This window comes from Pseudopodoces humilis, chromosome 3 (assembly GCF_049639895.1).
Source record: "Pseudopodoces humilis isolate 2021_Gansu_Grassland_sample_001 chromosome 3, ASM4963989v1, whole genome shotgun sequence".
NCBI classification, from domain to species: Eukaryota; Metazoa; Chordata; class Aves; order Passeriformes; family Paridae; genus Pseudopodoces; species Pseudopodoces humilis.
In genome coordinates, this window is record NC_142202.1 from 18,688,331 (window position 1) to 18,760,419 (window position 72,089).

General features: G+C 38.1%; 1 protein-coding gene across 1 annotated transcript; it reads right to left on the minus strand.

Annotated features, from left to right (window-relative positions):
- Positions 1-8,124: 8,124 nt before the first annotated feature.
- On the minus strand, positions 8,125-35,071 carry LYPLAL1 (lysophospholipase like 1). Its single transcript, XM_014252841.2, has 5 exons — positions 34,928-35,071; positions 30,578-30,677; positions 19,390-19,559; positions 9,000-9,115; positions 8,125-8,383 (listed from the first exon to the last, which is right to left on the minus strand). Exons 1-5 carry the CDS (start codon positions 35,010-35,012, stop codon positions 8,144-8,146), a joined length of 711 nt encoding a protein of 236 aa, XP_014108316.1. The 5' UTR covers positions 35,013-35,071; the 3' UTR covers positions 8,125-8,143.
- Positions 35,072-72,089: the final 37,018 nt, after the last annotated feature.

The following is a 72,089-nucleotide window of genomic DNA, read 5'->3' on the forward strand; positions in this document are numbered from 1 at the left end:
TGACAAAGTAAAATGAAGCCCATCCTTTTTAGCACCACTTCAGCATTCTATTAAGTACAAAGGGAAGGTTTTAAAGAAACTGCAGTGAGTTAAATTTAAATGACTTGAAGTAATTACAGTAATTTTTAAAACCTACTTTAATAGTGACTGCTATGGGGGAACTCTGTATTAAGCTTTGACACATGAGTTTCACTACAAGAAGGGAATTATACTGATTTCAAATACTACTACATCCAGCAAGCAAAGCAAGTACACACAGTAACAAGATCACAGAAGAGGATCTATGCTATTACTTCTGCTGCAAGTGTAATGTAACCTGTTGTGGCAGCCCATTAAAGCCCTGTGGTTAAAAATATGATGGCTGAAGTAGTTTTGTCAGTACTGCTTTAAAGAACACAGACTGTCACAACTAAAAAAAAAAAATTCAGTATTTTCAGAATCTTTTTTTCCAAAACAAATACATTCCTAAAGTAATTAATTAATATTGTAAAGAGGCAAATATTAATATTGTAAAGAGGCAAAGACAAAAATATTACCCTGTATTACCCTGTCTTCTACTTATCTCCCCTTATATCGATTTTCCCTGGTAAAAGGAAAGAACTAGAAGAGAAATGAAGACAAGAATCCCCCAAAGGAACCAAGAATCTTTGTAGCTTTTGAAGATAAAATAAAACTCTTTTCCAGGGTGAAAGGAAGGTTGTTGGGGAGGGTGGTGAGAGAAGGGAAAGAAGAAAAACTTTAGTGAAGAAAATTTTAAAAAATCCCCAAACAAACAAAACAGAAATTGTTGCACCATAAGTTGCATTTCAAACCTCATACAATAAAGGCAGCCAGCCTGCAAATCTGGAAGGGAATTCGGCCCATGTTATTGGTGTATGATTTCAACATAAGCCCAAGGGGAATGCATTTAAAGATCCATATGTTTGCTTGGCACCAAACCAAGTTCCATTAAATAACACTGTATTCATCTACACAACAAATTTAGTTACCATACATTTCATATGAGAACTAATTTGTTTGATAGCAATATTGCTGATGTTTATATTAGTTTACTGTAATGAAAACAGTATTTTCCAAACCATGAACAAATGCATACCAGTAGTTTTACAGTGGCTTAACCAAAGTACTGGTAGTACTTCAAGAAGCGAATTTATACAATATGTATGTTTCTCAGTGCTGCCCATGCCAAACATAGTAAGGGGGTTCCACTGCAAGGATGGAACTTGCTTGTATCACCAGGAGAGCCAATCTAAGTCCCTTCACTGGCCATGGGGAGAGCTGCTGAGGCCAGCAGGGCTACAGGCAATCCCAGGCTTGACAGCTTGCTGGGTCCAAAAATGACTTCAGGAAAACCAAATATTCAGAGTTGGTGGAGTGGAGCATGACACAAGGCCCTCCCTGCTCATGATATTACAGAAATTATGACGGCAATCACTTAACTGCTGTTTAAACTGAATGTTAAACCCCTAATTGCAGATATGAAACCAAGAGCCTTTATATAAAATGTGAAATTCACATACCATCGCCTATCTGGTCAACAAAGCTGCCAAATATTTTCATATACACAAAAACAGTGACAACCAAGTTGTGCTATAAAAACACTAAAACATCTTGAGGATTTCACTCAGTAATTCCATGAGGTCTGGCATTAATCAGCTGGACATCTTCAGAAAAAATACATTTCCTTAGTGAGGAAAAAATCCAGTTCTTCCAAGAAAGTCACCTTCAGTGCTTCACATGTTTATATTTTTGCTTAGAGAAGCATCGTTTTAAAAAAAAAAACAACTGAGAAAGAGCCAAGGATGATTTAATGATGCACTTACTGAAACCTCTGCAAATTGTCCTTTTTGTCAGCTTTTGATATACAAAATCTGCCCTGGCACTTCTAATATTAATATCCATTATTTTCACCAGCACAGTTCTGACTTCTGGTTATGATTCATGCTAAATTATAAATACAAACAGAAGCAGGGGCCACATTGTTTCAAAAACACACACACACACACGCATATATATCTATATATCTCTCTCTATATATATATATACAAAATAAATTATTATAAATACTGGCAGCACTATCCTTCATTTGCCATCCAGTTCATTTCTCAGGAAATTATGTTAAATTAGCACATGGCACTCCACACCACCTCTGTACAAGCTGCAGGCGCCCACAGCATAAAAATTTGTACGGTTCCAAGTGTAAATCTGATGTGATGTGTCATGAAATGAAATATTTCTCCACAGGCTTACTGCCCAAAAGGAGAAGGAACCTACTTCTAAACAAGCTTCCTCCCCCTTCTCAAAAGAGAGAGGAAGGAAAGTGGGCAGTCAGATGGGCACCTGTAAGTCCTAACTGAAAAACACTCTGTTGCAAAAAAAAAAAAAAAGATTTCATTTCACTTCTGAACCCTGAGTTCTTCATTGAGCATTGATTTAGCCAATTTAGAGTGTAACCTGTTTCAGTGTGGAAACACTGAAAAACATTATTTTCTCTGAAAAAAGCAGGCTCAAGGCTTAAATCAAAATGGGTCTATGGATAAACTTGACTTAAATTATCGTGTATTTTGGAAAGATCCTAGTGATGAAAATGCCATAGTTCTTGCACCAAAGGTCATCAGTCACCCATTGCTATTTCTGCAGTGCAAAAACAATGAAGGGAAGCTCTGTTTTAAGTGTAGAAGTTTGTTGCCTAAATCATGCATTGCACTAACCTGCAAATTATTCCAACCTCCATGGCATAAAAAAGCAAGGACAAAAGAGAGACTCCTCTGATATATAAACATACCTTATGTGGACTAGAGATTAGCAATGGAAGCTACGGAACGGGAGCATGGTTAAGCACTCAATCATTCTTATTACTCTGGAAGCATTAAATCACTGCTTTTGCAATTTTGGCATACTAGTGTGACTAAGATTCATAATTATTTTGGCTGCCCTTCACAAGACCTTGGCTACATTAAGAACTTCACCCCAAACCCCCCAAACTCAAACAAAAAAACCTCCATCTTTGAAGCCAGGCTTTCTACATAGATCCATCAGTGGGAACCATAGGCTCTAAGGCAACAGAGGTTGTTCACATGCTTGAATATCAGTATTTGGCTGAAACATGCACCAGAAAGCATTTTTCTACTAAGATCAACTATGACAGCAGGTAATGTTTGCAGTCTGATTAATTTCTGCATATTTTAAAGGTCAAGAAGCAGCAGAAGTTATATTTTTATAAATTTTCTACTGTATACATGACATAACATCTTGATGGTCTCCTTGATTCAAACTGTGATCTGACACACTTGATGTCTATCCCTGTACATTCTTTGTGATGAAAAACACCTTTAACCAACCAAGACAGCACAAGCAAGCAATTAATTCTTTTATGCTTTTATTAGGAGTTGCACACTACTAGATTATTACTGCTTCATGTTGCATTTAATTTAAAACAGTAACTACTTTTAAGAAGCCAGGGTAAAATATGCACCAACCACAAAGTACTGGCCCTATGAAGTGGTGGAAAAGTTCTAAGTATACTCTCTGGTTTATTTTGACAATCTTCACTGTGTATTAGGACACAGGTTACAAAGTCTCATTGGCTTTGTTCTCTGGAATCATGACAAATGACAAATTCCTTGCCATTAGCAATTAATGGTCCAAAAGTAATGTTTAATACTCACTACAACAACTGTTTTTAAGTACTTAATAAGGAGATACCAACCTTTCGCATTTTTAAAGGATCCTACATATTTGCACTGAACCCACTAAAGATTTTAGGTGCCTCCTCACCAAAGCAGTGGCTACAGCCTTCACATGCTTAACAGAAGAGTGGAATTTCTGCCCTTCAAGCCCACAAAACTTATCTTGATGACAACAGGTTCTCAGGCTCAACGCTGTGCCATGGGGAATAAAAGACCTTTCTGGAATCACACCACTGGCTCTTCTAAATTATGATTTTTTAATCTAGCTGTTCAGTAAACACAGACCTCACCCAAGGCACAGCTGGGTGCTAAGTCCCAGTGCAGTGTGCAGAGAAAGATTTGAACAGATGTGATATGGAAAATAGAACTGATAGCTTCTCTTCTGAGCAGTAATACCAGGTTCATGCAGCAGAAGAGGATTTGGAAAAGAAACAAGTAGGAAACTGCACTGGTAATTGTTATTTCCTTTCTCTAGAGTACCCTTAAGCAGCTGCATCTCAAATGAAGGTTGAGTCAAGATGGAAAACTTACGGAACAGGTTTCCCTTTTATGATCTCCCAAACAATCTTCACAGCTGTTCTAGAACATGTGTCAACTGCAAAGAAAACTCATAGCCACTTTCCTCCATCTATGTCTTTTGTTCTAACATTGTCCACTAGGTTTTCATTTCCCTGTTTTGCCATCTGGATCTCATCTTTATAAATACAAGTTACTTTCACCCACTTGGCTCACTTCATCTGTAGAGACTTGTTAAATGGCTTTAAAGATGATTTACTAAAAAAGCAGTGAAAGATCTAACAAGAGAAGAGATTAAATTAAGTAGAGAATTTCTTGCTTTAATGTCAAAATTATGTTACCAATGACTTCTGGCTTCCCACAGTGTTCAGCCAATTTCTGCCTTATTCATATTTTTTCTCTGGCTTTATATATCTGTACAAACACATGAATTACTCAGAAGGCACCCACATTCACAGCAACAATCTACTCACAAATTTCAAACATCTGAAATATAAATGCATAGTGTCAGAAAGGTAGAAAGAAAAGCAGGTCCAAACACTAGTGCTTTGTTTCTGAAGCACTATGGAACACACTAACTGAGCCCAGGAATGAAAGATTTTATTAAATTACTTTTCTTTTGCCTACTGAATTGTGTATTTCACCAAAACAGTGAGTACCAAGCTCCAAGAAAATAATATCAATCTGAATGGATGTACTCAGTCAGTTATTCCAGATACATTTTTAAATGGTATTGAAAGTTTGTACTTTAAAGGAAAATTCTTATCTAACTTTGAAAGGGAAGAAGAAAGTGCCTCAGAAGAGCTGCAGTAAGAGCATAAACTAGCATTGCCAAGTAATTGCTCCTGCCTCTTCTGGAGCAGGATAGAGCTGCCCTCTTTCTAGTTTATGTTCTCATATCTTCAGTAGCTCAAGTAGCACAGATCCACATTTGGCACTAAAATTTTGCAATCCCTTCCTCAAAATGCTGTTCAGGACTGTATCTTTAAACAGGACAGAAACAGGACAAAGCTCAAGTACAAAAGGGAAAAAAAAAAAAAAAGGAAAGCACCTGAAGTTGATTACTCTTAAAAGTGAAGGACATCTCTTGGCTTAATATTTTTGTATGATCAGGAGTGAAACATTACGGATGAACCAGAAAGGTAGCATTCTTTATCATTCTCTTCATCTGAATCTAAATTCAGCTGATAAGACATACCAGTTCAGAGCTCTGTATGCCCTGGCACCTGGTACAGGAAGTCTGTCCCAACAACAGGCAACCATTTAGTCAAAAGCAATGTCTTTTTGATTCTTAAAAGACTCTAAGAGGCACTTTAAACTCTACCCAGAAATCAACAGGCAGGTCCTGGAGCTGCAGTGCCAAAAGCATTGCAGAGATGCCCTTCTGGCAAGTACCTGTTATTTACCCTGTTTCCGGTATCAAACTAAAAATTAATTTTTTAAAAGTGTAGTAGAAAAGGGCCAAGTTAAAAAAATGAGGTCAGTCAGTCAAAAAGCTGCCTGAATTACTTTTGAAACATGCTCTCAGATGGCTGGGCTAATTTTGACTGTTAAGGTTTTCATTTGACTAGAGATCTAACAGCAGGCTCACTGTCTTCAAGGACTAATATTGCCTCTGGCTGCTTCTCAATACCAACTGGCAACCCAAATTTTTCTGGGCTAAACTTTCATCTGTCAAGTATGAGCTTGGCACCATCTGGGACACCAGTAGCTAAAGGGGCAGGCAAGTCCCACTGTCCTGACTTCCTGCAAACTGAAGGAAAACTATTGAGTTCTTCAACATCCCAAAAGCGACCACAAAACCTCTGAGATTTGGGACTCTGTTACAGCAAATACCTAATGGATTTCCAGTCTTGTATCACAATGAATCTCCTCATAAGATGGCATTTCACTCACAAGCCAATAAAATGGGAGAAAATAGATGCAAACTGGGGACTTACTGTTTTCTAAGGATGTCAGGACATTTGCAATTGCTTCTCAACCTTTATCAAGGGAACTAGGCCAAACCCTGTATCCACTGTATTTGCAGCTATTGACATTGCAAAAACAACCAAAAGATCTAGGTTTGGTTTGGCAATATTTTCTATTCACTCCATGGTATTCCTTCAACTGTTTTAGGCTATTCTCTCATCCTGTTAAAAGCCACCTTGCCAGAAACCTGCCAGTTTCCCATATGAATGCACTTGTCACCAAAATGAATTGCCACCTTGCATTAGTGGTTCAAAGAGCCTCCTGATAGGAGCTCAGGAAGAACAGAAAATGGGGTAAAAAGTGATGCATTATCCCTAAAATACCGCTACTTCACTTGTCAAGGATTGCAATTAGAGTTGGGCCAAGGCAATGTTAGCTCAGCTGCCTCTGAACACACCTGTTTCAATTTAATTTGCAGTAATTAGGAAGCCTAGGGCACCAGGAAAAACTGCTGTTCACTCACTGTTTCAAATAGCTGAGTTTTCATGTACCATTTAAAATGCTGTTTTTCAGAACAGACTGCTGACTTGCTAATGCTAGGAAAATGAAATACAGCAAAATATTTTTAGCAGCAGGAAGTTGTTACTTGCTACTGCCAATTACATGCCTTGTACTTGAACAGTGACATTTTTTTCCCCTTGCTTACTCTTCAAGATAGGTAAAAGCTGGCTGAGGTCTCAGGGCATGAGGATTTGGATTAAACTTAGTCTCTGGGAGCTGGCTGATATTTCTGGAGTCATAGTCAGTACTGGCAGCAATCTTCTGTGACAGAAAACACAACAGTGTCCCAGATCCACTCCTCAAAAACGGGAAAAGGAGAGGATTAAGCAAGAGACTTGGATCTATTGGCTTTGGCAAAAGGCTGAATAGCTTGTCATGCTAAAAAAATTACTGCAATTGGGGAGTAGAAAATGGGGCAGAGGGGGGAGAAATAAAAAAAAGCATTACAATTACATAAGAATAGATATTTATACTCTGAGTTAATTTATCAAACTGACAGAGTGATGAATCATCCACCATTAAAATAAGGGGATACAAGCTTTCTTTATATCACCATCATTATTTACAACTTTTAAATATTCATGGAGGAGTCAAGTATTCTCATATTTTAATTTAAAATGGTCTTGCAGGCCAAAAGAAAACTCTTGGCAAAAATAAGTTTCTACAGGAACAGGGCCCGAAGAATGATTTCTTCAAAAACAGGATAGATCTTAGCAATCATGATGATACTTCTTTATTTAAAAATCTACACTGCAAACCACAGAGGGCTCAATAAACTCACACAAACCTAGACCTTCAAGTAACAAAACAATGAGAAAGGGCAATAACAAGGACCTGTGGTATAGCTAGACACAGCGAATTAGGACTTTTTAAAATATAACACAAGCGTGATTTTTTTTTCAGGTGACACACAGCTCTGCTTTGAGGCAAGTTCATTCCCACATGCTGAGAATCCAACTGAAGACAATACAGTTCCTCTCACTGAAATAACTTCAACAGATGCATGCATTTCTACAAGTAAAACTGTATTATTTTAATAATTGGCCTTTTATTGCTGCAATGCTATTAGAAACAGTGATGCCACTGTATATTTTCCCATCACCTCCCTGCCTAACCCTCCCATCCAAAACAAAACCAAAACCAAAAAACAAACCCCACAATTATCTGGGAGATTCACAGCAATGCTTCTTGAATATTGCTTTGATTATTTTGAAATGGTTTTAATATTATCAGTTATTACTTTTTGTAGAGTGACGTGTGCTTAAGAAATGGTCAAGAAAACAGAAAAAGAAACCCATATAATAAAGTGAGGTTTAGTGATCAGCACCATTTTTTCAGGTGAACTATATGGAATATAAAAGTGTCTGCCTGAAGCTGTGCTTATATAAGGGATATGGGACACCCATATATGTCACACATGATTTTAAAACTATGAAAAATCAGAAAGTATGAGGCTGGATCTTCATTTATTCATTTGCCTTTGGTGCTTCAACAGGCAATTTCTTTACAATCCAGGATTTTAATTTTTCTATTTCAGTTCTGCTCAGCTCATGATTGAGGTTTGGAAAAGTATGAAGTGATGCTGATACTCCCAGAGACTTTAACATCTTGTTGGTCTCTTCACCCCATGAGTAGAGAACTAGTTCATCAGCAGTTCCATGGCACTGAAATAATTCTGGAAGAGCATTTTCATTTCTTTTCAAAGCCTAGATGGAAAGGAGACACTGTCAGTCAGATATACTGCCAAAAGTTTCAAAAGAATATTTACAATTACATGGTGACAATTTATTGCATTTACTGATCTACATTTTAGGGGCCATATTGTACTATCTCTATAGAAGTAAACAAGGAAATACTGGAAAAAAATGGCCTTCAAATTCCAATACAGTAACTCTTCAGAAATGATAGGGTTTACTTTAAGATAAACCTTAAGGTACACCTCTCCAAAAAAGAGAAACAGAAAAAATTCATGACAGCAAATGGGGCTCATGAGCATTATAATGCATCACACATTTTCAAAGAATAGTTATGCTTATACAGACTCCTTAACAATTAAGGACAACTAGTAAAGCATTTCATTTGTTAATTTCCTTCTACACTTTAATATTATACTGTCTGTGCAAAACAAGCGTAATAAAGCACTATTTAAAGACAGTTTTAAAGCCTCACTTCCCTAATACTCTGATTATCTTTTCCTGGAAATGGTGTAAGTTTAGAATACAAATCAACTGCCTCAGATGTATAAACATGCATAGTGGATTTTAATCACCATGTTTTCCATGTAGCTAAGCAGGCTTTCCATAATATCTAATATACACTCACCTGGTAAACAGCAGAGTCTTTATTGAGAAAACTAGACAAGGCAAAGACTCCTGCCAGATCCTGATGAAACCTATATGCCAAATGCATTGCCATTCCACCTCCCATTGAAAAGCCTCCTAGGATGCAACAAAAGAAACAAAGACTGGATTTCTCTTTAAGTCTTTGTAACCCAATGTATAATTTCTTATCTTCAGACTTATTCCTTTTATACATAATACAACAAAAATACCATCTTGAGTATCATAAAAGTTACAATGATTTTAGAACCACAGAATCACTTAGGTTGGAGAAAACCTCCAAGATCATCAAGCCCAATCTATGACCCAACACCACCTTGTTGAGTAGACCATTGCACCAAGTCCCACACAGTCTTTTCTTGATCACCTCCAGGGACAGTGACTCCAGCACCTCCTTGGACAGCCCATTCCAATGTTTAACAACTTTTCTGTGAAGAAATTCCTTCTGACATCCAACCTGAACGTGGACACTATATGGCATAGCTTGAGGTTTAAATCAAAGCATGATGCAATTAAGACACTGGATAGCTAAAGCAGTGCTGAAGATTCATTACTGAGAGAGGACAAAAAGGAACAGCCAAAATACCATTACTCCAGAAGCCATTGGTGTATGGTCCCTACCGGGTAGCTGATACTGTGGCCATACATACCCTGACATTAATAAATGAACAGGTAATTCTCACTCCTTTTTGTAGTCAAGTTATTTCTCCCCTAGGCTAGCAGCATTCACACATGAAAGATCTCTATTGTACATAATCAATAAGCATTCACATTAAACTAGCATTGAGGATATTTTTGTTGCTATACTGTGGGACATATAATAAATAGTGAAAAAAAGCAATGTACTCCCCCTGAGCTCTAACAGGATCTCTGAATTAATGGCCTTCCGTGATCCATATGTCTCTTCAACTACACTAATTCTTTACTGAAGATAATTCCTCAGGGATGATTTTTAAATGACAAATGCTTACTCATTAGGAAAGAAATCCAGACTACCACATTACTTCACAAGGACACAGTACAGAGGCCATTACATTGACTGTATCCAGATAATGACTAGAGTGAAGTTTCCTTTATTTTCTTATGCACAATCTGGTCACTTATTTAATTTCCTTTTGTTCATTCTGAAGAATGCTGTCATCCCAAAACCCCAAAAGAAGCACTTGTACTCTAAGAAACCATTTTGCATTTGCTTACAAATAAATACAGACAATGCTTTGCCAACACATAAAATGAAGTCCACTTTAAGTATTTCAGATTACAGGAAGAAAAGCTGCATTGAAAAGTCATTACTAGTTTGTAAATGATTTAATCTTAAAATTTTGTACCCAGTTAGTCACAATCTGGCACACTGTCTGCAATTACTCACCAGCAGTCTTTGACAATGCAGTCACCTTCTGTTTAGAAGAATATTAGGTAATGGTTCTTTTATGTGGTTCATACTACTACAAGAAAATGCAATACAAAGTACTAGCTCTTTGAATTTGATTTGCATGGGAATACCTGAAGTTCATCACCTGATACCACAACCACCTCCAAGAAAACGTCAGAGGATATTCAGAGGATATAAATGTTTCAAAAACAACAATTTGAATAAGCATTTATAGATGCAGACTACTTTTTCAATTACAAGAACGATGTCAGTATATGTTTGATATAACACATACAAGACATTCTCAGTCAAGAATTCCTACAAGAATTCAAATTTTGAATGAAGGAAAAACAAGAGGCAGATACAGATATTAGACAAAACAAATGTATGGAATGACAGAGAGTAAACAAAACTGAAAAGTACATGTATACAGATGATCTCAGCATGAAGAATACATAAACTGTACAGCATTGCTAAGCAGATCACGTCTGAGTGTTAGACAAAATCAAAATGACACAGAAACATCTAATCCTTAGGTGGGCAGAACATTGCAAGGTCTTCACCAATCTACTTCTCTACTTGAGATCAATCTACTTCCAAGACACACAAAGACTACGCATGGTAATTCAGAGTTTGCCAGTATGTTTTAAATTTAAAAGTATATTCACTTTCAGTTCTCCCCTCATACCTATTTTAATGAGAACTGTGATTAATGCTTCACAACAGTTAAACAGGGTTAGCTTGACAATGCTCAGGATGCCAGTTCAGGGAAGCACCTAACTCTTTGTGTTAACTTCCTGACTCACAAAGGAGGTTTATGTGTAGACTAATAGGGGAGCACATACAAAAGATTCAATTATGTAAAACACTTCAAGTCGCAGACAAAGTTCACTCATGGATGCATTCATGACCTCAAATCTGCTTCAGTGTAGTGCTGATTTTTAGGTAACACCCCTCTGCAATAAGAAGAAAGCTGCTTGTGACTCACCTTGATAGCTGAGAAAGATCTGCTGAAATCACAGTTTTAACACTTTCAAATTATAGAATTTGAATCAGAAGGAAACTCCTAAGCAATACTTTACTAAAACTAAAACAATCTTTTCTGGAATATAATCTATAACTAAATTCAGGCAATCTCAGGCACAGGATGATGTAAGACAATGTGAACAGAAACTGAATTTCTCATATGGAATTTATACTTGATTGAATAAAGCAGAAACCCTCACCACAGTTGCCATTTTTCAGTGATAAAATATTCCTTTCAGAGCTTGTGAATGGCCTTAGGAGCCTTTTAAACAAAACTCCAGCTCACTTTTGCAAAAGATCTTAATTTGTATTAATTTGCTTCCCATTTGTATTTGTCTGAAACAACATTTTCTGTGATGACACTTGAACGTTATATGGGGTTCAGGAAACCAAGTATTTACCTACTGTCAGACTTCAGCTTTATTTGTTTCTTTTTTTGTACTTTGTCTAACAATGTGTTTGCATCTCAGAAAAGACAAACTTTATTATCCAACACAAAGGTTTATTTTGTATCTCCTGTCCTGTATACATAAGAGAATGCTAAAAACTGCCTTCTCCCCCATGCATCACTTTAGTGGCTGCAATGAGCTATTCCTAAATTCAGAAAATTCTTTAGCTGTTCAATCTTCTTTAAAGAAAAACCATCTCTCTAGCTCACACAGGTTTGACATTTCCAAGTGCATCCCAAACCATTTAGATCTGACTGTAAAATGTCTTAGTCCATTTGTTATAATGATTATGGAATTAGGAAACAATAAATATCACTTCTTCACTCTTTTCAGTAGAATTTTTAACATGCTCAAAGCTGCTTGCCATACTAGAAATCACAGCCATGTGAAAAAAAGTAGTTATGAATCATATCTAGTGCACAAACTTTGAAGAAAAAAATAAGGAACAGGAGAAGCTAAACCCCTTATGAGATAAGGATTTGGACTTGGGTGTAGAGGTATAGTTTGGGGTGTTTGTTTTAAGCAATATATCTACACTAGCTTCTCTGCAGTAGTTGTTCTTCATCTTTCCTGTATTTTTTCACATTTTTCAGTACAGCTTTGGTAACAAAGTGGCAAAAAATGAATCCTCCAGCACACAGTGCCTGTGCCAGCACAGCACAAGACACTCTTCTGTTGTATAAGGCTACACCAGCACAGTTAGAAATTGTCTTGGCCTTTTCTGTTATTATTACAATATATTACATACTCTTGCCTCCTTTTCATTCCATTCTCACAACATTTTTCATTCTCGATTTCTCCTTTTTTCAGTATTTCAACTTAGAGTTGCTTTAATCAGTTTGTTATCAGGAGTTTCTCCCTAAAGCTACATTCCAGTTTACTTTCCCCACTCCACAGCACTTTGTGATTTACCTTCTATTAACAGTAACAGCACAATCTTGTTTTACGCATCATCTGCAAAGAAGCTGACTTTCTGTTTTGGCCTTCCATTTTTGTCAATGAATGGAATTATTATATACATTTAACAGTGTTCACAAATGAATATCAGCAAAGGGTACAAATGCCAGCGGAACAGCAAATTCCCTTCTCCACAGAACTCCTTAAACACTGCTCCTGTGTTAATTGCTCAAACATGTACTTTGTCTCAAGTGAATTTCCTCCCAGCAGTGATTTTTTTCTTTTAATCTCTTAATGGAACTTTATTAAACAAAAACCTTGCACACCAGCAGAACTGCAATCAATGGTTTCCACCTTTGATAACCTTGTTATTCTGTTTGTTACTTGGTCTTTACAAGAGCAACAAACTTGAGTCTTTACAAGAACAAAGGCAACTTCCCTTGAGTGGTTCAGCCACTTGCTCTTGTTAGAAACGTGAATCAATTTGCTCCCCAACTTTCTCACCAGTCAAAACACATTTTGAAATGTATATTTAAGTGGTATGAGTTTTACCACTTTCTTGTAAAAACAAGTGTACAATTGTTTCAAACATATCAACTTGTAGTAAAACCAGAACCACTTACACTTTTATTTTCAACTGTTATGGGTAATAGAGGGGAACCCAACATGTGTGCCTAAGGAGTCGTAATTTTTAGCACTGTAAGCAAAATAAAATCCATGAAAACTCTCAAATCGATTTTTATTGAGATGTTACTCTACCAATCTATGGCTTCCTTCATTTACCCAGTGTGTTTTCTTGGTTGTTTCTAGAGAAGATGACAGCACTACCCTGTTGCAACACTTACCTGTCACTTTTACAGTCAGCATAACTGCACAACATAGGAAAAGGGAAGAGAACAACCTATCCTTTCTGCTCAATATATTTGTGACTCTAAACTGAATCACAGAAAGAAAAGTGGAAAATAGCTCTCTAAAGCAAAGAGTAGTGAAGCACAGAAACAGGTTGTTGTTCTGCAGAGCTGTGAACCTTTTGTCAGCAGAGATCTTTTACAAGAAGTCAGAAAAGAAATGGCAAGGATTTGCTTAAATAGAGCTGAGCCTGCACTGGCACATGAAAATAGAATAGCAAATGTTGTGAAGTCTCACTCTCCTACAATTCTGTTGGCACAACTGTGAAAAAAGCACAGGTTAATTTGTACCCTGTGGCACGTCTGCACAACTCTCAAGCATTCTAAAAGCCCATCCATCCACTGGATTTTGCACTGAACTCAGGCATCTATTAAAGATGAGTAAGGATATGTTCTCAACAGTTCCTAGTAAGGCTTAAAAGATCAGAACTTGACTCACTTTATAATTATTTTCTTACCAAAGTGATTATCTTGTATGTGATGACAATATCATGACTGAATTATTTTTGAGTCTATTGCTATGAGTCTTATTTACTCCTAATTTTCACTATCATTTGCTAAGCCAGTCATTTGCCATACTGAGAATGTGTCACCTTTCAGAGTTTTTAGATAATATTAATATTGACACCACCAAATGCTGGGAAACGAAGTAACAAGTAATGGACTACTCTTCATTAAAATTAGCATTGCTAATTAATTAATTAATTAGCATTGCTAACCTCCTACTGAAAGACTTATGAAGGAAACAGAAAGATTCATTTGTTAAGGTCTCTTCTTACTTCCTGATGCATGAGCTAGAGTAGCAGAGATCCAAAAGAGAAACATGGCCAGTTCAGATACCAAAAAAAAACCCTCAAAACCAAGAGAAGCAAACATTTACCCCAAAGAATAAATGCAAGGAAAATTTACATTGATGCACTGAAAATTAATAAAATGTTGCAGGTATTATGGGGCAGATGGACTAACAGTACTGCTTTGAACCCAGAATCTCAGGCACAATTTACATAAACCACAAAGTCACGTAATGGGAGGTACAGAAAGAGAAAATTCATTTGAATTGCAGAGATAAACAGCAAAATAAATCCACAAATTTACTCTGTAAGATCAAGGCTGTAAGCACCTCTGAATGGAAGAAAAAGTCCTCCTAATAAAGACAGAAGATACAAGTTACGATGAGTGACAGTAATAGGCTTAGAAGCCAAAAACGTAAAATGCCAAGATTGTGGGTGAAATAGTTTGCTCGACACTTTAACGATTTATTGTTGGAAGTTTTTATCTTCACATATTTATAACATTTGCTCTCTAGGGTGTCAAATCCAAGATATTCGACCTCCTCCATCCCATTCTCATACACACTGAGAGAGAAGGAAATGCTAATATTTACAAGCAGCACAGAGCTTTCATGTTACTTCCACCATGGTTCAGTAGCTATGTAAGAAGTCCAGCAATAAACAAAAAGTGGTTGTGTGTCTTGTGTTATTGTTATAACACAAGGCGTCAGGAATCATGCATGTGTTTTTTGGCATTTAGTCAAGTCTACAGGACTGTTATGGAAAGTTTATTTTCACTGGCTGCTTACATGAGTGACTACAGGTGGCAGAGACCAATGTGCTTGGATCAGCACTTCTGCACTACACAAAAAGTGACCTGTGAAAGCAGGAAAGCAGTGCTAAATTAAGAATAAAAAAAGAACAAAAAGACTGCCTTTCACCAACGTGTAGCTGACTACAGTGAGCCATATCAAAATGCTCAAAAAATGAGAGGGGCATTTCTTTCAAGAGCTTCTTGAATAAGATTGTTGAAATCTTGAACAGTTTGTACTGAAGTGGACTTATTTTACAGTGCACTATCACTATGGAAGCATTTTAAAAAAAACCCCAAACAACAGAACAACCAACACGAGAAAACAAAAAACAAAACCACTGCCACCTGAAAAACCAACTTAGCTTTAGATAGAAAAAGAAATGATTGTCCCACATTTTAAACTGTGGCTTGTTTGGCCAATTCAGCAATGAACTCAGGCATTTATAAAGAAGAAATACATCCTGTTTTTAAAGAAAGGATAGTATCAAAGCTCCAAGTGTCAAAACTTGATTAAATTTATAACACTCTTTTATCTCCAAAGTCAATACAAACCTACTTAAAGGACTATTTACAAGGATAAAGGCTTTAGCCAGGAAGACCAGTAGGAGTAACTCAACAAGAATGTCTGGCTAAAAACTAAGTGCCATTATTAAATTCTGGGGATGATATAATTATTTTTTTGAATAATTATGTATTGCTGTTAGTCTCCCTTCCTTCCTCCTCCAAGATCAGGGGAAATAAAGCTTAATCAGAAGTCTACTTCCTTCAAAAGACTTGTGTTAAAAGGAAAGCAACTCATGAAACTGTTAGGAGATAGGAATGGGTAGATGAGCCATGCCACAAAATTAATATGGATGTTTTAAAAATAAGACTTCCTTTAGATCCAGTAAACTAAGCAATTTATTTCTATAGAAGAGCATAGAGCAGCTGATAAAAGCAAGGCTGCACCAGCATTTTTCTTGCTAAAGAAGAGAGGAGTGGCACTGTACAACCTGGATTCTATCCTCAGCTCTAGAGTTCTTCTCTACAAGCAGCCACCTGTGGATTTCAGAGCTATTGAAGCAAACAATGCAGGCTACAACTCCTTTCAGAGAAAATGCTCTTATTCTCCCACTATCCTGAGCCTTGTGGAAAGTCTGAATGGCTCAAGAAGGGGAATCATCCCCCAGAAGACCAGGTGTTGGGCTTCTCATTTTCCATGTTTGAGAGTCCACTGCTGCTCCCCGTCTCTTCCCACTTGCTCACCTTTGCACAGTGCTCCCTCAGATCTTGCCTTCTTATCCCACACCTCTGAGCTGTCAGCAGCTGCCCACCTTCCTGCTTGCCTAACACCTTGCTCGCCCTCATCCAACAATATCTGACACTCACCCTCAGCCTGTAATTTCTAGTCCTCTATTCCATATAAAACCATAACCTTCAATCTTGTTACACTCCTCATAGTAATTTTATTTTCTTTCCAGTCATTAAAACTCCCACTTACTACAAAATGGTCACTTAACCCAATTCTCCTTAACCCTTTGAGGAGCATTTCATTCCCTTTAAGTACCTTCATATGACTGCTCTGCTCTTTGGTTTCTGTGACCCTCCCCAAAAAGGTCCCCACTGTTCTTCACAGAATCCCAAGTTCTCCAGTTGCTTCTCTCAACTATTTTGTCTCCCTTTTCCATAATAAGGTATGTACCAGTACTGCCATTATGGATCTCCAACATGACTCAACAGCACTGAATGAACTATGAATTCACAGCAAAATTTCACCCTGGTTTGCCTGTGCTATAAATGTCTTATTTTTCCCTTTACCTCACAAAGACTGCCTCCTCCAACTCCATGCAGTGGAGACCCACTGTCTCCAGCAGTGACAAACCCACTGTCTGCATACCATCTGTTACCTTAGGCTTCATCTTCTGGTACCAGATGGATATTCCTGACGTTTTCAAAGAGAAGTCTAAAAAGATCGGACTGAACTCAGTTATCTAACATTCTAAGCAAGTAACCAAACCTTCCATTATCTCCTGTACACCAGTCTCCCAAACAGAAAAATTTCAGGCCACACATTTCTCCTTTTCAAGTGGACATTACAGTTTGGTGCAGACATACTGACTTGGCCTCATATTTTCTTTTGATCAAAAAATCACAGCATGGTTTGGGTTGGAATAAACTAAAGATCATTTGGTTCCAACCCCCTGCCATGGGCAGGAAGTCCTTCTACCAGACCAGGTTCCTCAGGGCCCCATCCAACCTGGAACACTTCCAGGGATGGACCTCCTCAGCTTCTATGGGCAGCCTGTGTCGGTTTGTCACCACCCTCAAAGTAAAAAACATTCTTTCTAATATCTAATCTAAACCTACACTCTTTCAGTCTAAAGCCATTCCACCTTCTCCTATCATACATGGCCTTGTAAAAAGTCCCTCCCCAGCTTTCTTGTGGGCCCATTTAGGTATCGGAAGGTGCAGCAAGGTCTCCTCAGAGCCTTCTGTTCTCCAGGCTGAATTCTATAAATCTGCAGAGTGCCTTTACAAAAGTCCTAGTTTCCTGTAAGAAAGAATGCCAGAAGATGGGCAGTTACTTGCACAAAGTCCTATCTAAGATGATTAATGTTACCTTTATGCATAGAGACCTTAGAGGACCTCTAAGCTTCATTCTTCACTGCGTCACACACTAGTTAATCATCAAAAACAGCGCAGAAAAGGCACAGAGTTTTTGTGGAAGAACACTTAATCTTGTACAGCCACAAGTGATACAATTTTCCACTACCAAGTTTCTTATGCATCCACGAGTCCCCTTCTGTACTTTGGACGAAGTAACTCAAGGCTGCCTTATTTTGCTTCTTGCATAAATACTGGACTGAACCATGAGGATTGTAGCCTCTGTCAGGTGGGGAAACAGAGCTCTCAAGAGTGACAAAACAAGTACAGTTATTTCTGATTTATATGTGAGGAATGCAAACACACAGAGACGGGGACTTCCAAAGAATCTACAGGATGAAACACTCAGTGCATGCCAACTCCCTTACTCTGCTTATGACTTGGAAAACAACCTTCATACTTCGCAGTCTGGCTATTTCTAATTTTGAAGGCTACAGAGCAAAGGAAAACAGCCTAGTAGCACACTGGATCTGTCCACAGAGCATCTCCAGCTCGCTCAACAACAAAGCACCTGCACTTCTCCAGCTGCTTCCAAGCCAGCAGGTGTAACAACACAGGAAAGACAGATCAAAGGGACTCTGTTGACAGCCATCCAAAACAATGCACTCTGCAGCCAGGGCAATGAGCCAGAAAGGGAAAGCAAGCACAGGCCTTCACAGAGCAACATGGGGCTGGACAGGGAAAACACACCAGGCTGAATGGTAGTGGCTTGACCACGCAAGATTTTGATGGCATGACTCAGTTGGACATACATTTATAAGATCCCACTTTAAGCGTTTTTTTCCCAACCTGAAATAGTTTGTGGTCTAGAGATGGGACACGGAGCCAAGAACTTCTGAATTCTCATTCTGTCTCTGCCATTGGCTATTTCATCACCCTCAATTCCTGTGCCTCAATATCCCACCATCTATTTCACATAAGTACTGTGAAAGTTACTGGAAATTTGTGGAAAGAGAAATAAAGATAGACACATATGAACTATTACAGCTAATACTTCATTTGTTATCAAGTGTTAACCTTTAGTGCTGTGTAACATGCACATTTTTCCTGCATGAATTAATTTAACCCAAAATTATTAGAGCAGTAAGGAAAAGTTCGTGATTATTTATATGCTTCATCCCCAGTCTCCAAAATGCACGTCATTTTTGGAAAGTGTACTTTTCCATCCTTGAAAAGGGCTTAAAGGAAATAGTAAAACTATGTACTTCTCAAAGTAAATCACTGCCCACTCTATTTTAAATAATGATTACAAATGACTGTTGACAATAAAAACAATTTTACATTCTGAGGATACTGCTTACAGCTAGGCACATTCCCCACCTGATAAGGGTTTAAATAAGGATTCAATGTTGCTGAGGATTGGCTACTGAAAAGGCTGTTCAGCAGTTTAAAGTCATGCTCATGAGCCTTCATGATAGAGTAAATTCAAAGAAGATGGTCTCTTAACCATTAAAAAAGCCATTAGAATAAGCACATTATAAACAAATCTCTTACCTATGAGTATCCTGTTTTTGGCAATGCCGTTCTTAACCTCATCATTGATCAGGTCTGTAAGGCCCCGGCACATAGAATCAATGCTTTCAATGTGTTCAGGACAGTCATTACAGATCTTATACCTGTCAAACCACACGTTGGAAAAGGCTCCTTTCATAGGTGTATATGGCCTGGAGTGGTGGAAGGAAAGAAAACAAATGATTAACCAAGCACAGGATTAAAAGTCTTGAGCATATATAATGAATAAAAATGATTCTGTGTATCTCCAGCAAAGCAGAGAAAAACCTCTTTGAGATCTAACTCCATTTACATCCAGTCACACTGCATTTCCTTGCATTGAAGTCATGGTCCTTCAAGAATGAAGCCAACATTTGGAAGCTATGTAAAATTTGCAGTTTTCAGCCAGTTCAATGTTAAGGTTGGTTAGGTCAGCTAAACATTTTAAATCTTTAAGCCTGTCAAGAGGTCCTTAATCCTAAACAAAGTTAGGGTTGAAATCTACGCTGGAATATGACAAACTGAAATAACTTCTAAACAAGATAACTTTATGGAATTCAATTGCCTAATTCTTGACAAAACTGACAGAGGGTGGGTACTATGAACCTCTAGGTATTAAAAACACCTGCCAATTTTTCTTTGTGTCAAATAAATACAGCCATCCTTATCTTAATGGGGCAGGTATCTCATAAACATAACTGAAAGAAATGCCATGTGCTTACTCGACTGGTGCACATACAAGAGATATGATACTCCCCACCATAATACTGCGTTGTCTGAATGTTATTTTAAGTGCTTCAACAAGCTGCCTGAATCTTAGATAATCAAGAAACCTTCAATTCAAAGAAGACTTTTCTTTAGTTTTAAATAAAGATGATTAATAGAGCCCTGAAATCCCAAGAAATGTGATCTAATTGCCTTGCAATGGCCCTACAATATGTTACAAAACATACTGCTATGAGATTGATCATCTCAAACAAAGCCCCTTGAAACCCTTATTTGCTATGTTCAACCAGGGCAAATTCTTCATTTTTACTTAAGCTTAGATCAGATTATAATCCTTATCCACAAAACAGAAACAGATTTTGATATATTTCTGGATGGGAAAACACTGAAAATGCTGAAGTTGACTTCTGTGCTGTCTCTGGAATTTTTTCAATACTAGGACTAAACAAAACCACAACTAACCTAAAATGAGAAAGCCATTAATTCAGTTATTCGTAATGAAGGAACAATTATGTCTTTATTAACATCAAAGAGGCTTCATATATGTAAACAGTTATTTCTAAACCAGTACACTAGGATGAGTGCTCAAGATAATACTATTTGCACTATTAATATTAATATGTGAAATTTTACTTAATTAATAATTAATAATATTATTAATAAGTATTAAAAATACTTATTATTTATTGGTCATAAAAGTAAAAAATGAGAGAACATAGATTTTCTTCTGCCTGTTGCCATGAACACAAAAATAAAGTCCATAACTTAAAAGTTGGTAAGAAAAATATACTGAAAGAGGCAACAGAGACAGATAGGTACAAACAGAAATACTACAGGTTCATCTTTTTCAGCAGAGCTTCAGGGTACCTAAAACGTACCATTATTGAAAGTGCCATATAATATGTGGTCCAGTGCCTGAAGTAACCCCTCATTTCCTTAATTCAAAACAAACTGTACACTTAAGCACCAGAATTCAAAATACTGAGCTATTAGTTTCCAAGGTATCCCTTACCTGTCTATTAAAAAGTTAACTCCAAAATTAAAAGGAAATTCAGTGGAAATATCTTGGACAACAAGCAACCTAAAGCTACGTTTAAAAAACAGTATTAAAATCCTTTTGCTTTTTTATTGTCTTCTCTCTAGAATTCTATCTCCAGGATTCCTCCCGAATGAACTGATCAACACCTAAGAAATAAGATTACAAATACCTAATTCACAAAAGTCAGTTTCTAAGAGGAGACATTCCAGTCAAATCTATCAAGAGCAGAATCAATGGAGTTTCTGGAAGTCTCCTGGACAATGTGATGTACAACAGACGAAATGCCGGGACAAACAGCATTTAAAAATCCATGATTTAACCTTCTCTCAAACACTCTTACATCAGACCTGGTTAAAATGCTTAGCAGCCAGAGTGCTTCATTTCTAGCAAAGTCAGACTACCTAATACTTGCATAAAAAAATGATATAAAAAGTTTCAGTATTACTACAGCAGGTTGATCTCCAGGATTTACATGGAACAAAGATACATACATATACTGCATTACAGCAATTTACTTTTATATTCCATAAATATTAAAACATGTTTCCCCACAACTAAATGACAAGATCCTGACATTTAAAACAGGTCAATATTCATCATGAGATTATAATACTTGATCAGATGTTGAAACTCAGGACTTCTATCTGCTTTTTTTGCAAATTCTTCCTAAATCAGATGAAAGACCAATGTCTTTCAAGCCCACAGGAAAAGACCCCCAAGCAAACAGACAAGTGCCTTTCATCTGCTTCAAAAACATCCTTGCAAGCACTCTTGAGTTCTCAGAAGTGCATTAAAAATAACCTTTACATAAAGCAGAGAAGTTAGATTCTTTTAATGGTTCACCCAACTGGCACATCTGTTTTAGTCATTCACCTTTTTCCTTAAATAATCCCTTTATTAGCTGGCACGCTACAACTCAGACATTACCACGGTAAACAAATATGTTTGGCATGGAACCATCTGTAAAGCTCCAAGACTACAGCACCAAATTTTTTCATACAATTAAACCACAAAAAAAAAAAAATAAAAAAAATAAAAAAATCTCTATGTTACAGTGACATGAGAAGTTGGACTGAAATATGCAAAAGCAAAAAAAAATACAGAGTGGAGTGGAAACTCCATCCAACAAGATCAACATGGTCAGTTAAGGACAATGTCAGACGAAAAAAATCAGCTTAAAGTTTGGAATGTTTTTTGCTTTCTTAATTAAAACTCATACCATTAGTCCATCTGTGCCTCACTTTCTTTATTGTCTTTTAAAAATTATACTAGAAATAAAGTTCTGTGTCTCTAATACTGTGTGCTGTTGAAAGTGGGAATGAAAACATGGAATTTTAACCAAGTGGTGTGGGTATTTTTTCTTATTTGGTTTTAATGGGTGTGCATGAGTATGTTTTGCTTGTTCTGGAGCACATAAAAGATTCAAATGCATATAAGAAAACAAGAATCAAGAATCCTCTCTCTGGGTAGATCCAGTTTCCAAACTTGTATCCATTTTTAAGAGACAAAAGAAAAAAAGTTCAATTTGTATGAATTTCTCTCTTAAGACTTAAAAGTTAGGAGAATGGACAGCAAAGGAGACATGGCTAATATCAAACATTTAAGAAACTGTAGGAATGAGAGGACTGGAATCTTTAAAATGCTTCCCAACATCCCCAAATCACTCTAAATCATGTTTTCTGATTACTTTATAGCTCCTATTTTTAAGTATGTCATTGTAGATCAATACACCTCTAGCATAAGAGTGCAGTCTCAAGAGGATCCTACACAATACTTCAATGTCTTAAAAGGAAAAAATATCCTGTAATATCTTTGTAAGTACTTATCATCCTTTCTATCTCAGACAGAAGTCATTTTCACTGCTGATTTCAACTGCAAAGCTTCAAAGCAATACACAGCATTACAGATTTATCAAACTCAAGACAGATTTGCTTCTGCTAACCTCAGTTCTGTAGTACTGAAGAAAACATGATGAAAGTAGGTAGTAGCAACACCATCTACTTCCACCTTTCTGAAGCATTAATATATCCTCTAGACCTTCTTACTCATGTTTAGAATTGTGCCAATTAGTCTGAAATTATCTTAACAGAAGTGGAGAGTAACTCAATGATGCTACAAAAGGTTCAGTTTTCAATTTCAGATCTCAAACCATAGTGAATTTCATCTCCAAAATGATGCTATTAACATAGTGATTCACATAAAACTACGGGTGGTTTTGTTCATTACTCAATAAATCACAGTCCCTATCCAACATTTTAAGTTAGAAGACAAGCCAGCGGTTCTAGCTGCTTTAAATAAGAGTAGAAGACAGCACACTGATAAATGGCAAATATTCTTCCCCCAACTCTTTCTCCTGATACACAATTGCATCACTGCCTTCATGCTCAGCACTATGATCACCCTGAATTAGCAGACACATAAACCCAGACCACTGGTGCTGCCTTACAGGCTTCCAGACAGAACTTCCAAAAATGTCAGACAGAACTGAAAATTTACACTGAAGTTGGGCTTCAAGACTGAAATAAAGACAAAGAAAGATAAAAAAAAAAATTACTGAAATCCTCAATTTTTCTTGCTTCCCAAAACCATCTCCTCTCAGATAGGAGGTAGGGCCTCTCAAATTGTAACATTGTCTTTCAGAAGACAAAAAAATCTACAGGGTACACTATCATAGTAGTTCCACATTGCTCTGGTGAGAATCCAGCTGGAGAACTACATGCAGTCCTGGAATCCTCAAAACAGGAAAGACATGGACCTGTTGGAGCAGGTCCAGAGGAGGGCCACAAAAATGATCAGATCACTTCTCCCCAAAAAGAAAGGCTGAGAGTTGGGTTTGTTCAGCCTGGAGGAGATAAGGCTCCAGGGAGACCTTATTGAAACCTTCCAGTACTTAAAGGGACTTATAAGAAAGATGAGAACACATATTTTAGTGGGACCTTTTGCAATAGGACAAGGGCAAATGACTTTCAATTTGAAGTGGTTGGATTTAGACAAGATAGAAGGAAGACTGGTTCTTAAAATAAGGGTGCTGAAACACCAACACAGGTTGGACAGAGATGGTAGATTCCCGCCCCTGAAAACACTTAAGGACAGGCTGGATGGGATTCCAAGCAACATGACCTAGTTGCAGATGTCCCTGCTCATTGCTGGGGGGGGGGTGTTAAACTAGATGACCTTGAAATGTCCCTTCCAATCCAAAATATTGAGTGGTTCTAGAAGCAAGTCTTGACTCTCTTAAAGCTGCTGGCAGGTTTTTCGAATGAAAGCAAGTTAGTCCCTAATTCCAAATTCTCTCATAGCATGTCACTGCTGAATTTCAGGACTACATTTCAATAGAAAATTTAGGTCCAAAATATGCTTTTTAATTTCCACTATCTGCTTGAAGCAGAAAGCGAATTTTAAAAGAAATGGGGAGGAAAGCAGAGTATCAAGCTAGTCAAATAGGAAATATAAATTGGAAACTCTAGTCCAAGGTACATCTTGTGTTAAACCTGAGGGTCAGCATATCTTAACAATGAAGCTTTGTGGTATGGTAACAGAGCATACGAAGAGTCCAAAATTCAAGCAGCTTTAACTTAGAACTATACTTAAAAAAAAAAAAAAATTACTAAAAGAAAGGCAAGAGTCATCTCCATGAGGAGCAATTTTGGCTGTTCTCCAGAAAAGGCTGTGCCTGTTCACTCAACCACATGCAAATGCTTTTGATAGAGTTGTTCTGGATGCACATGGTCTGAAATGAGAGCTGACTGAGCTGGTACAGAATGGTTACCTGAATAAATACTGTGCTGACAGCTTTTGTTACTTGAGACAAATCTTATTCATTCAAGACAAAGGAAGCTGCAACTGAGTCCGGCATAAAACTCAGTGGGAGAAATTAAGTTTGTTTCTGTTTCTTTGTTTCTGTTGGTTTGCTGGGTTGATTTTGTTGTTTGGGGGATTTTTTTTGGAGAAGGTGGTGTAAATTCTGGGGATTGGTACTAATCAGAGAACAGCGATAATTTTATGGTTGAAAAGACCATAAAAGACCTTTAATACACATTGCCAGTTCCTCAGCAACCAATAGTGGCTGCCTTACAAATTAGCTGAAAGAAAGTGGCAAGAGGCAAACCAGGGTCCAATCTGCATCAGTTCTCCATTATGGGGTCTGAAAGGCACTCTGGGATTCAAAGTGGCATCTTTCACAAGCTGGTGGCAAACAACACTGAGGATGGATGAATGACACTAGCTAAGCACAGAAATCCTTTGAAAGACTGCAAAGCAAGAGCACAGAATGGCACATAACTTAGAAATCCACAACTGCTTGTTGGAAGGGTGATATAAAAACCACTCACTCCAATTCTTCTGTACTGGAAAACTGTTGAGGGAAGAAAAACAAGAGGAAGGATGTCTAAGAGCACAATGTAGTAAAGGGAATTAGAAATCCAAGATTATTTCCATCATGTTCTAATTTGTTTTCCCCAAGTGTGACTACAGTTATCTCTGACATGATATTGTTATCTCTGTGTTTAGTGCATCCCACATGCTATTTAGCATCTGATGTAAGCATTAGATATATGCAGTTCTCCTCACCTAATTCCAGAGCAGACAGAAATAAAAGGAAAATACAAAGTTTATCCAAGCATACTTCAAGCATTATTATGCAGAACACGTTGAATTTCTACTTAAAGGAGATGAAAGAACCACACCATGATACCAACCCAAACCTTCCCCATTTCTCCCTCAAGCTCTCACGTTTAAAAAAGACTCCTTTGTCTTAAATTTATGAATGAGGTTAGGGCTTACAAAAGTCAAGGATTAATAACACTTGCTTGAGCCAAAAACAGTATGATAGGCACTGTGCACACTCCCCTCCAATCCATCTCAAGGCCGAGCTGCAGTACCCCTGCTGCTTTTCCAATCCGAGGCCTCTCACAGGCAGAGGCTGCCAGTGGAGCTGAGTGGTGCCAAACTGTCTGGTGGTTTTGTGATAGAGCCAGATGGGGACTATGGTGAGATGAAGCTCATTTCCACCCATGAGCTGAGCAAAGATGGGGATTTAGGTGAAAAGATGGAGTAGTGGGCCTTTTAGTCTTTACCAGCCACATAAAGATAATGGAAATCAGAACAAATTGGGGCCACCCCCACACCAGACAACAAATTCTGCACAGAGACTTATGTCCCACAGAAAGGTTTGTTGAGTGAATGTCAGAAAGATCCATAAAATAGCCAAGTAGTATTTACAGTTGATTTTCTGACTTGCAGAAGGGAAGGACTGTCAGAATGGAATGCAAGACAATGCAAAGAATCTTTGGCCGAGATTTTTGCAGGGAATTATAGAAGGCAAGGTATACGTATTAAAACAAGCAGAGCCTAAATGGTTTTAAATTTACCACGTTAGCTCCTGCAATGCCAATTTAAACTATCACTTTCTATTAAAAAAAAAAAAGAAGTTTAAATTGGGTGGTATTCAGTTCTGATTTAGAAACTCAATAGAAACCTAATGTTTAAGTCACAGTTGTAGCAGCTGAAACAGTATTTAAAGTTGTAGGCATCCTGACCCAAATAAAAAGGGAAAAAGGAAACCCTTTCCTTTAAAACTATTAGTGTAGACGTGGCTTTAGGGATTGCATCAGCTACTAGGGCTCCAATTTGAGCTTGTTTTTTTTTTAAAGATATATATTAACATTACAATGGAGAGAAAATAGAATTCTGTTGTGTTTAACAAATTTGATCTATGTGCAGAAGCACTAATCTTGACAGAAAGCTAGATACAGCTAAAACAAGTTCTCTACTCATTTTTAAGTATCCCAGTAGGCTATATTACTATATTACAGAAAAAAACCAAAACCAAACCTCCAAGAAATGTGTAAAACTTTAAATTTCTAAAGCAAAATTTACATATGTCAAGTAAATGCAGTTAATTTCCAAACATATTCCAAATTCAGGTGTCAGTACTCTCGCTACATCACATCAAGCCCTCAAATCCACATATTTTTTCATTTTTCTCTAAGCATAGTTTTTACTATATGTGGTTTACTTAGTATTTTTCCAAGTTTTCCTTTTTTAACTCTAAGTTTCACTATCCACATTCTGTTATTTTTTCTCAGGAAACAACCAAATATGAGACTCACTGCACTTTCCAGTGTGATGGGGGATAAGTGAGACAAAATGCTGCAAATACTGCCTGTCCAGGGGGCATCAGCTGATTGCTGTCTGTACAAACCTTGAATATCACAAAAATTATTGAAGAAAAGTAAATCTCTTTTAAAAAAAGAAGTGTGACTTTTTACAGAGACCTATAGAGTAGAGTATAAAACAGTTTTATAAAATGTAGCTCCATAACATTCCATTGCTTTTACCCATCTTTTGATCTTCTCTAGTGTTTGCTGAAATCAATGCTAGTGGAGCCAAAGAACATATTTCAGAATTCTTCCCGATTATATGCTGGACTGGTTTTCCAAAATAATTTTCAAATATATTGACTCTTGAATCAAAACATGTCTGAACCTCTGATGCTATACAAATTAAAAATATGCATGTTTCAGCACCTGGGATAAAATCTAAACAAAACATAAGTATAATTCAAATCCATTCTTCACAAAAAAATAAAAAAAAATTTCAATGTTGTGTTGAAAAATGTGAATTCCACTGCTTTTCAAAACTCTGTTGAACAGACATGAAGAATGCATAAGACCATATCTATGCATCTATCAGCAGAATAACTTCCATCAAAGGAAATTATTATATTAATTGTATAATTAATATATAAATATATTATGTTATGTTATATTATATTATTCAAAGAAAGGAGGTATTCCCAGCCTGCAGTTTATCCTGCCAAAGCCCCCAGCTTTGCAGTTATATCATCAAACCTGCCTCTACTGGCGTAACTACTTCTTTTTCAGAGAACATTTGATGTGCATGTGCAAAGCTATCCTGGAAAAGAGAGAAACTCAGAGCATGAAGTACATCCACATTAACAGTATTTTGCTAGAAGAGCACATTAGTCAATCCTAGGAGGGTATTGCCAAGCTTTAAGATTTTCTTTGATTTCATCATCAGCACAAGAACCTGCAGGCAAGTTTTGCACTGACAGTGCAGTGGCAGCTTAGAGACCCACAGAGGAGAACTCTCAGCAGCCTGACTTTCAGCCAGCACATTCCTCAGCCTCTACGTGGGCAAAGAACCTGGTTTCAGAATCTTCTCAGCAGATCTACACGCCCATAACCACCCAGCTATAGGTCTCACCAACAAGGATGCTGAACTCCTCCCCTGCTACCAGAAACATTTGGAATTCCTACCAAAACATATACGCATATAAATATACACATGCATAAAACCAACATATTATTTTCAAGTTTAATTACTTTAATGTCTGCCATTCAAGTTTGGAAATTCTAGGCCTTGCCTTTATTTTCTGTGAAAGAAAGGAAGGCAACTGCTACAAAACCATCTCAAAAAAGCATAGTGTGGTTTGTTCTTGAATACCAAAACAATATTAAATAGGTCTGTAAATGCTTCGTTATTTTGGTTTCATGCAATGACATGTATCATCACAAACTTCAGCATTGCTGCAAACAGTGCTTAGGAGCATCTGTTTTGTCCTACTGTGTCAGCTAGGGCTGTTTATCAGCAACAGACGGCTGTACACAAGAGTGCTTTGCTTGTTAAAGACAAACAGTGTGGGTATTTGATATTCTTTGAATATACAACTTTTCTGTTTTGCTAAAAGCAACTTCTGAATCAGCTCATGCATGACTCTACCTGCTCTAGAAAAGAACAAAAACAACCTCAACTTAAAGAAGGACAAAAGAGGGTGAAATAAAGTTTATTCACATATTTTAATAACAACACTATCTTCCCAACTGTTTACCAAAGTATGAAATTCAAAGTTGTGAGATAAAAACAAATTCCTTCATTTGAGGCAAGAGATCTTGCTGGTTAATCATTCATACATCATTTACATCTGTAGTTACCCAAAGAAACAAGAACAAATAAGAAAAGGACTGGACCTCAGAAGTGCAGTGGGATGGAAAAGCGAAGCAGTGGCCCAGCAGATGCTGTCTGAGTGCTCTGGCTATATATCACATAGGGAGAAAAATCATTTTCCAAGGGAGCAACTCCTCCTGCATTTCCCCAGTATCTGTTGTGCTGGTAGGGAAGCAGCTGAGCCCCTCAGCATGTGTGATGTGCCGCTGATAACTCTAGCATTACTTTTGCCTGTCATCAGAGAAGTAACAAGCACATTATTTACAGAAAATGGCATTCACTCCCTGCTAACCCAGAACACACTGCTTCAAAGGTTTCCACTCACGAGCTTGATTTTTCTGTAACACAGTGAGTACATTCACACTGCAATCTCTCAGTTGCTTTTCCTGCCTAAGTAGACCATAAAAAAATACATGGTCAAAGAAAAGGGTTTTTTTTAATGTATTAGTGAATGCCAGACAAAATCTGCTATTATACTTGTTTATACCCTTCGAGAATTTTTTTCTGACTTTGAAACTTCTGTACCTCAAAAGTCTGTGTCACAATTTCCTTTTCTGTTCAGCATTCATCTGAATGCACAAATTCAGAAAGAAACTCAACTCCATTACATTTCAAGGAAACATTTTCCTAACTTACAGCCACAGACACCTTAAAAATATTGTATTAAGAAAAGTTAAACACCTCTAAAATTTAGTATTATATATTTAATATATGTTACATGCATAATATATGTTATTAATTATATATTCTATACGAAATACTATCTTTGGATAACTAAGAATGGGGGTAGGTGCCCAACTTTTAGCCTCTAGGTTTGACTGCATAAACTTTAAATTCCTACAGGAAAAAGTTTTTATCTATATTTCCATCTACCACTGAACACATAGTGTCATTTAATAACAAGGCTTGAGCTTACAGCAAATGTTGAATTCAATTATTTTTTAAATAGTTGGGCTAGGATTCAAACAAGAAGTAATGTGGATTTTTAAATTCCCAGTCCTTTCTCCAGGAGCTGAGGATCTTGGATATCCTACTTGCCAAAAAGACCGACCACCTTCAGTACTGAAACCTGGCATTAAATACAACACAATATTTAATAATTAATGTATGGGAGTTATTATGGGTAGGATTGTGATCTGGATCATGACTCTCTAATGCCCCTACAACACACATTGCAGGATCATCTTCTACTTATATGAAGGAAATGGAAAGTGACTATGAGGACAATACCCAAATTTCAGCTAGAGCCTGTGACTTCTGGAAACCATTTAGTCTTAACCACTTAAAATCACAGTTACTGGACAACAATGCATAGTTGAGCTTTAGTTTTGCCAAACAATATACACACGAGAAAGAAGAAAGAATTGTTAAGACAATCTGTACCAATATACAGAACTGTATTTTATAGCACTGGAACAGAGGAACTTAATCCTACAGTTACAATACATTAAATGGTACCTGGCAGGAGCCGTTGGGTAAATTACTTTTATATGTTGAAATGCCATGTCTTGATTCAAAATTTGTTTTATCCATGCTCTTGCTCCTTGGCCAGTATCACCTGTATCACACAGAAGAGTACAAGAATTATTCTGTGCATTTAGCAAAAAAATTATACAATGTCAAATATACTTCAGATTGACTTAATTTGAAATTATGAAGTTAATACACTAAAATGCTAAAAAATAACTTTCTAGAACAACTTCAGTCCCCTTTCCAATGGACTCAAAACTTCCTAGAAAAAGACCGTTTAAGAGATCCCACAACATAAGTTTAATCAATATTTTACTACATTCTAAGCAGACACAAGGCCTTATATCTTACTTACAGTTCACAGTTCATATTTGCTCTTAAGTGATAAACAAAAGCTTTGATGAATATATTAAAAAGTGAGGTAAAATAACTGTTACTCCCCTTAGAAAAGTTAATTACTTTTACTAAAGAATTTTATGTTAATCCACTTCAGAACCCAGTTAAAAACAGTTCTCATTTAATTATGCTAACATTGCACATAGGCTTTAAGGGAAAAAGACAATTTATAAAGAGATAGATTAATTTAAAATGTCTAGCAGACTCTTAAGAAACTTTAATCACACAGTTCTGTTTGAAAACTACTTGAGATGAACTCACAATCTGTTTTTTTTTCCCGGTCTTACCAATGCAGCCTATGGCCAAAACCCCTGCAGACTGAAGTGCTACGAATGGGAATTCTTCTGTAAATAGCATTTTCTCCTTTTAAACTAATCTACATATATATATGTATGTATATATATATATTTTATATATATATATATATGTATGTATATATATATATATTTATATATATATATATATGCACACACATATATATAGACAGAGTCTCCAGCTTGTCTTTGCACCGGTATTTTCAACTATAACTTCACTGCCACCCCTCTGAAGAGAAGGCATACACAAGTCCTCAGTGTAATACTGTGTAATACAACACTTCAAACTTAAGGGAACCGGTCCATCAAGGAATATAGTTTACAATAGGACGGATGTTTAACCTAAAAAAATTGAGCAGGCGCTCCGCAAACTGGAATTTCACTATTGCCACTTTTGCCATAGGACTTCAGTCTTGCTTGAAGCTGAGGTTCCCACATATTATCAACTTAAATTGCTAATATTCTCTATTATTTTACCTCAAATTGTTTGGTTTGATGTTAGAACTTACCTCATCATTTTCAATACAATGGCCAAGCCAAAAGTAAAAAATATCTCTGCCCCTAGCCAGGCTTACTGGCACATTACATGGGTTCATTTGAACATGAATATAACAATTCATTGTTAAAACTATTATAATTCCCCAATGGAGAAAATCTGCTCCTAAGCACTCTAACAAAAATCAGCTGTTTTTATTAACAAATATAATTAATGTATCTTCAAAATTAAAACAGAAGGCAAGAAGGATTCAAACCCAGCCATTTTTTTCCACTTAAGCACAATTAGCATAACTAGAACTAACTGTTCTCTGACCTAAACATTCCATGTGACAAATAAAAAACAGGGTTGCAAAACTGACACAAATCTTATCCTGTGCTAAGCTAAACATTAAAATCAAAGTTACCGCCTTAACTGGATGCCTCAGAACACACCCTCAGAAGCACTTTTCTTATGCAAGTACTGGGGTCTGAAGTCCAAACACACCTCTGATTTTTCACAGACACTCTTGACATACAAGGTTTTCCTGAAGGTTGTTGTCACCTCACTTATAAACAATGTATCCTAGGGAGGCTTGAACTATCATTTTTTTTCCCTATACACTGCTTTTTTTTAACTTAGAAAGCCAGGGTGAGGCCTTGCAAATACCTGCACAGAATGAACCCTCAAGTCAACCAACTATTTGAATGATTACAGAATTGAGACCTAGGCCTTTACAAATTCCTTAATGACGTAGGACAAATCACTATTCTATTATTTATTCCCACCTCTTAAGCTTCACAAAGATCTGCAGAAACATTTACTGTTATTGAAGAGAGTTTGTCCATTAAAAGGTCACAGAAAGTTCCGTAAGAGAAAATTTAACTATGACCTTCTGTATGTCAAAAACTGTCATGGTCCAAATGCTACTCAAACATGTGAGCACTTGTATGCTCAGATAATGTATTTTGACTGCTAGGAACAGAACTTGGAGGAGAGGGAGGAAAAAGAGGAAACCGTGACATCAAACAAAAGCCAACAAACCTCCTGAAATGCAAGTCTTTCAGGCTCTTTTGAAATTTTAGCATTATATGTTCTGAACACTACAAAAAGAAGCAAATGATGAGTGATTCTGCTTTGAGTCAGTTTACAAACTGAAAAAGACTGATGGAAGCTATATTATCTTCTCCCTCCTCAAGCAAAATATTACTTTCTTTACTTTCAAATATACCTTGTATTTCCAAGTTTTCTTTCTGTGTAAAGTTTAAATTTAACAACATGTAACATGTAGACTCGACATTAGGAAAAATTTATTCACCAAAAGGGCTTTCAGGCACTGGAAGAGGCTGCCCAGGAAAGTCACTGAGTCACCATCCCTGGAGGTATTTAAATGATGTGTAGATGTGGCACTTAAGGACATGGTTTAGTGGCAGACTTGGCAGCATTTGGTTAATGGTTGGACTCGATGTTCTAAAAGGTCTTTTCCAGCCCATGATTCTGTGATTGTTACGACACGGCAAAGTTGTAATCCTCAGCCTAAAAAGTTATTACATACTTGCTATGTCCATTTGCCTTCCTGCCAAGCTACCAAATGGAACCTCTACCTAAATCTGATACCAAGATTGCTCTAATATTTTTCTATACCATTTTGCATTGACATGCTGCACTTGTTATAGTTTGTCTAGAGAAAGTATTGTGAACAAAATGGATTCATGCCATTTGACTGCCACTTTCTATCACAAGTGCTGTACAAAGGTTTACAACTCAGGTTTACAGGCCAGCCCACAGCAAGAGCACTGTGGCAACTTCTGTTCTAGATTCTATTCTGCGTAACTGCTAGAAACCAAATAAAACCACCCCATTACAAACATTATGAATAAAGTCATATTAAGAAAAAAAAAAAGAGAGAAAAATTGTAGAGTACTTTAACCACATGTGGAATCAACCTCTAACCATAATCTCCCCTTACTCCTCCAACATTAGAGAAAACTATTTCCTTAAGCATTAAAGCATTAGCATTAACAAGAAACGAACACATAAACTCTTTCACTTTCATTCTTTTACTCACAGAATTTTTAAAAGACAAAATTATAAAAATGAAACTAATTTAGTAAGGACATACATCTTTGTTAAATTATACAGAAGCACCAGCTAAAAGCAAAAGTAAGCAAAATACAGGGAAAGTGTTGAGCATGTTGCCATATGCACATGGGTAGCTCAGTAGTATTGATTCTCAAGGCCTTGTTCTAGTAAAGACCTAAAATTACTGATTTTTTTTTTTTTTCAATGTCATGTGGACCTCGTTGCTGTTATTTAGCTCATTAGAAACAGCTTTTAAGGAATTAAACTAAACAAAACACACGCTCCCCTCCTGCCCTCAGACCTGTCACTGATGTATGTAACTCCCCTCTGCTAGAGGGTGGCCATGAAGCCAGTCTGGACATGGACAGGGCCCTTCTGAACAACCAGAAGTCGGTAAATGAACGCGGGTTTTAAAAGGGTGCCAAGAGTACTCTCATGCCGATTCTGAAACAGCAAGAGCCACTTTAACTGTGAAAGTCATGCTCTGAACGTGGCGACCCTCCGAGAGAGGCAATTTAGGGAGTAACAGGGCTCGGGGAAACGGGATGAAGCATAAGACCGGTTATCTGGAAAAGGTTTTTCACCCAGAGGGAGGCTGGGCACTGGAACAGGCTTCCCAGGGAAGTGGTCACAGCACCAGGCAGCCTGACAGAGTCCGAGAAGCCTTGGGACAGTGCTCTCAGGCACACGGTGTGACTCTCGGGGTGTCCTGTGCAGGGCCAGGAGCGACGATCCTGATGCGCCCCTTCCGACGGAGCATGTTCTGTGATCTCCTGGAACTCGTGTGTTCCCAGGGAAGCCGCTCCGGTGTGAGCCGGCGCCGTCCCTGTGGGACCCTCGCAGGAAACCCGCACACGGCTTTGCCGCCCACCGCCTCCACCTTCCGGGCCCGAGGAGGGCAGAGCCGAGGGGACAGGGTCACTGCAAAGCGCCTCCCCAGCCCTGGCGGCCACGCCGTCCCGCCGCCCCCCTCCCGCAGCACCGGAGGGGCCGATCCTGCCCGCTTCACCCGCTCCCCGGAGCGCCCCGTCCCCAGGGGCTGCGGGGAGAGAAGGGAGGGAAAGCAGGCACCTGAGCCGTGCAGGAAGATGAGGGAGGCGGAGTGCCTGCCCGCGGGGGACACCACGCTCCGCTGCAGCGCTGCGGGCGCCGCCATGGCCAGCGCTCTCCTCCCACTCCGGGCCGGCCCTGCCGGTTCCGGGCCTGCAGCCGCCCTGTCTCCGCCCCCCGCGCCGCTCCTGAGGCAGCCCCGGCTCTCCTGGCACCGGGCTAGGAAAGTTCTCCCTTTGGACGCTGTGCTCGGTTCTCAGAGGTTGTTTACAGGCACTGCGGACTCCCTGCAGACGCTGCATTTAGCAGTGCGCTGTGAGAGGGACCGGTCCGCCTCTGTGGTGTCGCACGTGAGAGAGAGAAAACCCCGCGGGCGTGTGCCCCAGTGGACTCAATCCCTTTATTCGAGTAAAGTTGCAGGACTCCTCTGTCTCCTTTCTGGACATAAACCTCTGGTGTTTGTGGATTTTCCTGACACACGTGTGCGGGGAGGTGTGGAGCTGAGGCTCACCAGGAGCAGCCCTTCAGTGGCAAGGCCTGGCTGCAGGAGAGCCCAGGGGAGGCGAATGGCGCTGGTGGCTCCTTCCAGGCGCTTCAGAGCGTGAAGGACCCGCAAGGAGCACCATGAAAAAGGTCCCGCAGACATCTGAGAATTGGTCCGACCTTAATCGATGTCTAAGAACAGCTATCCTGATGCTCTTGCTAGTCTCTACCGAACTGCCATAAAATGGTGTAAGGAGTAGGAGCTTACTTTTGCACTTTGAGGTAACCCATACACGTTCAAGGTCATATTTATTTTATTTTATTTATTTTTCCCCGCTAGTGCTGTGCAGATTAGCCATCTGCTTCAGCGCTTTGAGGTCGGCGACAGTGGGACGAGGATGGCCGCCCATAAAGTGCAGTGTCGCCTTTTGCCTGGCCAGGTGCAGCGCGACCCGGGGTGAGCGGCGAGTGCACGGATTAGTTTTGCAGTTCATCACAGCGCGTTTTGGCATGGCACAGGGGCGCACCTGCTAGTTCTTAAAGATGTAATGAAACCCTAGCCTCTTGAGGTAGCACGTTATTACCTTCAGAATGGCCCGTGGGTTAAGTAGATGAAACATCAGTGTGTGTGTAGTATGAGGAGCACGCTGTGCTTGTATTTCTGTTCAAATTACTGTCCTGACTACTCTATTCCTGTTTATTTAGGCCATGAAATCTTAGGGCCCTGGTTAAATGTAGACTAACGAACAGCATGTTATTTTGCCCCTCTAGAATGTATGCAGCTGTATTTTTAATATATCTGAAAGTGTTCTGCAGTGAGGCCAAGAAGTAAAGAGAAGGGGAAAAAACCCGATAGCTGGGGAAATGAATAAATTGCATGGTGGGAAGGGATGAAAGGTGCATATAGAATTTTCTGTGGTGTCAGTTGTGCAGTTGAGGAATACAAAATCTCAGCAATGTAGTGCCAAAATGAATAAGTCAGTATTGATGGAGTTTAGTAGCTAAGCCACACCTTTCTTTTCCTTTGACTTTCAGTACACAAAAACAGTTGTGGCATTTGAGCCATCAAGGCTCATTTATTTTATTAGCTTGGAAGGAAAATTTAGTTGTTATTATTATAAGACAGAGTCACTCAATTATGCTTATTTGCAATATTTTAATTTGTCTTACCATCTTTCATGAGCAATGTCATTTTTTGAGGTTTATTACATGGGAAGTTACTAAACAAAGGTACATCACTGATGTGTGGCTTTGGGCACACGCTTCTTTACAGTTATGGCAACAAACCATGATCAAGATTTTTTAAAGCTTATAAATTGTCATTCCCTGCCTCTGAGTTACAAGCTTGGAGGTACAGGATTTCACTGTGCCAACAAATAAAGCTGGATGCCAGGAACAAAACAAAGAATAAAATATCACACCATGTAAAAATAGTACTCAAGGTTTGAAGGATTTTGTCTGTTGTTTTTTTTTTGTTTTGCTTTTCTGGGTTTTTTTAAAGAGAAGCAGTCCAGGCATAAGATTTATCCTTTTTTCTGTGAAAAAACAAAGAAAAAGCTAACTTTATCTTTCCCTGAATAGAGGGTACTACAGGGCTGGCTTCGGGGGAAAGACTAATAGTTTTTAAAAAACAGTCATCTACATAGAAACTTGTGAGAGAGTAGGAGCTCTGAACAAACGTAAATCGAAAAGTGGTGTGTTACAATTCGAATGACAACAAATATACTCTAATAACTGGTTATTTATACCTGAAGAAAATGTTTTCTTGGGTTGCTTTTGAAGTGTATTAATTATATTGAATATTAAAGATATTAAATGACACGTAATGATTTATGACATTTAATTATTAAAAAAAAAAAACCAACCCCACAGCAAAAGCCCTTCAATGGGTCTGAATCAAGTTCTCAGACTTGGCCAGTAGATGATTCTATTGTTTCTGAGACTCTTCTGTTGTTAGAGGAATAAGAGTCCCCTTCCCTGCCAGTTTTGCCTTCTACCTAAAGGCAGGGAAGGAGGAAACATGCCTGGAGTGAGAACTAGAAAAAGGTTATAACTCTTTTCCTGGTCCAAAGCTGTAAAGCCAATGAAGGAGAGAGATTTCAATGAAGCCATAGAAATCATGGCTCCTAAGACCTAGCCTTACTAGCTGGAAGGACTCTCCTGAATGAATTAATACTATGTTAATAACTGTAGAAGATTATAGGCAATATGGAAAATACCTTGCAAATTTTGTTAAACTAACATATGCTTAACTTGTAATGCTTATGATGTTTTACAAGTGTTTCAGTGGTAACATGTAACATCTCCAGAAGGAATTTATTACATTTCACAGCATTAATAAAATGTGATCCCACACCCTTAAAAACATATTCTGTTGCAATTGCTTCTCTTATTATATTTTTTTTTTCCTGGCCTTAATGAAATAAACAGATTACATTGTGACTTAAATGTGGAATAAATATGGAAATGTAAATATGTGGCCATATTTAAGTTTTTCAAAGAAAATAATTTTGTTGTTGTTGTTGTTTTGTTCCTTAGGATAGGCCCTTGCTCTAAGTACTCACCGATTGGGTTCTGTTCTCTCGCACTGACTCTGCTCAGGAAAAAACAGAAGACTTTAATTTACTTGAAATCATTTTGATACTTTTTCTCATTTAAAATGGCTTTGCACTTTAAAATTGACTTTAGCTGAAGGCAGTATGTTGCAGAGTAATTTTTATGTTCAGCATGTGTACATCTATAACATCCAGAAACACTGCTACAGCTGTATATGCAGAGCTAAAGCTCCTGCCCTTGATATTGAAAATAGTTTTCAGGTATTGTACAGTTACTGTTGGGTTTCTTTTAGAAGGTGAGTTAATCCATAGATGCTTCTCTGGCGGTTACAATAAATTATATCTGATTTTTAATTGATTGTATTATAATATATGATGTATATAATACTTATGATTATATTACTATCCAATTATTATATATCTAGGTGATTTTACAGAAGCAGAGATTTTGCTATGGAAATAAAAATATCAAGTGTTTGAAACTTTTCACATCCCCCCTTTATTTCTTTCTCAGTAGTGTGGCATTATCATCATCACCATATCTGAAGATGACATAATTGAGTGAAGCTGTCCTACACTTGTTTTCTTCATTATTGAGTGTTCAAATTAAATGCGGAATTTGACTTTTTGTATATTTCTTCCCTCTCCTACCCTTCTGCCAGGGCTCAAGGTTCTGTCCCCTATTTTTTAGACCTTCATGCCAGTTACTGTGGTCTGATCAAAACAAAAAACTGTCCTCTAATTTGCAGGTGGTTTCATTTATTTGAACTCAGTGGCAGTGCTTTGACATAGAATTTATATTTTTATCTTTCTTCTTTCAGTATTCATCTTGGCATAGTTTACTCTGAAAAGTTCTTGTCAAGAACTCTTTGCACAACTGCTACAGTAGAGGTAGGAAGTGCCACAGAAATTACTATTCAGGTGCACAACCTAGTGGTCCATTTATCATGCAAAACTAATCATACTCAAACCAAGCCAAACAAAAAATGTATTTCCATTCATACTTTTTAGTTGAACAGTTGAGTCTTTAGCAAATTATCAACTTTCAAAATACATAAATTTTGAAAAGTTGATTTCTGTCCAGTCAGAAGTATATTTTGGGTCTGCATTCTCCTGTTCCTTAGTAGGAAAAAAAAAAAAATAATCCCTGGCTGGGCTACATCAATAATAATGTGCATCATAGGTAGGATTTAGTGTGGAGTTGGGTAAGGGATGTCAGTCCACAAGAGAAAAGCACCTATGAATACTGCCTGGCAACGTGGGATCTTGACACAATGTTTCTAGTTACCAGAACAAGGTAAACAAGTAATAAATAAACAGATCATGTTCTTCCTGGCCCAAAAAACAATTAGTATTTAGGGTCTTATGAGATAATTTTGCTAGCAGGAGACAGATATTTACTGCATGCCATCCAATTTGTTTAAACACAAACAAGGGCTCCGTCCCAGGGACAACAGGAGTTAGTTCCCTTCTTCAGGAATCTGATCCTGCACCTAGCCAACAAGCTGCCAAAACAAACCCAGGCTTGGCTATGTTTGTGGTGCCTGTGTGTTTCTTCTGCTTGTTCTTTGCAGCAGGTTTGCTGTTTCTGAATCATTTAAACATCCACTCAGCTGCTGCATCTGCAGTCACCTTCCAGGCAAGCTCCTTGGCCCATCTTGTTTAGCTCAGAGCCTGCTGGAGCCTGGAGGGATGTTCCTTGAGCAGACCTCCCCAAAGAATTTCACAGACATGCTCAGGGCTTACCAAAATCATATTAATAGTATTCTTAGCAAATAGTGAAGATACTTTCTATTAATATGTCAACTAGTGGTGTCTGCCTTTTATTTAAAATGTTGTTGTGACTGGTTTTACATGGGTTTGAAAGTTGCTAGTAGAGCTGGTTTATGTATTAGACAGTATTTCAAATACTTTCCTCCTGGGCAGTGGACTCACCTGAGTGTGGGAAATCTTCTGCAGAAGATTAAAGTGTTGTGGAAGGGTTTGGCTCCATGGGGAATGAAAGATCCTTCATCAATTTAATCTGTTTATGTGGCAAGTTGGTTACACCTCATAATTTTGTTGTATTTTGGTATTTCTCTCGAGGACCAGTGTTGCATATATGCTACTGAAGGCAAATCTCAGGTTCTTGCTGCTTTAAAAGAACATAGGCACTATAAATGGAGAAAGGAGCTGTGAGAACATGAACCTTAAAATCCAGACTTGCATGAAAATACTCCCAAGACTGCTATTTTTAAACTCTAAAAATTTTGATTCAATTTTTTAAGTTCTGATTGGCAAAACAGAAATTCTTGAAATTAATTGGAATATTCTAGTGAGGTTTCTGCACTGGAGTTCATAAATTAATGTGTCCAGAGCGCTGCTGCCCCATTCTGCTTTCATGTGTACGTGAATCGAGCATATTGAACATGCCACACTCTCAAATAAAATAGCAGTGCTAGAAACCTCTTTTGTTTTCTCCATAGAAATGCTGTCTATCCAACTGAAGCATCTTGTGCCAATGTGGAGTGCTTTTGCCAGTATAAATTGGAAGCCTGAAAAAGAGCTTTGCTCATATAAATATATTGGCAAGACTTTATACAGTCACAACAAAATCTACATTTGCTTTCTTAATGTTAAAATCTGGTTTTGGTTACCTTACTGTCAGTCTAGGGTAGCTCTCTGGTTGATCCAAAGGTAAGTTGAATGCAACAAAAGAGTCTTTTGGACTCAGAGTCTTGTGATGCCCCAGGAACATGGAAATGGCAGAGGGTGTTTTTTTTTAATATACAGGTAGAAAGTAATTGTGTTCACATTGTTTTTGGTTAATTTACCTTTTCTGAGCCTGAGCAGGTAAAGTGTAGAAATTTATATGAACACTAGAAACATGTGATACAGAACTCCCTAAGAGATGTTTGTTGCTTTCTTCCTGCTTTCATGCCAGTGGGACTCTGTATAGCTTCTACATTTTGGCTGTTATTTGTCAAGATTGGGGTGTAGATGCAAGCAATTTTTTGTGCCAATTTACATGATGCCATAAAGCAGCCTTTTCCTTTTTCTCAACACTTCTTAGCTCAGCTCCTCAGCTGTGCAGCACCACACCCTGGGGCGAAACTTATAGAGGGGTAATTCTGACAGGTTTACATTGGCCTAAATTTGTAGCATTTCATTTGGGAAAATTGATATTTTGTGCACATTTCCAGTATAGTGTTGTGACTATTTGACAAACTCAGCCACCTAGACTTTTTAAAGACTAGAAATCAGAGGATGTCCCAAAGATACAGCTTGACTTTCAGACTGTGCATTAGGGGAACCCCTATTTCTTTAAATTGAATGTGCTCTGTTTTAAATTACTTTTGTGTCACTGTACCAAGTTTTTCCAAAACAGTGTGCAGCTTGTTTATACACTAATATGTATATAATACTAAGGTAGGATGAAAAGTGCAATATTGCACTCCAGGTTTTTAAGGTAATGTTTATGGTGCCTTGGAGTAAAACACTCTGGTGAGTCTTTTTCAACATAGACCAGAGGTGGCAGAAGGACATGGGGAAATGCACTGTGCGCCAGTACATTTTTCCTACAGAGGATTTTATACTTGAATATAAAAGCAGGGTGCAGAATGACTATGATATATACATTTTTGTATCTTATTTAATTTTGTAAAATTAAATATCCCAAAAGAGTAGTTCCATAACCTCTGTTAACAAGTTCTGTATGTTATGTCTGTATGTATGTATGTCACAGTTTTTTCTGTGTGCTGAGGATAAAATCTATGGCTGATCCTTACTTTTTGTTTTGTTTAGTTGGACTTCAAGGACCCGCTCATCTTTCTGAGTCTGTAACATTGTCCCTTTTTTGAAGTCAGTAGACACAGTGAGTCTTTCCTCTGGTCTGTAAAGAATCCTGGTTTCAGCTATGGCCATGAGCTCAGCTATATCCGCCTGAAATGTGGATATCTCAAGTTAGGTGAGATTAAGCACATTCTAAGTTTCGGCCCTGGTTTTATATTGTTGGAATACATGGCATGGGCATAACATTATTAGCAGGCCACTGAAAATTATGTCACTCAGAAATTTAACTGGGTCCCAGTCTGGATCTCTAAATACTCTTGGTTGGAGTGTGGTGGCTGAGTGGTCACAAAATAGTTAAGAGCCAGTTGTGTCATATCTGAAATGTACCTGAATTTTTCAAATCAGCACCATCAAGCTAGCAATAACAAGGATTTGTTTTGTTTCCTGCAGCAGAGGAACTATGGAATTGGAGTATGAAAAATATGAACAGGTCACTTTAGAAAGGTTATCCACGGGGTGTTGGATCTGGTCTAAGCACACTTAGCTGCAGGGCAGATTTTCCCTTACATATCTGAATGAATTCTCACACATGAAATCTGTGAAATCAGCCACCTCTGGATAGCTCCATTCTGCGTTAATTAACATAGAGAGAATTATGTAGATAACTCCATTCTGAGTAAACTAACACAGAAAGAAGAGAATTATGTAGAAAATAAATAATTAGATTTTCAGACAATGGAAACGTTGTAGGTTATGTTTGCATAACATTATCAGTGTTTTCAGAAACAATTGCAAAGAGACCTAGGCCTGCAGTATATGAACAAATCTGGAACAAAGTGTTCTGTGTTATATGGGTGCAGATTGATAAATGTTGTCTTGAAATGTGGACTGTATTAGATACCTGTGAGTAACAATAAAATTTGATATATTCATGACATTAGAACCACATTGGTTTATAAGAACTGACTCAGAAATAATGAAATGTTCTCATTAAGAAGTTCCTTGTTTGGATTCCTGTGTTTTCCATTATGCAAAATTTAGCCAATATTTTCAAATTAATTCTGTATTCTTTCAGATTCAAAGGGAATTACTCAGTTGAATAAATCCTGCTGTAAGTAGGTCCTGTCCAAGTGAAAGGCAGTATTACGTGAGAACAATTAATTTTCATTGTCCTTTGCCTTATTCATGGGATGTTGGGAAGTTCTGAGAATTTGAATATGCTAATTATTCTTCCCTTTGTTCTGTGGTAGATGCTGTTTTGCTATACAAATTGGCTCAGGAATCTGCATGTTTTTGTGATGTGCTAGTTGCCATCTGCTTTGGAGATATTCCCATGCATTTTTGTTGAAGGAACAGCTATAGTGTTTTCAAATGTTGATACTGTGAAAATGTAATGTGATTGGGCTTGGTCAAGTGCTTTAAACAGACCACCCATCATATTTACTTCACTGCCAGTCAAAGCAGGCAAACTCTTGGGTAAAATGTTAAAATTCTTTGAACTTCCCAGATAGGTAGAGAATAATTTGTGATTCCTATTCAAAAAAGATTTTGATGGTCCTGCAAAAGTCCTGCTTGACCAAATCCACCATTAAGATCCAAATTTTCAAAGCTTACTATTTAGTTTGATTTGATTCTTCAGTTTCATAACTATTTTAACAAAACAACTCAGATGCCTTATTTTTTGTGGTGGAGAAAAAAAAAAAACTTTTGAAAGAGTAAGATGGAACAGTATAAATTGATTAATATTATTATTCTAAGTCAAATGCAGAGCAGTCATCTCTGTTTATACAGTGACTAGATTTGGTGTAAAAGGTACATCAAATATTCTGCGTATGTATATATATGAAAAAGAATGTTTAATGTGGGAACAGATGCTTAGATATGGTGTGGACACTGAAGTGTAGATATTTTTATGTCACCAACATAGTTGAAAATCGCTGGGTTTAAATCCAGTAAGAACCTTTTATCTATGTCAGTTCTAGAAAAATAGAAAAGTCAGGGTTCAAGCAACATACATAATAATACACACTCATGCATACCTTAACCTATTTGATGTCTTGGTTTTGCCTTAATGGTGAACAGAAGCAAAAACTTTGACTTGCAGCCTTAACTATTCAAACATTAATGACTGGAGGTGACTGCTGGACAATACCTGTAGAAATATAGGATAGAATACAGGTGGTTGAAGGAGATTGAAATATAAGAGATCACAGTGAAACAGTGTGTTAGCATTGCAGACTGGAAAAATTATCTAATATTGGATACAAAAAAATTATATCACAACAAGAATGTTTCTTGTGGTAACTGATATCACTGTTACCAGAAATGGAATAATGTGATGGTAAATGGGGTTGGGGGTGGCGGGGTGGGGGCGAAAGACTGAGTGAAAACTAACATAGCAGACAGACAGGATCTTGTTCTCTGGAAGGTTAGATGCAATTAAAAGTAATTCACTTAAATTATGGCACTGGAAGATTGGCATAAATGAGAAGAGGATTTGTGCGTGGTCACTTCTGCAAAAATATGAGACTTGGAGTTTAATTTTTAGGTGACCTTATAAAAGAGCATGTTTCTTATCACATAAATGCTCAGTTATCATTCTTGAAAAAAGTGTGCTGTAGAAAAGGTTTTGTCTGTGAAGATTCTCGTAAGAAGCAAGTGAATCTTTAGGGAGCCTCAGAACTGTAACAACATTTTGAACTTCATATTGGCTGGTGTTGTGCCAGAGAGGAAGTGAAGACTTAGGTGTGGTTGTTTTCTTCTGAAAAAGAGATAGTGTTGACAATTATTAATAGGAAAAATTAAGTCTCAAGAGAGGATGGCCTAATGGCAGAGCTATTAGCTACATCCAAAAAGATGGTCTCACATCCTTGCTGAAATGTTCAAATTACATGAGAACACAGTGTGCTTTCCCAGATGGGTGAAAGAGAAACATAATCATCTCTGCCTTTAAAAATTATGACAGAAATAGCTGAAAAAATTATACCTCAATTATCTTGATCGATCTTGTAATAAACTCTGCACACAATCTATCTGTCTTCTCTAGGAAAAAGGTCAGGAAGAAAAAATAAGCCTTTTTTTTTTAAGAGGACCAAGATGAACTTGGGGTGAAATTTTTTCATAATTGTATCTGTTTATTAGAGATACTGTGGAAGCAGGTGTGGCTGCTCTAACATTTTAAGCTAAGAAAAGTTCAGTACAGGATCAAGTAAGAGATTTTTGTCATGGTCTTGTATTATAATGAATAAAATCCATATTTTGTGGTGAAGAGTCTCACCCAAAATATTGCAGTAACATCTTGCACAAACAGATCCTGATTTACAATTGCTCAAACACTGGTTTGAATTTGTAAGATTTCCGTTTAGTTTTGGTTACTAATCATCATGTGGCTTTTATATTACATGTTTTGCTATTCAAACATGAAGAACGAAAAAGTCCCGAGGCCTGTAAGATGGTGCAAGCATTTGTCTTGTGTAGGCAGGACTGGTGCAACTCAGATTCTGCTGTATTTTATACACATATTATGTACACAAAACACAGTGACTGTAAGTGCAAATTTTCCTTGTACTTCACTTAAAGAAGCACTGTAGGTTTTGAACTCTTTGTAATCTTATCAGAAGTGGTTGGTGGTAACTGGTTGATGAGAAGTGGTCTAGAGACCTTTGGTGTGAAGACAGTGCACTTCTCATTAAACAGATGAAATAAAAAAAAAAAAAAGAGAAAATTAAATAAGGAATTTGAAGTACTGAAAGGATTTTATAAACCAGTTGAAAGCTGCAGAATGAAAATGAAATGTCCTGTTACATTTCATTTAAATTGATACTATAGGCAGTGAGATTAAGAAGATAGGAATTCACTGCAATGGAACTTGGAAAAAAATGCCTTTCTCACATCATCACTTTTGCTTACTTTTGTTCCATGAGATCATATGTGAACCTAGCTCTACTGACTGAATACAGAAATGAAAGATTTAAATGCAATCTTTCTTTTTCAATAAAATGGGCTGTGAGACATTTCTGCAGAAAAGTACTGGAAATGCTTATCTCTCTGACCCTGATTCAATTAGCTCAGAATGCTGAAATTAAATTGTATTGTCCTCAAATGGGTAACTGAGAGACACAGAGTAGGGATCTCAAGTACACAAAATCATTGTGTGTTATTCTTTTTAATTGAAACAATAACTAATGTCCTGTTGGATAGATTTTGGAGTGAAATTATCTTCTACTCCTCTCTGCCATGGTCACTGCCATTCTGCATGGGAAATATTTGAAATACTAAGTGGGACTGCTTAGCAAAGGTTTTTTGCTGATTCTTACATTATATGACTCCTTGTAATTCTGAACTTCTGAAGTTTAGAAAGGCTCCAAAAATCTGGGCCACAATTAAATTATTATACTTTTGAATCAGATGATGTGTTCAATATTAGAGCCTTTTTGATAAAAATATAAGAGAGTTACTATTTTAGACCCTGATTTCCGATTTTTCCAGCACCTTTCAGCCTTTTGATATATGAAGATGGACATGTAGGTTTACTAAAGCTTTCAATTTTACTATGTTTTATTAAGGGAAAACCAAGACAACCGAGTGATGCTCAAATTCTCTGCTGCCTTCTCTTGTTACAAAGATGGAGGAGGAAAGGGGAAAGAAACATAATAGATTGTGAGTCAAGTCTGTAGGTTTTGGTCTACTCTATGTGGCATAAAAGTGTAACTTTTTGATATGGTTTTGTTTCATAGTGGCATAAAAAACACCTATCAACATTTTTAATATTAAAGCAAAACCTTTAGTTAATGAAGTCACGCCCTAATATTTTAGCCGAACAGGAAACCTGCAGTTTACATGTCACCATGTACCAGAACATTTGATAACACTACAAAGGGGTCTGTTTACCAAGCTGGTTCTGATCCATGAAATCTCTGACTGCAAATTATTTCCCTCTTTTAAAATTCCTAGCAATTATTTTTTCTCAATGCTAGTGTTATATTTGTTTCCTAAGGGTATCCAGGTGTTTTTGTTGGAATAATGCAATTTTGAGGGATTTCTTTTCTGCATGCCAAATTCATTGAATTAATCACTGTGGGTGATCATGGCCCAGCACTGTCCAGCAGCAGTAATGAGATGCAGCTTCTCAGTGGATGATTTCCAAGCTGGCAGAGGGCAATGGGGAGTCACAGCCATCACCATCTTCTACTGGTTTGGCTGCTGGAAATGGGGCCAGAGCTGGAGCACACTCAGCCCAAAACATGGCCCAAACCCCTGCGTCCGCAGTGGGCGGTAATCAGCAGTCTTCCAAGCAAAGCACTAATGAAACCCTGTTGCTTTTTGCCCCGAGACACAGTTTGTTGAGAACAACATGAAAACCTCTTCTGAAGACTGGGAAGAAAAACTTGGGCTGGGGATTGTCCTGTGTGTAAACAGAGAATGTCATCCAGTGTGTTTGGGCAGTATCTGAATGTGTGAGTGCTCTGCCTCAGGGCATCAGTTAGGAGAACTGAGGACTAGAAGAACTCTTGGAGAACTAGAGCTGTTGAAGAAAAAAAATCAAATATACGTCCATATTTTTAGTGATATTAAGGATTTAACACTCCTTTCAAAGGCTGTGTCAAAATGTATGTATAATGAGCATGGGGTACATGTGCTTTTTCAGCTTGTCTTTAGAGAGCCACACACTCAACAAGTGTAAATCAGTGTGGCTCCAATAAAGCAATTGAGAACCAGGCTCAGAGAAGGGGCAAAGTTTCAAAATTAGGGACAGAACCACACCTTTAAGGTTTTGGATTTGGGGTTCAGAGCTAACTTTAAATACAGCAAATGAGTTTTTTGAGGTCAGGCAGGTTTTTCAAACCAGGAAATATTCTTGATAACAGTGGTCTTTTTTCTGAAAGGTTATCATCTTTCCTGAGTGGTCAGGCATAATATGTCAGTGGCAACATCTTCAACAGTGATAGTTCATAGTAAGAAATTGTGACTTTTTCCTGCAGACCTTGTAAGCATGATTATACTTAGTTCCACTGTAAGTATCTGGCTTTGGCTTTATATACTTTTTGTATCAGAAGAATTAATAAAGTAAAAATAACTAATAATAATGATCAGTTGCTTTTTCACAGTTGCTTTTATTACATATGGAGCCTGCTCATGGATGTGCCCAAGTGTTTTCATTTTCTTCTTATCTTATTCCTGCTTTTCAGTGGTTTACATTTTTATTTAAAATACAAAAAATACTTAGAATATTGTTGCATTTTTTATGGTCCAGTGCCACCATTTATTCCAGGTGTTTCATCACCTTTGTGAAGTAGGTTCTTACTGGATTTTATTTATGTTTATGTTTAGAATGCTTCTGCCACATCTCATGGCTGTTGGGCTTCTTGGATGGGAGGATGTTTTACCATATACAACATTATCACTTCCTTCATTATTTTGTATACATCTATTAGGTAATCCTAAATGTTTTTTGTCTTCACTGAAAATATACTTAACACACAACAGGTGTGGAGCCAGATGGGGAGAGAGAGTGTGAAGGAAAATACTGGTTTATCCACTTCAGTGCAGGGTCTGTCTCCATCAAACAGCACAAGCATATATTGATGCAAAGCGGGGACAGACGCCTTCAGAGCCCACTCCTTCTGTAAATCCTCTGCAGAAATGCTCTGCTTTGAATGTCTGTATGGCAGAAGAGAGTGATGTAAAATAAGAAAGTCTTCCAGCTCCAAGAATTCTACATCATCAACTGTGTGTCTGCCATTAATAGCTCTTCACAGCCTGTTAATATTATACTGATATTTAATATTTTCTTAATGCTTCAGGGTTTTTTTTTCCTCTCATGGACACAAGGTGTAAACAAAATAAGTAGGGAGTTATCTAAATGTTCCTGAGCTGCCTTGGGATTTCTCTGGAGTATGGGTTGTTAAATCATGTTGTAATGGCTTTATAATAAGTGCCCTGCCATTTGGCATCAAGTTGTGCTGAATTTTGGAAGTGATCAGAAAAGACTGAATCCCAGTGATTCACAAATACCAGAAAGGTGTCTTTAGGATCACTGTGGACAGGTGAAATTTGTAGGAGTTTCATGTCTTCTCTTACAAGCATAGGAGCCTGAGACAGCCCCATAATCACAACTATGAGAAAAAGTGGAGAAATTGGTGTGCTTTGTCCTGCTTTTTCTGTCTTATTGTCTACCTGGTGCAAATGAATATCTGCCCATAAAAGAATAAAGAGTTGCATTTCAATTCCTGTAGGACTGGGCTCTGAATCAGGAACAGTAATATAATTCTTGTTTTTTTCCCTTCCTCCGCTATATTATTATTAAACCATTTCCTTTGTCCCTGTTTCTCATTTTTTGTACATTTTTAGGAGACCACTATTATATTTTCCTTTTTCTTTAATGTGAGTATGTCTAAAGAGCTCATTGTTGTCAGTTGAAATATTTATGTAGTTTAGCATTCAGTAATTCCATTTTCTCCTTTAATTTGATCCTTTAACTTACTTCTGCTTATTTTTACATACAGTGCCTCCAAATCCTCTGCACCAGATTTGTTTATATTTTTGAAAAGCTTTCAGCTTTCTGCTTGTAGAACTCTTTGCATTTCATTCCGTACCTAACCACAATGGCCTATGTTGCACTTTTCTCTGTTTAGGTTGAAGTGGGAAGAATTTCAACTGCACTCTTTCCAACATTTGCTTAAACATTTCCCACTTTTCCTCTAGTAGCTTTCCCACAATCAAACCCCAATCAAAAATACTTTCCACTCTTTTTGAAGTCAGCTACTTTATTTCTCTTATGCTTTCTACTAATACTTTGTGCCCACCCTTGACATTTCTCAGCCATCATACATGTTTGGAAAAAGTGTTCTATTGCATGTATGTGTGTAAGTAAATTTGCACATGCATGCACACAAGCAACTATATTTAACCTTTCTTTTTTCTTTCTTTCCTCACCTCAGCTTCCAGACTTCTTATATCCCATTACTGTGTTTTGGGGTGGATTTTTTTTTTTAAACCACTGCACTATTTTATTTTTTTTTTGTGTAGCAAGAACTATTAGTGGGATGGAGAGACATCTGATACAAGGAATTTGTCCAATCTGTGGGGATATCTGACTAATTGGACAACTTGGTGTGAGTTCTGGCACGGGCCACCACCCCAGATGTTTTGGTGGTATGTAGGACAGTGAGGAAGGAGTGATGCTGATCTAAGGAGGGAGAGACTGTAAACAGAAAACATTGGATTTTTTTTCCTAAACAGATGAGTGCCGAGCTGAAGCTACCTCTTAAGAACAGAAGTCATAGAGTTATAGAAGGCTGCCTGTTGGATAGATTGTCTCAAAAGCCATCCATTGTGTTACCTGTCACTGTCACACTGCCACTATCCCACAGTTTCATGTCCCAAATTTCTGGAAGTCAAAAAGTCTCTTCAAGATAAACATATTTGGTGCTTAGTATTAACAGGAACTGTAAAAGCTTTAGCTGATCAACCCTTTCAAAATCCTTGGGCTTAATTGAGCTCTGTGTGGCTCCAGTTTTATGCTGGCTTGTATCCAACAATTTCACTGACATAAAAGAGGATGAATCAGGCACTTGAAGTATTGTTTAATGAACTGATTGTATAGAAAGACCCTGGAGCAGGGGCACGAGGTGGCTCAAGTGAAGATTTTCTGCTCTTGTGCTCATTCTTCAAGGCTGTGCTTCCACATCAAGAGTGTGTAGTGGACAGGATGTGCAGTTTGGTCAAAGCCAAAAGCCGTGGGATGTGGGCTAGCTCTTCAGCTGGTTTGAACTGGCACAACTCCCATGAAACCAAGTTTTAATTCATGGAGCAATTCCAGATTTATACTTGGGGGAAATCTGGCCACCGGTTGTAGTTCTGAAACTCCTATAATATTTGTTTATTTTCTCCACCCAGATAGTGTCTCCAGTGTAGCTTTATTTCCACATGAGTGCTGTGCTGCACATTTCTCTTTGAAAATCAGCCTCCAGCAATACTTCTCTGCAATGAGTTGTTCCTTGTTAATTTGCAAGTGTTGACCTGAGAACTAGCGGGTTGCAAGTGCAGCACTTCCAAACACCCTTTGAAAACCTCAGCAGAACTGAAGAAAGTAAATATATCTGCAATAGTAATGGGAAGGAAACACATTATGGAAAGGGGAATAGAAAGATGCTAGGACCAAGTAATTAGAAGAACATGCCCTGGTATATAAACTTGATGGAAGGGGCTGAGATAAGATTCACAGAGTATGAATGGGTTCACTTGGTGTCATAAAACCAAATGATGTGTAGTTTATTTTGAGACCCTTTTTTTTCCTGGTGTGTGTGTGTTAAAACAAATAAACAAAATATAGATGTGAAATAGTGTATGTCTAAACATACTTGTGCTACATTGTTTCTTATGCAATCTTTATTGCTAAGTATTAAATGAGTCGTCCTGCAACTGGATAAGGACTAGGTGTTTCTGAGCGAGAGACATTTTGAGAGAGCTGCTTTGTGAAGTGTACAGTAATAACTGCAGCATCCATGGTTCTCTTGGAATATTATCAGATTATCAGCAGGTGTTTAAAAACCCCAATGGTTTGTTTCTTTATTTGGATTTCTGGGGCTTATTTTTCTTTTTTTTTTTTTAAAAAAGGCAATGTGGCAGTAACACTTCTTTTATAAGAGAAATAACGTCAACAGAAGGCTAAACAGCACGTGTCTGTAGAACATCTGCTCTGAGAAGCCACTTGAAAAATAACCACTCAGTAGCATGATAAGAAAACATCTGTGAAGCACTGGTAGGAATATTAGCAATGGGAGGAGGGAAAGAAGGCCAAGTGAGGTTGGACCTAGGTCAGGGACAGACATTTACCAACTGGCAGCTCCTCTGTTACCTCTCGCATGAAGTTACATCTATATGTAACATTCTGATTTTGTTAGAAGCGGGGAGGGATGTGGCAAGGGCAAAACTGAGCAGTGTGGCCATTGTGTTGCCAGGTGCGAGGCTGAAGCCCCAGCTCCCCTCCTCATCCAGCGGAGGTGTTGGGATGGGAGGGAGGGAGCACAGACCTTGCCAGGCTTCGGGCAGGCAGTGCAGCACTTTGTGTAACCAGAACCCGGTGATGTGTGTGCGTGTAGCCCACTCCTTGTTTGCGTTTGTTGTGCTGTACATATTGGATAAATCACACACCACTTTATTAGAAAAAGGCTGTTCATATTAATATTGTATATAAACAAGACATCTGCCTTCACAAATTTATTTGAAAGTTTTTTTCTTAACACTGGCAATTAGGTTTCAAGGCATTTGTGGAACACTTCTTTGATGAGTACTGGGAGGATGACACATAGCAGTGTCTTAACCATTAAGCAGACATTTGGCTTTAATTGATGCACAGATTATGCTCCCTTTTAAAAGTGAGATAGTTAGTGTTTGTTCAATTGCACCAACGCAGCTCCTCTGCAACTTTTAACAAAGAACACATACTACTGAGACATTTCCCACAACATAGCACGGCCTCAAAACCCCATTGGTTCACTATAGAATAAACAGTCAGGAATTCCTGGAAATTAAAAAACAAAAACCACATGGACGGTAGGAGAAAATTAAATTAGTGACCCTGGGTAGAAGCAAGTAAGATTTTCAAGCATCCACTCTGTTTTCAATCTTATTTATTCCTTTTCTGGTATTAATCAACTTCTTAGATTTCCCTTTGGATCTGGCTTTTTCCATTACAAATCTAAGGATACTGTGGAATGACAACTTCAATAGTTACATAGATCCTTCAGTATAGATTGTATATTATTCTTCTAAATAACATATGCAGAAGTTGATTCATATGTGTAAAGAGTACAGGTAAAGAGCTGAGTATAGATAGAGGAGGACGTATGTCTGTATTTAAAATGGAGGTCAGATGCTGTACCTGGAGAGTAGACCAGATACTGGCAAACTGGTAGGTCAGTCCATTATGAGATGCTCTGCCTACAAGAAGAAAAAAAATTACCCCAGAGCACCTTTTATTGATGGTTACAGATCCTACTTCATGAAATAAATCATGAAATAGAAGAAAGGAGAAACTATGACTAAGAGCCAGGCATTTGAGCCATGTTGTTTTGTCACCCTGAAGAAATAAAATTTGCTCATTTTCCAGAAAAAGTGGAGCAAATCTCTCAGCTTATTCAAGGTGCTCTAACACTAACTGGTCGGGAATTCCTCTAAGAAAGCATTAAATATATCTTAATGAGTAAAGTGTTTGAACATCTCCTTATTTCAGTGGACTTAACCATGGACCAGCCTAACAATGTGAATCACAGCCTGAGGACTGCATTGTAATCTGGCTACAGCCAGGGCAGATACTTACCATTTTTTAAAAATCAGTCCTCTTTCAGTTATCTCCATCTGGGAGAGCAAATCAGAAGACAATAAAGCAAGATTCTCTGGGAAAAAAACCCTTGTCTTTCTGTGCAAAGCAAGTAAGATTGATCCTTTGTTGTTTTCATAGGTTCAAGTTCAGAATATTGTTCCCAAATTTTCTGTCTCTGACATGCACAACACACCAAGCACATGTTTTAAGACTCAGTTTGCAACCTGATCTGCCCAGGCAGACCTCCTGTTCCTGGGAACTACTGATTTGTTTGGCCATGTCATGGGATGGAGACTGCCAGAAAAGAGGAGAATGAGCCTTCATTTTAAACTGAAGATGTAAACTTCTGTCATCTTCTGGATAAAGAGATGTTCCATCTTCATGTGTTTTTCTTTTCTGCCTCCAGATGCTTCCTTCTCTCTGATCTGCTGGTGATTGGGGAATATGGTGTGTTGGAGATGGTGTTTTTGTGATGATATTTTGGGGTTTTGGATGGTGTTTTGAAGCATTTATCTGTTCTGAAGTTACAACGTGGCTAGAATAACATATGCCTCTACAGTTTTAAAGCAGTAAGTTTCAAATTGACAAAACTGATCCCTTACAAAGCTCTGTTTAAACTCTTATCTTGCTTCAAACCTCTTTGTCAATTCAGTCTCTTGTGCAAGTTAAATAAGATTTAGGAGTGTCCAAACAATCATCTGTGCCAGTTTAAATACGTTTTTAAAAAGTATATAAAGCTCAGCTGAGTAAGGTTTTGTTTAGAAACACAAGTTTGCTTAGGAACACAAGTAGTAAAATATAATAAGGATTTCATGACCTTATCCCTACTTTCATAATTTCTGTGCTTCTTTCCATTCATCTAAAATGTTGTGTGTACAGGAGTGTATACAGCTCCTGACACATTAAGTGAACAGATGTTCATTCAGCTTCTTGGTATGACCAGAATGCACATATATTTTTGGTAATAAAGGGGTGAAAAGAAAATTTGACCTTAACTGTTAGAAAAGAGTTATTTGAAACTATCCCAAAGTTTACTAAACTTTTTGAAATCTAAATTGCACTGCTTGGTCAAGTTTGATTTTCTCCAGACTTATTGCCTTGTCCTGTATTGATGATGAAAATTCTCTTCATCACCTGCAGCATTCCCTATTCTTCACAGGGATACAGATGGAAGAAAAAAAGACTCTAATGCTAATAAACACGCAAGCCATTTATTTCAATAGTTAGTAATTGCTGTGTAACGATTTACAAAAATTGCACATCCTCTGTTTAACTAAGGTTTTGCCTGTGATCATCATAATCAGTTCTGCCTGTTTGAAGAAACGCATGCTTGCACAGCTTGAAACATTTAAAACCTTTCAAGTCAGGCTTTGGCACCTCTGATGGTATGTACTGTGCTTATGACAGTTAATCATGTGAACTGAACTTTCTACTCTTCCCTTTAAACTTGGTAGATTTAAGATTATCTTTTTTTTTCTCTCATATTATTTCTTCAAAGTTAAGTTTACAGTGCACGAAACTCCTTGACCTGGAAAATAAACACAGCACTGCATATAGCACTGTGGGACAGCAAAAGAAATCTGACCTAACAAAAGAGACGCATCAGACAATGAGGGGCTGATGTTCCATGGTGCTTTTAGCAACAGTTTTAGTGTACCTAAACACAGGGATGTGTCTGCAGTTGTCTTCAATGTCCAGTACACTCCATAAAGGAGTTTAAAAAATCTGGTCCTTGAGTCTTTAATTTCCTCAAAGTAATAAAGGTTGACATATATTACAGACTTCAGTGGAAACAGCTGATGTTTATTCCCCCTGAGAAAGTCAGGCCCTGCAGACCAGAATCTGCTGGTGAAGCATGACCAGGCTCCTCTCACAATAGTGAAGGTGTCTAATTTTATACCTGTGGACTCTTCCAGTGCTGCACTACCTTCTTTGTGATTTTTGTTTTCCTAATATTCAGGTACATTTTTTTTTACCTGATCTGTGTTGCCTCTTTTTCCATTGGCTATGTGGTTTGGGAAGAGTCTGTCTCTGTATCTTCTATGATCAGCCTTTCACAAGGACTGGCAGACAGGAGTTAAATTCCAATTTTAGACTCCTTTTCTCTTGACCCTCTTGGTTTCTTCTCTTTCTTCTGTGCTCCAGACTATGGTGTCTCTCCATAGTATTCACTCCAGTTTGTTGATGTCTTTCTTGAATGGAGTAAGGGACAAAAAGAGCATTCCAAATGCACCCTCAAGAAAGCCAGGTGCATAATTACCAAAATAATATTTATTTTGTGTTATGACACTTACAAAATCCTTCCATGTTTCATAGAATGGGATATTCAGATGATGTTCTCAAGCCACTCTAGACATCCCCACTGGATGCGGGGGAACATAGCAGGGATGCACATTTTAGCATGACTGATAAATACTGTGTCCCGTGTTTGAGCAAGCTGGGATGCTCCATGGAAACAGGGATCCTGAAGTAGCACAACTGCCTTGTAGCCAATGCTACATTTGTGAGCAGTATTGTTATTATCAGTCCTTTGGCCGTCCTATGTCAGACCCTCTGTTGTCATTATGCGTTCAAATATCAGTCAGGATATATCTGGACCAGATATGAACTGGGAAGTGACCTCAAAGAGGAAGTGTGCTGGAGCTCTGAATAGCATGATCCAGCTCAGTTCTGCTCAATTACATAAAATAACAATTTCAGCCATGGAGTAGCCATTAGTGATACTAAGATATTAGAAAGATAATAGATCATGATGCTTTCACATTAAAGAAGGGTGGAGAGCACAACAGAAGCTAAAGAACTTTTGTACCTTTCCAAGTACTTGAATAGAATTTGCATATGTCTTCTCATGGCAATTGCAAGGCATAGATTTTGGAATAATTCAAATTCTTTGGAACAGGTAAGTTATGTAAGAAATAATCAGAGTTTTAGACTCAAGTTTAGTTTCTTAGAGGACTTCAGGGTAATACTCTCTCCTTAGATTGTGTCAGAGTGTACTCTACTATTCTGATTCACAGTATAAATACCCACAGAATGTTTGCACCATCAAAATATTTTTTGAGAGACAAAAAAAAAATAATAGAATAGAATACAGAAATCATTGCTTTTCCCCTAAAAAAAGGAAGCTGCCTCAAAAAAAGTCTAATCCCTATCTAGACATCAGACTTCAGTATGATGCTGGAGTAGAAGAGGATGGTATAGATTGCCCCTCTTTTACTGTAGACATTCAGTGATTTCTTAAAATCAGATTCTCATAATGTTTCTCTTATTTTTGCTGCTATCATTCTCTTCATGCTCTAATGGCTACTTGTCTTAGATATTTCTCTTTCCTTTGAATAGTGCCTTGTATAGGGTCTGGCTTTGATGAGCACTCCCAGTTGCCACATCAATGCAAATTCTATTGTGAACATAGACAAGTGTTGCTAATACATGATTGCACTATATATTTGTGAAGTATTTCAGTGTTTCAGCAGAGAAGCAAGATAGAAATGCTGAGTGTTAAAGCATAGGGATTGTGGAGCTTGATTGCTTCTAACACCATTGGATTTGTTTTTCCATTCTATTTGTGTTGGGTGTTTCTGATGCCAAAAAAAATTCAGTTCAAATTTCATTTCAGAACAGCATCAAAAAGTAACATTAAGTATTGGATACATGCTTATTAATAGTTTTTCTTTGTATCCTGCAGACCTTATATCTATAATAGAGAGATGGAATATGTGTTGTACAAATTTTAGTGAGATGCTTGAAGTAAAAGCAACTCACACAAGTTGATGTGTTGATGTGGATAAAAAAGGGCCATACTGCAACGGAATGTTCACATAACCAAAATAATGACAGCATGTGAGCTGCAATCAGGTTTGGTTTAGCCCTTTCTGGTGGTGAACTGTTTTTCTAGGTGATCAGAACAATGTTTCTGGGAATCAAAATGAAGTGTTTGCAAAAGTCCTTACTAGTAGTTGTCCAGCAGAGTTATCATAAAGCAGACTTCTCATTAGGTGAAGTTTTCTTCATGGGTAACAAGAAGATTGTACAACTGCTTTGCAATGAGACGTCATCCAGGACAAAAATTTGGAAGAGAAACATGAGTGTGCTTTCAGAAGGGTCCTTACAGAACAGTGTCTTGTTTCCCAGCCTGTACATTCACACAGTGACTAATTACCGTGGCATATCAAGGACATTTGTGATTTTCTAAAGACAAATTAACAGGATTTAGGGAAATTTATAGGGAACTGGATAAATGAAGATATTTTTCATCTTGTCTTGTACCAACCTTGTAATTTTACCTCATTTAGCTTTTGATTTTGTTAAATATCTCACACAGTGTTTCCAATACAAATCTTTTTAGAAGGTTTATTGTTTCTTGGGGAGCTGGAGAACAGCAGTGTGTCCTTTATCATACCTTTACAGTGTTGCCTGAAACCCAGCTTTGCTTATTGCATTATTCCACATTATCATATATACTTGGGCACAAATAGACTACTTTTCTTCAGGATTTGATTTAACAATGTCTTAAAAGGATGTATTTCAGGGATCAATTTTCCCTCTTCAATTTTGCTTACAGTTTAATTTGTTGACATGTATTAAGTAACTTTGAGAAGGTTTGCCTGAAAATATACTAAAGAGGCTGAACTCATATGTAGTCAGCATTTCTTCATCACACAGACATGCACTAGTCATAATGTAATTGGCATTTGACTCACACTTAGCAACCTAGTTATTTTCTTGCAAGGATATATGTTAAACCAGACCCAGAGTGTGAAGATGTTTGCTGCCTATATACATCAAAACATAGCCTCCATTTTTTTCTGTGACCCTCATTAGCCTACATTTTGAAGGGAAGTCTTGTATTTACAATTACGTTACATTAAATCTTGCATTTACAAACCTGAGAACTCAAGGAAGTTCTGTTTTTTTTAATGCTTTTGTCTAAGTAAATAATGGGCTCGCCCAGTGCTTGCTAGCAATGGCTGTGGGAGCTGAGCTGGTTTCTGCTGTGAAAAATGGATAGTCTACACTGATGAAAGAAATCCCACTTATTCCAGGAGGCTAAGGTGTGCCCTGAGGTAGAACACCTAATTGTGCATTATTTCTTTCTCTCAGTCTCCCCAAGGGATCACAGTAGGAGTCTTGGTTAGCATCTACAATTTTTTAGATAACCAGTTTGAGATTCCAACAATCTCAAACTCATCCCAGCCCAGGATATATTATCCAAGGGCAAAGGTCCATAAAGCACCTCTTCCTCTTAAACAGATTTTTACTAATAGCTAGAGCTGAGTAATTGGCCAGGCTATCTGTTTAGTTTTCAGTCTTTTCCAAGGAATCTTCTTGGTGATGGGATTTTTCCTAGTGAGTGACACACAGTCTTTCTGTGTACGAAGATATATAGCAGTGGTTTACACCTAAAAAATATTTCAGCTGGCAAATACCCTTAAACCTTCTGCTTTTGGCTAAAAGTGATTTTAATCCTCAGTTTGGATGCACAGCAATGATAGTTGGCCATTGTCAGGATTTTCTTGGTTAATGCAGCTTCAGAAATAAAGCAAACACTAAGGCACATCTGAAAGGGGAAATTGTCAGACCAAGCAAGGTAATTGATATTTTTTGTACTTTATTGGTAAACACAGTGGAATGGTATTTGTGTATGAACTGGATTCCTCCTTTTCAAAGTCTGGGACATCTCACTTCTACAGTTCACATGTAGTTTAGATTTAATGATAACTGGTAACGTATGCAACAACTGGGTACTCTGTAAGGAGTATTAAATGGATATAAATCTGAGTGATCACCCTGGAAGGTGATCTGAGACTCTGGATCATTGAGGATGAAGGATTCTGTTTTCTTACCTGTGAGTATGTAAATGACATCATCTTAAAGCTACACAGAATACCAAAGTACCCCTTCCCCTCATGACTCCTCAACCCTTAACAGTCACCTGGGCTTGCTGGCAGAGTCCTGGGCCCTGTTTGCCACTGGCATTTGCCCATCACATTTAACCCAGAGGCTCCTCAGGTGCAGGGACTCATTGTATCACCTACAGATGGGATGGCTTTGCCATGGTTTTGGAGACATCAGCTTTTCCATTGTCTGCTTTTCCTGACAGAAATTTCTCTTTCAGGCTTCCCAGTGGTCATCCTGAACCTTGTTTCTTTTCCTTGTTCTGTACTTTAATTCTCAGAAGGCTGTCCTTCTGAGAAGGATTTCTGAGGAAGGCTTTTGGATCGTTGAGGCTTGACTCAGTCCCCACTGGTTACTCAGATTACTTAGCAGCAGTAGAGGCACTTTGCTGCATCTTCACTTCTCTGATACACCAAGAAAAAAGACCTCAAATTATTCATGGATTTCAGGCAAGAGGATAAGGTAATACTGTTAGAACTATTATAAATAATGATTATGTCTTAATTTTATTATTTTACTGATAATTAATCTTGGAAATTGGAAGGAGGTCTTGGAGGACTCAGCACTGTTGCCTGCTTCTGCAAATTATTTTTGTCACCTTTATTTGCTAATGTGTATGTTATATGTGATGTGTTGGCCTGAGTCAATAGTCTGGATTCTCATGCAGGAATGTTTGCAATCAGTCCCTTACTTTTCAGGCTGTCTTCCCTAGGGTATGGGTAAAGACTTCATATTTCTTATGAGCATTATGAGCCAGGGCACATACATAACGGGAGAAAAATCTGGTGTTAAATGAGGGACTAGGCTGAAATTACAGAGCACCACCTTGCAATTTCACAGAGGACATCTGAGGAAGAGAGCTTTGACCAAGAGATTTCCACAAGGAAAACCCATATTTACTCAAGGATTCTTACTGTACGTGTGGAAGTGAAAACTGTCCCTTCACTCTTGATTCAGCTTTTCTTTTCTTGCTTTATAGTTAGGTTATAACTCCACTGTACATTGGTTGGTGCTTTATTTCATTTCACTTTTTTTTAAAGTTGTAAAAGGCTTCTGGTGCATAAATAGCACAGAAACAAGGAGAAGAAGACAATACTTAATTGGGACACGTTAATAACTTGGACAAGGAGATTAGAGCTTTTGTCTGATTGCTTTTGTAGTAGCACTTTTGAATGGTTGCATTTTGTCCTTTTCTTTTTTTTTTTTTTTTTCCAACAGTGATTCCTACTTTTTGCTGCCTGGGCGTTGACCAAAGACTAATTTTCTGTATATTTTCATATGTAGAAATCTGCATGTAGATGTTTGGAACTCTACCTGAGTTCTCTCAAGAATTCTGAGATCCTTAAAAAAAAGGCAGTTCTGAAGTGAGGTGTTATCACATGGTTGTTTTCCACCATCTAACATGACAAATATATTGTTTGTTCCTATCACCAAAATGCTGTACTATAAAGACTAATATTAGAGAAATTAAAAAGCAAAGAAGTTGAAAATTAACTGTATTCCCTACCAACTGTGACAGCACCTTTTGAATTTTCTCATCTCTTTGAAAAGGTATCAAAATCTGCAGATGAAAATTAAAAGCAGTTTTGGCTGAGCATGTGTCCTAGAAGTTCTGCAATTTTCTTGGAAAATTAAGGAGATTTAAAGCTAAGATTCAACCACCTAACTTTTGACCCATGACTAATGCCTAGAGAGAAGCCTAGTCACTCTGAGCTTCATTTCCAAGCAGTCAGAAGAGATGTAGCATGGATTTGGCTGAAGAGAGGAGAGTGTAGTTTCCTCTCAGATATGCTTCAGTGTTTCGTAAAGGGCCAGCTGGGATATTTGGAACTGAACCCATCAGCGCTACCGTAGTAGGAGTTTAGCCAGAGTGAACACAGTATCTTCAGGCCCTTCTAGGTTATAATCTTCTGCTTCATGACACTGGTTCTTCAGAAAAAATAGCCTGGAATGTTGTCTAAAACACAGAACTGAATCCCAGCAGTGGTCTCCATCACATTTATATTCACGCGTCTCTTCTTGAAATACCTCTAACCTCATCTCTATTTCTCATAGGCTCTGGATTGTGTTTATGAGTATATGTCTGGAATAGAACTCCTTCTAAAAGTACTTTGTGCAAAAGCTACTTGGAGGTCTCTCTTCCAAGGATCAAATTCAGAGGCTTTCCAAACTGTGACTACAGATAGTGTCAGTTTTCTGTAAGAAATACAGTACTTCATTATTACCACAGGGGGTACTGTTGGCTTAATTTTGTACTTGAGTCACTACTGCTGAAATTATTAAGTTAATGATTTATGCTCCTATGATACAACAATCTCTAGTGTTTAAATTGGTTACTATGTTTTGTTTACTGTTTATAACTACCACAGTTGTTTTAAATGCCACTAAAACTACTTGCCAGCTTGTATGGTTTATTTTTCCCTGCAGATTTTTACAAACCACTTATTGATATAGTGGGGGGAAAAACCAAAAAAACTATAGTGATTTATGCTTGAAAAAAAATCCCAAGAGCTATGAATTAACCACTGTTCTGCCATATAGAAAAAAAGCCAGCGCTCTAGCAAACTGAACAATGGATGTCAAAACCTACTTATTCTAGCACTTGCTTCTGGTTTTATCATAGTGGAAAATTTGAGTGCTTTTTTTCTTTCTTTTTCTTTGAGTACTATGACTGCATCAGTTTTGGACTATGAGCTCACTAGTTTTTCCCCAGGGTTCCCCCTCATCATGCTATGTTAAGTACTTGATTCACTTAAACAGACTAATGTTTGCAAAGGTAGAAAAAATGTCCCAGAATTCACTTCTTGACAGAAGGTTAGCTCATTTAGCTCCTGGTGCACACAGAAAATTTGAGAGGCTGATTTACAGCTTCAAGGAAATAGTCTGATACCAAAGTTCAGGTAGATTCTGTGTCTCAATTGCTTTAAAGAAAAGCACTTTCTGTTTTTCACTGGAAAAAGCAGTGAGGTCAGAGCTGAACTGTGTAGGGCAGAACAAGGAGGTTCCACCAGTGCATTACAGCAGTTGTGTGACAGTGGGCATTTTCCTTCACCCCACTGGGTGAAATTGTGGTCACAGTAAAGTGTAAAAAACTACATCTGATATCACATCTAGACCTCCTTTTGGCAGCTCTAGTTCCCATTTTGGATTTGTCTCCTTTTTATGTGCCTCCTGAGCCACTGCTTCCACATGCTTAGCGAGTTGCTTCCTGGTGGGTTTGTAATCAAAACTAGGGGTACAAGCTAAATGGGTTTATGGAAATACGTAAAACACACAGGATAACCCTTAGAGATAGCTGGAATCACATATTCCACCAACCTGGTCCATCCCCATAGACACACAGACTGGATTAACATCTGAAATGCTTTTCATTCAGCAAAGAGGTCATGCTGCTGTTCCACCCCTCAGCCTTCAGTGCTTCAGCTGCAGGCCTAGTTCCTAGCAGCTTCAGGCTGTCCAGACAGACAAAAAATGGATGGAGTTGATTAGGTGACGCTGTCGGAGCCATCCCACCAGCCACAACACATGGGCTGGGATTTTCCCACTGTTGGGATCTCTTGAATCTAATACTTACCCTTAGACCAGCCTAAAATGCTGGTCAAGACTCACAAGACAGAGTGATGAGCCTAAGAGTTTCAAGCAGAGGAGAGATGCTGACAAATGTAGAAAATCAGGCACAAGTACTTTTAAGACAAAAAAGAACATGATGCCACTTATATACTACAACATAACGTAAACCCAAGTATTTTTAGCTAATAAAGGCTATACAGGGCTCAAATATTTCTGTTCCAGTTTCCCAGCAGAGTGGCACAGATCCTGTGCTCAGGAGAATTGGTGCATTTGGGCTCCATCTGACTGACTACATGAAGCAGTGCATCCACCTGGTGATCTGCACACACATTCGCCTGGGGCTGCTGTACATCTGGCAGCCAGAGAGCTACCTTTTCTCTGGGCTCACTTATCCAGACAAATGGGAAAAATTATCTTTTACTACCCCGAGAACATTTCCAGGCAGAAGGAGAAGGATATATTCTGGGAAACCCAAACATTTAGTAAGCCCAGCTAGTGACACAGCCTGCTAAGTGTGGTCTTTCACAAATTCATGTGATAGTTTCATTAACTGACAGCATGCAAGTGTGAAGTCTTGAAATCCACAACAGAAAAGCTTCAAGCCCTACCATAAATGAATGTAGGCTTAACTTAAAAGTTTTAGGTATGTTTTGACATGCCTGTCGGATCTTTCTGTGGATCCAATCCATCCTTCTCAACAAACACTGCAGAGCAAACAAAGGCATTTCATGTGGTGTAGGAGAATTTCTCTGATAAAAAGAAAACATTAGATATGTGAGAGATAAGAGCATCTTTTCACAGAGGAGAAGTGGGGAGGGGGACAGGAAAGGTCAGCTGTCCAGAACACAGCTTTGGGGAAATGCACCCAAGCCTGTAGACCCTTCCTACTATGGACTGTGAGAAAATACAGATGTGAGTAATTCCTCTGGAGATTCCTTTGAAATGCCAGTATGAATTTTACCTGTGCTTCAGCAGTGAATGGTGGGTGTCCAGGGAGCCTGGACTGTGGGACACGCTGTCTGTTCATCCTACACACATACACCACTGTGAGAACAGAAGTCCATGGGTGCTGCTGTCCAGTCTCTCATTAGGGAATACATCTACACAGAGAAGCTGGCAAAGGAAAATGCATGTAATCCTCTTGCTTCAGTAGGTATCTTTTTAACCTAACTGAGCATCTAGTCAGAGATGAGTTGCACTTTTAATTTATTTTCAAAGACATTCCTTGTGAATTTTTCCAGAGCTGGAATGCTGTGTATATGATATTTCCCTTAATAAAGCATTCAGGAGTTGTTCTTCAAGGATGTACGTAAATATGGCAGTCTACCATGCAAGGGAGGTCGTGTAGAAGATCTGAGAACCTGCTGGCAGAACTACCCTGCAACTTTATTTTATAGGACTTGAAGTTTTTTTTTCTTTTTTCCTCACAGTTTATAAAATAACACTAATCTATATGTTAATGTGTGGCCTGTGAAAGGTGTGTGAAAGGTCTGCTTAGGATTTTGCAAGGAAAAGACTCATCTCCTCTGATTTAGATGATTCAAAAGGTTCTGTAGGTGAAAATTAACTCATCTAGGAAAGCATCCATGGCAAGAAAAACATGAAAAAAAAATCCTTTCTGGCATCAGGGAAACTTTTTCATTAATACATTGGGGTACTACGACTATGGGAAAATAAAGGAAGGTGATAAATCCAAACTATGAGCTGTCTAGAAACACCTCTCCCACACACAACACACGACACACACCTCTGGAAGGCTTTTAGAGGACTAAGTGAACGATCTCAAACAGACCAAGTAGGAAAGGAGACTCATTTTAATTCTTTTCTCTTGATGGTCTTAGGGTGAAATACTGATATAAAAATGTAAGCAATTATTTCTCTCTTCAATGTAAAAGCTTGAGATTCGAATCTCGTGTTTCAGGAGTAAAAAAGAGTACTGAGCACAGCAGAGTTCCATGTCCACTACTATACCAGGAAGATGGTTCTTCCTAAAGCACTGAGAGCATCAAAACAGCAGGGGCAAAAGAAACTGCAAGCTCCTCAGGTGAAATTGTGCTCTTAAAACAAATCGGAAAAGTCAGTTTTCAGAAAGTAATTGAAATTTTTCAATGTTTCGTGAGTTTTAATGCATCACTACTGATCAGCCAGAAGAGAACTGTATAAAAAGAGACTCCAGTGAGGTATGAGGTGTTTGGCTGCTTTTACCAAGTAATAAAATTGTGTAGTAAGATGGCAATAAAAAGTTGTACATTTTTTTATAATTCAAAACTCCTTTTTTAAAATTTCTAGATGTAAAATCTGCCCTATTAGGTAAATGAATGTATAATTATGCTTTTCAATGTATAATTATGCCTTTAAAATGTTTAATAATGTTCTTTACAGTTTTTGCTGTATCAGGAAACATGAATATTGAGTTTGAAAATATGATTTTAGCAGCTTTTATTCTAATAAAATCATAACATTCTGGTATGGCAATTTCAGAGCTTCCTGTTAACTCTGGAAACACTTTTTACATTGATCTCTTCTCTGTGGTGACCAGTGACCTGAAAGAATGGCCTGGAGCTCAGTCAGGGGAGGTTTAGGTTGGATATCAGGACACGGTTCATCACCCCGAGGTGGTTGGGCAGTGGAACGGGCTCCCCAGGGAAGTGGTCACAGCACCAGCCTGACAGAGTTCAAGAAGCCTTTGGAAGATGCTCTCAGGCTCATGGTGTGATCCTTGGGGCTGTCCTGTTCAAGGCCAGGAGTTAATGTGGTAATCCTTGAAAGTCCCTTCCAACTCAATTTTGTAATTCTGTGCTTCTATACACCCAATGTTCATGAAATTCGTATCAAGAATTTGTCTTAGAGGACTATATTGACTTGTAAGCTTCTTCTTTTCTGTTGGGAGGAAAAATACCAGTCAGAATGTAATTTGTTCAGCACTTTGTATTTTCACTAAAGTTGGTGGGAATTTAATTTCTGTCTAGAATTAAATTGTTTTAAACAACATCTGTTCATCCCTTGTGGTTTTATTCTGGAGCTGTGATCATTATTCGAGATGAGAGAGAGAGAAAAGGAAAATACTTTCTTTTCACTTTTATTTACTGCATTAAAATGCCTTTGTCACTTACCAAGTGAGAGGTTTATCCTCCCCCACTCTGTCTCCACTCCCTTTCTGCCCTCCCAGTCAGAGGCTGCTGTTATTTTTTTTCCTTACCACCCTCAGTCACTGTGTTATCTCTAAAACCAGTTTTGAAGTAAAACCCTGACAAACCCTGTCCACCAGCTCATTCAGAAGTGTGGCACACTGACTCTTTGAGCATACGATTTGCTACCTCTCCCTATATTGAACTCTTCACTCTTGCTCATGCCTTCTGTTTCCTGCCCAGAAACCAGTTTTAAAGCTTACAATACTTGTACAGTCCACTCTCTCTCTCTCTGTCTCTCTGTCTCTCTTTCTGCATTTCTTAAAAGTTTTCTGAGAACTTCATTACACCAGCTGTCATACAGGGTTGTGCAAGAGGGAGGGGACCACAGAAGGTCATCCTCCCTCCTTGCTTGGCTTTTTTGCTTTGCCTTAGGGAAACCTCTGTGCTGTGGGCAGCAAATGCTCTTTTACTGGGCCTTAAATCAGAAGGAAAAGGTGTTTATTTCAGTGGACTTCAAGCCATGCCCCAATACTTATGCATCTTAATGATACTTATTTAATTATTTACTTATTATTCTAATTATTATTTAATGATTGTCTCCTGACAGAGAGCAGAATGGTTTGAAGAGGTATCTGGGTCCTTGTCCCCTTCCTTTTGCGTATTTTCCTAGTGACTGGGTTGGAAGAGAAAAAGAGAAAAGAGGAGATGGAAGGCAGAAGCCCCTTCAGTCACTTTCTAGAGAAGACAAAAACTTCATGCTGAAGCACAGAAAGTAGAGTTCATTTTAACATCCCTAATGAGAAATGAAAAGTAAACAGTGCTTCAAGAACAGCATGACAACTATCAGTAAACAGTTAAAATTTGTGTAGAGGAAACCAGGTTGCATCAAGTTACCAAATGTTTTCTATAATACTGTATTTCTCTCCTGTGGACCTTTAGGAAGACTGTTCTGCATTGGAGGACTAGTGTTGACAGCATAGAGCAATGGACATTTCAATGAAAAAGTTGCTGTTTTCTTCCTCCTGAGATCAAATAAATATTTTATACATTGGGGTTTGCCTTCTTTCACTTCCATTATGATGCTAAGTACAGAATGGTGTTATTAATTTATGATACACTGTCTGTTTGCATGAATACGTAACTATAAACAGGTACTTTCATTTTCTATGGAAGCTGTGTCAATCTTTTCCAATGACCTGTTACACTGATTTTAAACAATCTACCAAGCAATTTTTAGGGGCTCAAGCTATAGTTACATGACTTCACACCACTTTTTAAGTCTGTGTTTGATAATCTATCATACACAAGCAAATCAATCCTCATTTGCCAAAGTAGTGCTAATAGTGCCTTACTAGACTGTAAAATCACAAAGTCAACCATTTATGGCTTGTCCCCCACTAAAATCTCTATCAATGGAAATAATTTTAACAACAGGCCATCTGCCCTTCTCTTGCTCTTCCATATTCTGCATATCTTCAGGGCCTGACCACTGTCCTTGGTGGCCTTTGTGTGCATGATCTCACTTTCAGGCCTGGGAAACCAGTCTCCCACAAGTATTCTGCCTGCTAGTTCCTGAGCTCAATATCTGTCATCATCATCATGGTCAGGAAAATACAGTTTTTGGTTGTGAAGTTCTATGTTCTCAAGTCTGTCCTCCCAGGCTTTCCCCAAGGGTACTCCCCTCCAGCTCAGCCAGAGGAGAGGAAGCAGAGATGTAGTTGTTTTCCCACTCTGCTTAGAGAGCCCAGGACCTTGAAGCAGTTGTCCAAATGGACATTACAGACTTCTGGAGAGGCAGTTGTAATTAGTTTAGTATTACAACAAATCCATGGCTCCTTTCTGAGGGCAAGAGTAACCCAGGGAGCTGTAATGAGGAACCTTCCAGAAGGTGAGCTGGTCCTCCTTGGGAAGGGTTCATCAGAGGGCTCTGGTGTCCTGGGCACTAGGAGGGAATATGTGGCATGCACACAAGACAACAGATCCAAATTAGGCTTGTCAATTGTCCTACACAGTCATGGTAGTAAGAGTTTAAAATAATGGCTAAAAGATCCATTGCTGCCTTGTCACCAAAAATTTCCCTTTCCTCAGCTGAAAAAAGCTTCAGGAAAATTGCAGGCAAAGATATTGCCCAGGATTTAGCAGTGGGAACAAGTAACAAGTGGATGGAAAGTGAACCATTGCGGACAGTCCTGTTATAGGTCACCCTCTAGAAATAATGCCACAGAACTATTCAGCCAAAAATCTCTCAAGTTTTCCAGGGTCCTGATGGTCCTCACATAGTGTATAGTTTTCAGTAATAAGTTGATTTAATCTAGTTACCTAAATGCTGTGCTATGCTTTTCAGAGTCCTATATAACTAACCCAAGAAATATTTGTACAAGAGTTCTGGAAGTCTGATTTAGCAGCCCACTTACATAGATTAAGCTGCCACCAGGAAGCCAAAGCTGGACATTTGTCTCATCTATGAATTAGATCAGTCAAAAGTGCCAGAAGCCAAAGCTAAATCTGATCATTAATTATTACTGATTTGCAGTCCAAGAAAAGAGAAGGTCCCTACATCATTGAAGTTTCTTTTTGGGATCAATTTAAATACTCCAATATTTTGAACACAGTACTCTTGGAAATCTTGCAGACTTTCCTTGTATACCATAATACAGAGGTCTGATAGAATTTTTCAGAGCACACAGATAACATAAAGAGAACTGATTGAAATGTAGGCTCAAAGAAAATCCCAGAACAGAAAAAGTAGTGCTTTTTTGAATGTCCCACCTGAATTCTAAAGCCCATGGGTGGCTGCCTTGGTTCCAAAGATGGTTTTTTGCTACTTAAGTCCTTCAAAGAGTCAGTTCTAAACTGCTTAGCAGAAGCCATAATTTCCTAAAGATAGAAATTAAAATTCATTTGGACTGACATGGAAGGAAAGAGGGAGGGAGAAAAACAAGTTGTTTTTTTCACACAGCCTTAACAAAAATGGTGTGTTAATCTGACTGAGGAAAAAAGGTGCAATAAGAAGAAAACAAAATGATGAAAAAGAGAAAATAAATATGGTTTGAATTAATAAAGTTTATGTTAAAAAAAGGAGAAAAGAATGAAGTAAATGATCTTATAACTACTTAATGATCCTTTAGAAGGATTTATCATGTACTGCCACTAAAATCTATTTTAAAACACTACTCAAGGAATATGTGGGAAAAGCTACAGAGTTTTAGACGCTGAATGGAAGGATTTAAAGCATTATAGAAATTTCATCTGTAATCATTTGTGCTGAGTTTTTAATACCTTACAGTGACAAAAAGACTGGTGTTGAGGTAGAACCTCAGTTGACCTTGCAGTTGTAATTCATCACAGATGGAATTAATTTGATTATACTTATCATGCCTTCTTTGAAATTAAGCAACAGAGGCTGGGTAGAATCTTCAGCAAGTGAAATCACTGATGTTGTGGGTATGATCTCTCACTGCAGGCAAGTGGGGAGGCACTCTAAATGCTGGATGCTGCAGGATGAGAGGGTTCAGACTCATCCAGTGTCGCTGCACTGATTCAGTGCAGTGCAAGAAATGCACTTGTGTACAGCTCTAACAGTTCTTCTCCCCAAAATCTCTGAAGGGCTGCCTCAAATCACACCAGTGAATCATGGTATTTAGCAGTGCAGGGCCTGTCTTGTCTAACTTAAACAATGCTCATTTAAAGTCTATCAGGAGTCAATGGAGAGAGGTAGGAACTCCTACAAAACTTTGTATGGAATTTACCAGACCAAGCAGACCAGAGGAGGAATGAATGACTAATTTAGACTGTATGCCTAAAATTTAGGTGGCCAAGCCTGTGCAGTCTCTGTGGCTGTACCAGCTGGAGGATTAATGGATCACTGCTCATTTTGCTACCCCACCACAAGACTACCTTGAGTATGAGAGCAGTGGTAGTGGTGGGAGGATCTGGATGTGGGATCACTATACTCCTTGGAAATTCTCCTTTAGTGGAGGATTTCCCAAGACAAGGTTTGTTGGGGCAATTTCAGGTTTTTTAATACCACTTTAGGAGGACAAACTTAAAGTCCTGATTTTGCATGTATAGGATTCCCATGTCATCAGGAAGCTGACAGAGCTTTAATCCATGCCATAGTATACACCAAGCTTTCAGTGGAAAGCTGAGTAAGCCCCAAAATATAATAAAAACCAGCAGTTGTGTCAGAAAGCTGCAGAGACACATCTTTCTCTTCTCTGTTTTTCTTTTACCTCTGTGATGCAAATGGACTTGTCAGTTGTTGCAGTGTGAATCTGACCTCATTTCAGGTTCATTTTTGCAAAGAATAGGAGGTCTGTTCACCAGGCTCTGAAGATGTTCAGATCCTGCTTATCCTTTGATCTCCAAAGTAGGCTGGGCTCACAGCCTAAGCATGAATTGCCAAAAATTCTGTGACCCCACACCTCCTCCTATTAATAAGATACCATCTGGTTTATAAGGGTGAGAGTAAATTCAAATTTAAAGTGAGAGGCATACCTCATAATGTGGGTAAATAAATGCATGGTGACATAGTGCTGTCAGTACTGTTTGCATGTGTGCAGTCCAGTCACATGGCCCACACATAGGTGGCCATAATTTAGAAGATATGGCCAGTTGCTTTGCATTTTATCTGGGCAATCATTATATTAGTAAGAATCAACCAGAAATCAAGCAGAAAGCAGAGCTTTAAATGTAGAGTTCTTTTTTCTTTTTCCCTTTTATGATGTTTCAAATAATCCTCATTCCTCAGTAACTTCTGTCAGCCAGAGTTGTGTGCATTTTTCAGCTATCAATTTGTGAAGGAAAAAATGTTGGGAGCTAGTAGCATGGTTTTAATTGGGGAAACCACCCAAGTGCTCACATGTGCAGCTGACCTAGGTTATCTCACACTCGTGAATCAAATATACCCCGGTATAACCACACTGGAAATGAGAGGCTAGTTCCTCTCTCACAGCCTCCAGTGTGAATCAGAAATCATTATTTTGGAGGAAGAGCAGTGAGGCTGCATAAAATCATCACAAATTCCTGGAGAAAACCCAGCAGAGTTACTGGTAAGAATCAACCATCTACAAAACTGAGTCCTGGGAGTTCCAAGTGTTCTCACCCACCCAGTCCGATCATGTTGGAAGTAAAACAAAATCATCTTCCTCATCTTTGATCTGTGTTCCTGCTCCTGTGCTAAAGAGAGAGATGAAAAAAAAGAAGAAAGAAAATTAAACTAAGTATTTCAGAATTTTGAAAGTTTTGTGTCGGTAAAAAGTGGGGTTTTTTTAATATGTAGAATTGTAGAATCAAAGAATATTAAGGGGTTAAAATGACCCTTAAAGATCTCCTAGTCTCAATCCCCCTGCCTTGGGCAGGGACACCTTCTACCAGACCAAGTTGCTCGAGGCCTTATCCAACCTAGCTTCAAAAACTGCCAGGGTTGGGGCATCCAAAACCTCCTTGCCATCCAAACCATCCAAACCATTCAAAACAGGGCAACCTGTCCAGGGTCTCACCTGGGACTTTATTTCCTGAACCTGTCTCTTTTCCTACCAAGCAACTGAAGGATCATCTTCATTCCAGCCTCAGACTGCAGTCTTACAAAACCTCACAAACAGGCTTCCTTGCTCCCTCTCTCTCTCAGACAATGTCAGGAATATACATTCACACTTCACCCAGTCTAAGCAATGCAGAGCAAGGATTTTCAATTAACAACTTGTACACAAGATTCTCACAAAGCAAATGATATTTTTGCTGAGCTACAGCATGTCTTGTGTTGTGCCAAAATGTCAACTCCCAGAATACAATGTGTTGAAGTGAAATATTAAAATTCTGCTTTTCAGTTTGTCTAGTCATATACACCATATTAACATAGGATATTAAGGAAATACATGCTATGGATAGAACTGCCAACAGACAACATCTTTTTCATGGCTGGGCTAAATGTCAGCTTTCTGATAGTGATGGCAGGGGAGCATTAGTTAAGTGTGAGCTTTGATTAAGAAAAACATCACTCTGGATGAAAAGTGAAAAAGAAAAAGTGCCATTAGCTTTACAGCACAGGTAGAGGATTAAATCAAAGAGGGACAGGCACTTGTTTGCAATTACGCTTGCACTATTAGCATCTATTATGGAACAAAGGGTTGTGATTATGTTCAAGACTGTGAAATAATGATCTCTGTGTGTGAAAACAGTTGATTATTCTTTCAGAAAGTAATGCTCCTTTTTCCAGATTCCTCCTTGCATGTGTATTGTTACAGTCTCTCAAGACACTCACAGACACAAGACAATTTCTAATCCAGTTAAGAGGAGCCAAATCCAGGGAGCTGACTATGTTGCTTCCACATGCTGTTTTCCATCATTTTCATTAGCATTATGAACATTTGTGGAAGAAGGAAGGAGAGAGTGTGTTGCAGATGCCTTCTCAGGCTGCAGAGTCTGTAGCTCGAGTTGCTCTGGTTCCTGCA

Bases quoted from the DNA above. Each gene is read 5' to 3' on its own strand.
- LYPLAL1 (XM_014252841.2), bottom strand. From the start codon at position 35,012: ATGGCGGCGCCCGCAGCGCTGCAGCGGAGCGTGGTGTCCCCCGCGGGC. The intron at 30,678-34,927 runs GTGCCTGCTTTC...TGTGTGATACAG, and splicing joins CATCTTCCTGCACGGCTCAG to GTGATACTGGCCAAGGAGCA. The intron at 9,116-19,389 runs GTAAGAGATTTG...GTTGCATCCTAG, and splicing joins CAAAAACAGGATACTCATAG to GAGGCTTTTCAATGGGAGGT.